This window comes from Triplophysa dalaica, chromosome 15 (assembly GCF_015846415.1).
Source record: "Triplophysa dalaica isolate WHDGS20190420 chromosome 15, ASM1584641v1, whole genome shotgun sequence".
NCBI classification, from domain to species: domain Eukaryota; kingdom Metazoa; phylum Chordata; class Actinopteri; order Cypriniformes; family Nemacheilidae; genus Triplophysa; species Triplophysa dalaica.
The window spans coordinates 22,097,294-22,167,276 of record NC_079556.1 but is presented as its reverse complement, the minus strand read 5'-3'; the positions used below and the strand labels follow the sequence as shown (position 1 = coordinate 22,167,276).

Genomic DNA, 69,983 nt, shown 5'->3' with positions numbered 1-69,983 from the left:
TAACATTATCCATCATCATCATCGTCCTCATCATCAGGGTTTGAATAAGATGAACATGTTTTTGATGTTCACAACCTGCGGTCAGAAGGAAATATTGATTATTTGTAAACATTTGTAGTTAACATGAACAAACAATAAACAATACTAATACATAATTTAAATGAGATTTATGTGTAAATGAAGTTTTGTTAACAAACATTTAAAGCACAGATTAAAAAATGCTGTAAATATAGATTTCTCACTGTTAATTCATTGAAGAGTTCTCTGTTCCCCAAAACGTTCTTTTTGCTGAGGACGGTTTTACGGTCTAAGTTAAGAAAGAAATGATTCTTTTCAGAACTTTCCACTGAAATGATGTTTGTGGAATCTTTACTATGGCTGTGAAGAAGTCTGTCCTGCATGTCGTCTGTGTCTCTCACCTTCAGGAGATCTTCAGTAAATTACAGACTCAAGAAGATGTGCTAGACATGACATCAGATCCACAAACAGTCATCTAGTGTCTGATATCTCACCCACTCATCTGACAATGACCTGAACAACCCTCCCTTGCCAACATTAACTATCATTTATCTATAGGAATAAAATACATGGTAACCACAAATGAGCCATGCTTTAATACAGCAACCTTAGTCTAACCATTATATTGGTAGTAAAACTGTGGTTATGCAAATCCACCTAAAACATGACAGAGCCCAACATGAGGTTCTGGAAAGAAAAAATATATATTCAGATATAGAGCCATGAAGAAGAGAACTAAATGTCACATCATTCAAAGTAAAAAACAAAACATTTTATCTTAAAAACATTGATTTGACCAAAACAAATGATGGATAAAGCAAACTATGTGTTTATCATCTGAAAGCATGTAAAGTACACTGTAAAACTTTGCTCTAGTTTTGCAGCACACTAAAATAAGGTGTTTCATCGGACGCGCGCGCGACAGACCCCCAACTTCCGGTTTGTATTCGTTTCTAATAATATAACGATTAATGTTTAATTTATTTTTTTTAATATTAATTTGTGTTATTATATTACTGCATAAAAAGTGTATTAATTTAAAACAAAATTTAGTCGTATGTTCATTTTATTAAATAAACATTTTGTTAAATGTGTCCTGTAGTTCGGTCGCATTTAAAGAAAGCGTACTGTACACTGACATCTAGCGGTTGAGCTTGGTATCATAGTCTAAATTGAAAATATTAAAGAGACAAGTTTAGCAAAGTAACGCTTCTTGTCGGTTTCTTTTGATTGTTATCAGAAATAATCTGCCGGCGCTCTGTTGTTTTGTTCAGTTGGGGTCTCAAAAGTGCGCATGCGCAGTAACGTTTGTTTATGTTGTTAAGATGAAACCGTCTTTATAGCACTAAAAGTAATTCTAGTAATCATTGGGGAACCACTTTTAGTGCTATATAGAACCAGATATTGGTGCTTCAGCGGTTCCTTGGGATGATTTAAGGGCTAGGCATAGTCTAGACGAATTGTGCTTTCGTTCTACATTTTGGGGTGAAACGAAGCTCGAAAACGGTAAAGTGTTTTCCTACAATCCAACACCCCTATGTTTCTGGAGGCGGGGTTAACATGACGTATGCAAATAGCCTCTGCACATGTTGCGACAGTGATCATAGAGGTGTGTGGGTACATCTGTACCATCTCTGCATTCATGCTGCTCAAATGTTATCTTTTTTTTAATGAAGACATATCTGACCTCACCAAAATAAAATGACGCGTTATTTTCCACAGACCGTGTGGCGCTACATAACACATCCACATTACGTATGATCATGGACCGATGGTGGCTCGATGGGTGTTTACCGGCCAACACAAACTTTCCCAGAGAGTTCTGTTTAGTTTGCTGCGGCAAACTAGTGAAACAAACTGTTGATTGGACCAGATTTTGTTCGAAATCAGGTCACAGATGGTCGTTTTTTATTTCGAATGTAGTTTTCTGAGCCCTTTAGGTTCTCTATAGAACGGCTGAAGAATACAGGGCCTTAATGGGTTCTTTATATAGAAGTGGTTCTATATAGCACCTCAGACATCTCAAAGAATGTATTGTTAAAATCTCCTGTTTTAAAAGAAAAGGGAAGTCATAAAATAAACGTTCAGTGTCCTGACACGACATTTTCCATTTCTTTTCTCCAAAGATCCTTCACCTCCGCACTTCTCTCCAAACCACAGCGCCCATCACTCGCAGCAAACGTCCAGTCTAACTCATACAGTAAACAATTATTACTATCCGTATCAAAGAGCCGGAGGTTAATGAGTCAGAACAGCTTTCATGTGGGCCTGACACACGGACTGCGTTCACTGCATCACAGATGCATTACACACATTCCGTTCTAATTCTACTCTTGTTGTCTTGAAAGGACACGAGCTGTAGTGTAGATTGCTGGAATCTGGGATACAACAATAAGCCGCACATCCGTCCTGCCCAAAGCCGCAGGCTATTTAAACACACAGTAGGCTGTAGTTTTTCTGCCACTAAATGAAGCAGCCACCCTTCCGCCCAGCTATTGAAAACAGATGCTGTCGCTCGTGACGCTCGCCTCATCTCTGGACATTCTAGTGGTCAGCGAGCGAGATGACGTGAACAACACAACACACATGTCAAGATTCAAGGTCTTATTTGTCACGTATAGGTCTGGGTTATGGCTGGCGAAGAGTGAAGTGAGTGATTTGTGATGGAAGGGTCTCTGCAAAAGTGAGAGTGTATTTGTCTGTGGTGAGACTTGTTGTATGCTTTAGAGACAGCGGCTTTAACAAAAAGACACGAGGCAGGGCTGGAGGAGGCAGAGTTGAAGATGCTGCGATTTTCTTTGGGAGTGTCGAGGATTGAGACGGATGATCCGCTGTGGCGACCCATAATGGGAGCAACCGAAAGGAAAATAAGAAGGCACTGATGACACAGCGCTTTGGAATGGTTTGAAGGAGCACAGCGCAAACCGTGTGGGTCTCGTGGCATTTTTTGATAACAGAAATTGCCATTTGCCAACTTGCTATTGTTAATAAAAGAACAGGGCACTTGTCCCGCCTTCGGGGTCTTCTGATTGGTCCACTACTGTGGATCTGACAATGATGAGCTGAGCAACCTGACACAGTGTCTTAAAACCACAGCGCTTATGTGAGACACGCTACAGACGGCTCGAGAGTTACAGTTAAAGTCCCAGTGAAATTCAAATCGACAATTCTTATTTTTTCATGAAATATTGCAGCATTTATAGGACATAGCTTATCAATGTGGGTCATTCCTTTTTAAAATTCACGTACTCTCATAATCTTCAGTTAAAATCTGAAAACACACTTCCACCCTGAAATGACTATACATCTTAAATGATGTAAATTAGACAGTTGTCAGTGCTGTTTCATTTCAAAATCAATGCAACAGCTGTTTTTACACATCCAATCAATTCACGGTGAAAACACAAGACACGCCCACTAATGTTATACTTTGAAATATCTTTACAGCGATGAGCCACAAATTAATCAACGGTTTAATGCTTTAAGGAAATGACTTTTGAATACAATTTGGAAAGTATAAATAGCTTTGTTTGTGATGTTAACAACAAATCTGCTTTATTTTAAATGTTTTGCCAGCCTGATCCCACAGGAATTGGAAAGTATTTAAGAGGTGGTTTGTTCATCGGAATTTATACGATACAAGACGAAAAGAAAAGAGTGATTAATCGAAAATAGCAACAATGAAGCACCGCACCTAAACCAACTCATGCTGAAACATGTGAGATCATAGTAATTTCTTGGAAATATTCGGTTTTAATAGCAACAACTGTGATAAATATACTAAAAGGAACCTACAACTGATCTTAAGTCAGTCCGTCCATCACTCTTGGACAAAATGTGAAGTGAATTTCTCTTTGATTGAAGAGGACAGACGGAGATCAGTGATGTGTTTGATGTGTTCAGCTGCTACTGTTTAACATGGACTTTAACGTGTAATTATTCCATCTGTTCTCTGTTTAAAGACCTCCAGCTCAATGTTTTGACAACTTTATGAGCACACTTAACTGTTAGTGAAAGATCTGAAACTTTAACAAGCCGTCACTGCACATTTAAAAGTGTCAAACACATCATTTCACTGCGGAGAGAGACTAAAGGAACCCTTCATCGCTGGACTAATATTACATCATGTGTTCATCAACTTCAAATAAAACTGTGTCTCAAGCTTGGAATAATAATGATTTATAAGTTAAACTGTCGGGTGGGTCAATTGTTTTAAAGTGACCTGCAGGTTCATGATTTCAACACAGATGATGATGCTGGAGAGACAGAAATAATCCTGATAGAATTTTGCCTCTATCATGTTCTGCAGGACTTCCTATAACTTTTCAAGTATTATTATACATGTATTTTTATGCAGGATGAGGAAACTTTGGTCTGAGATCTAAAATATGAATTTCTTTAATCATAATGTTGTAATAATGTGTAACTTTCCAACCATATCAAACTGACATTTCATATCAAATCATATTTAACAGCGCAATGTATAAACCATTTGTATAACCTCACAGTTTTTTAACACTAATGTTTTATGTAACCTGTAAAAAAACTGTACTTTTACAGAATTTTCTGTTATTCTTTTTTACATGTTTTCCATGGTTTTTATGTGTTTCTTAAAAATACGTTTTAAAAAAAAAAAATTAATGATTTTCCACATAAAATGCCAAAAACGTTTGAATGTGTTCTTTAAATACGGGGAAAACTTTATTTAACAGTTTATGTTTTTTTTACAGATTTTCCATAGTTATGTGTTTCTTGTAATACAGGGAAAAACTTTCTTTTACAGTTTATTTAACGTTATTATGTTACTTTAAGTGTTCTTTTACAGAATAAAATATTATTTTCGCACATTTTAAACATTTTTTTAACAAGACTTCTTTCTTTTCTGTTTATATTTGAAATACGGTCAAAAACTATAAAATTTCAGTATAGGACAACACATATACAAGAAAATTGGGAAAACTATTTGACATATATCCTTTTACCCTAATTTTACAGGGAATATTTTTTTCCAGTTTACATAAAAGTATTTTTTTTTACAGTGTACTTGGTAACAGATTTGAGATCTAAAAACTTTCAGTCAGTTCTCTCAGACGTTTGGACTGTATGACGGTCAGATTATGAAGTTTAGGCTATGAACTGACCCAGGTCACGTCTGATTGAATAATATGTAAAGTTCAGTCAACAGAGTCACAAGACAACGGTCGTCCTTCTGCAGGAGTCTGAGTGTGAATGAAAGGATTTAATCATCAGCGTGATGAGGATTTACAGAGCAACGTGTGGGGACAAGCGTTTGTTATCACACACAATCTCATGAAAGACGCACATCGGACTGCCAGTCACCAGCTCTGAGAATGACCCTACACAAAAACACAACTTTCCATTGTGTCCAAAGCCGCAGTTTGGGACACGCAATGTGGACCGGGCTTGTAAACATCTCTGATGAAAACATTATTCAAATAACAGAGGGAAAGTACAGCTTCTCAATGGATCTCAAACATGCAGAAGCTTGATTCACACATCATCGGCACCACCGCACACAGAGAGAGAGAGAGAGAGAGAGAGAGAAAGAGAGAGAGAGAGAGAGAGAGAGAGAGAGAGAAAGGTCCCATGAGTGTGATGTACGGCAGACAGGTGTCTGTGGCCGCGGGCTCAGGACGGGTGCCAGGTGATTCTGTTTGGAAAGACAATAGGACCCGTGAGGCTTCAGGTTTCCAGCCGTGCAAACAAAGACGTTTCTGGAGTCTTTATGCCAGAGGTTTGGATTTGAGCCCATTCTATCCATAAAGAAGAACTGTTAGTCAAACAATACTGTTCTTATAAAGAATGGGTCTTCCTACTGTGCTCGGTCACAGGTGGTTTGGAGCAGGAAGATTTTCAAATGATGAGGATGATACTTCAAGATGCTTGTGTCCCTCATCCTCCTCATCCTGTCTGAGTTACAGTAAGAGGCTGTCATCACATCGCTTTAGAAACATTATATATATATATATATATACCAGGGCTGTCAAACCATTAATCACATCCAGAATAAAAGTTTGTGTTTGTATGTCTGTGTACTGAGCATATTCATTTTGTATTTAGAAACACATACACATACACGATTACACACACATATATATATATATATAGGAAATATTTAGATGTATTTATTTATATTTAACAATAATTGAAAATATATAAAAACGTTTATTAATTTTTATATTTATCTTAAATATATGCATGTGTGTGTATGTGTTCATAAATACAAAATTGATACGCAAAGTACACAGACACATATTATCTAAACACAAACTTTTAATTTGGATGAAAAACACAAAATAAAACAAAAATGTTGTGGTTGTACAACTGCTTGTGTACAGACTCTTAGCTGACTTCATGGAAATAATTTGTCATAAATAACTGCTTGTAAGAACTACTGTGTCTTAACTACTAAAATTAAACAGATAATTAAAAACATTACAAATGAAGACTATCAGGAAATCGTTATTTTGATAATGTGAATTAATTTACTGTGCAGAAACAAAACACAACCTCATTCAATATTCAAAAAGTTTCAGAAATGTAGTGTATTTGAAAATGTGAATGTTGTGCATGCTTTGTATATAGAAAGTTTTTAAATGAAGTGTGATATGATGAACAGAGAGACATGAAACACTGCTGCCATCTACAGACGACTGAACAACACTCAACACCTCTTAAAGGGACAGTTCACACAGAAATGACAATTCTGGCATCATTTACTCCTGGTTCTGCTGAACACAAAGGAAGATAATTGGGAGAATCTATGTAACCAAACAGATCTCATCCCCTATTGACTATTGGAATAAATACTATGGGAGTCAATGGTGGATGAGATTTGTTTGATTACTGACATTCTTCCAAATATCTTCCTTTGTGTTCAGCAGAACAAAGAAATGAGGGTGAGAACGCAACCTGAGGGGTTGTAAATGATGACAGAATTTTCATTATTGCATGAACTGTCCCTTTAATCAGAGCAGAGTATATAAATCAATGTGAACCGAAAACAATATTTAAAGAACAAACATAAGATGCATTCTGTGTGTGTGTGAGTGAAAAGTCTTGTTTATACAATTTAATATAATCTAGTGTATATAAAATCAGGTCAAATGTTTGATAGATTTAGAGAATGTTTTGTTTCCCAAACAATTTCCAAAGAGATGCAAAACCAGCAACAGATCAGCCTATGTACACAACACCTTTAATCCTGAAAACTCCTTTTTTTTTTTTTTTTTTTGAGCCGTATGATTTCAGAACCTATAGAATCTACAGAAGTCTTGTTGTTGTTGTAGAAAAAGGTTCTATGAAAAGTTAAAATAGAAACGATTCTTTAAAAGTTGCTTGTTTAAAAAGTTTGTTAAACCCAAAAGATTGTTGTATGGCTGTGAAAGAAATTCATTGAAATGTTACTCCAAAGAAAAATTCAATTGTAAAAGCACAGACTGTAAATGTTCTTTAGGTGTGAGAGGTGGGACTGTTGAATGTTATCAGATCGACTGTCAGTTAGAAATGCAGGAGGAGGCAGTGAAGGCCTCTGTGGTGCCGGCCGGACCGGATTCATCATAGATTCAGTGCAGAAGAGTAGAGGTGGTATCAGTTGTAGGTTGGTATCTTCTGGGTAGGTTTCCTCCTACTCAAACCCTGCATTCGTCACATCATCCACTACAGAACACCACAGAGAGAGAGAGAGAGAGAGAGAGAGAGAGAGAGAGAGAGAAGATCTGACCTTCATACAAACCATCAGAACTTCAGCTCTACATCTGCCTGTGAGTGCTCTTTATAAATACTTCTAAAATATATATAATATTTTATTGCGGTAAATGCAACAGTCTCGCGAGAATTTGTGACATTGTCATGAACTGTAATGTATTCATTTGTGTGCGTGACACGAATTTCACCCTATTTGCGTGTCATCCAGCACGACTTTCAGTCGAAAATGTTTTAATACGCAGTATCTCTCAAATGTACACATATATATCAACGAAATCTGGTAGGAATTCATACCTATTTACAAGGTGGCTCATTCGTGTGAATTCCTATTTTAGATGACTGAATACATTATGACATCACTGTAAGGATATGTCTTAAAGAAGTGCTTCAGTATTTACGGATTCATATGTGAAATCATGTGTTTTGATGAACAGGTGAATAATGTCAGTGATGATGATGTCACAGTGTTTTCTGATGTTTCTCTGGAGTTTCTGTGGTACAGCATCATCAGATCTAACATCATCCAACATCAGTGACACGAACACAACAACAGCACCCTGTCTCGTTTACATCGGAGATGTGCCATTCACTACATGTGATATGAAAACACACTTTTATACTTCAGTTTGTTCTAGTCTATTCTGCTCTCTTTAATACTTCGACTCTTTAGTCTCTCTATTTAATATTAATATAATGTTTATAGACGGTTTCATCTAAACAACATATGAAAATATTACTTTTGTGACCCCAAATGAACTTCCGGTACGCATTCACAAACAATAGAGCGCCTGTAGATTATTTCCGATGACAAGCAAAAGAAACCCAGAAGAAGCGTTACTTGTGTCTTTAATATTTAGAGTTTAGACTGCGATACCAACCTCAACCACTAGAGGTCAGTGTGCGATACGGTTTCTTAAATGCAACCGAACTACGACCCATCCACCAAATTGTTTATTTAATAAAATGAACATGGAACAAAATTCAACAAAGCGTTTATTCAATACCATTATCGTACAGTAAAATAATAATAATACGAATTAATATTAACATAAATGAAATAAAACAGAAAAAGTTTGAATTGCTAGACGCTTTAGCCAAACACAAACCGGAAGTTGAGTGGGGGTCAGGCGCGCCGCGAGCATGTTTCCGATGAAACCATCTATAAAAAGTATGTCATATTTTCATGAGCCAAAGTTCATTAATCTTTGTAGAAATGTACTGTAAACGGCTGCTGCTCATTGTCTTTATAAAACTCTGTCATAACCTTGAAAACATGAATCCTGAAGAAGAAAATGACTTGCGTTTCTGTATCCAGGTGAAGATGTCTATGACTCCACCACAGAACACAACACCATCATCCCCTGGACAACAAACACATTTAACGTGTCCACCACAGAGAGCTCAACAACATCAGCATTCGTCAAACCATCGTCATCTGCCGTCTCAACAAACACACCAGCACCCGTTACATGATGCTCATCTCCTCCGACAGAATCCACATCACACACGGAAACAACAGCATCCATCAACTGTACCTTTCACCCCTGTGCTGACCTCCAGGTGACCTGCAGGTGTTCACATGTGACATCATCAGACGCTCTTGAGAGCCCTCTGTTGGTGGCCGTTCGAGCTTTAACTCCCAACGTGGCACAAGTTCAGTGGTGTGCTCACTGTTCACCTGCGCTGGAGTACGAGGTTGTTTTCAGCCGTGGAGGTTCAACACAGCAGAAGCTGAGATTGAGTTCTGCAGCCCGTCAGGTGTTTGTGTCCGAACTGACGGCTGAACACATGTATCATGTCTGTGTGCGTGCGCTTCAAGGAAGAAAGGCATCAGCACCCAAATGCACTTCTGTTGTGATGGACACGGACACAGAGCTGCACGTGTACGTTCTTATAGTGATGTGTGTCATCGTCACTCTGACTGTAATTACACAAACCTTCTGTCTCATCAAGCTGTGCCGAAAACAACCGGCGGAGAACCCACATCTAACCAGACACATCTCCATTCCTAATCCTGCATTTTACAACCCATAGGAGCTTGAACACATATGTACGCACGTGAGAAACACAGGACTGAGCCAGAAACTGTACAAAGCTATCAGAAATATAATCTTTAATCAGATATAGAGCCAATATATCAACCAGACATACGGCCTTACATTTCAAAGTCATATAAGGCCAATTATTTTTAAGTATGTCGTATTTTACACATATATATATATGAAGAGTTTGGTTCCCAAATGAGATCTTTTTATTATGTAATCATGTTTTTATTGTGTTAGTTAGCTGTGTTTTTTTAGTTATTATAGCTTAAATAAAAAATAAAAAACTGCAGTTTGATTGATATTAATTGGAATGTACAATTAAAAAACATGATTTTTAAAACATTTTAAAATTGCAGTCATCTCATTTTGCAACCAAAGTCTTCATATAAACACACACACACATACATATCAAATATACAAGTCATGGCCAACAGTATTGGCAGTGACAGACATTTTGTGTTTTGCAAAGTTAGCTGCTTCTGTATTTGTAGGTTATTTTCCCTCATTTCTACTGGATATCTTAAATAAGAATATCTTAAGTTTTAAAGGTGTTTATTGGCAAAAACATATCAAGAGTCAATATTTACATCCATGCTTTTCATAAAAAAAACTTCTGGCATGCTGGAAATTAGCTTCTGGACCAAATCTTGACATACTAGTGCTCTGAGATGATCACAATTTTCTTCCTTTGACGATTGACCACAGGTCCTCTATATGGGGTTGACATCTCTAGAGTTGCATTTTTCAATCATTTAAAGAGTCCATAACATGAGATCATGAACAGTTCATGCAGTGTGTAATTTTGGCGTGTTTGAAAGTAAGCAGTCTGCCAAGTTGTAAATCCGAAGGTGAATGAATAATAAGTTATTGGCTTGGAAAAAAGGAGTCGACTCTGAATCACAGAATCACCGAAATCTGTTCCTAGTCCACCGCGGATTTACGTCACTATATAGTCCCCGCCTACGTCCTGCTAGAACTGACCGACAAAACTTCACTCTTCTTCCCCAAACACAGTAGCTCGTGAGGCTCATTCACGGTAGACCAATCACAGCGGACTAGACCATCTGACCAATCAGATCAGACTAGGCAAGAGGAAAGGAGGAAATTAGACGAACGAATCACAGAACGAATCATTTGGGAGTCAGTCAAGAAGTAAGGTAAGAAAAACTGCCTATTATTAAAAATAATAGTGTTTTTACGCCTTCTACGTACACAAACGTGTTGTTGGACACTCCAGAAACCAGAGTAGGACCTTCAAAATCTCTAGATATGTACTCTTTAAAATGCATCGGATCACTTGGCTTAGTAATCATTAAACTATGTGAATGAACTCCACAACAGCTACAGCAGAAACTTTGCACAACACAACATTTCTGTCACTGCAAATACTTTTGGCCAAGACCGTTCAAGATATATAACAGAAGGAAGATGCTATAATAGTTATAAGACCATTTGAAACAGAAAATAGAAATAAGGTTCAGTTTCCACCCTCGAGAGTCCTTTCATCTAAACCAAAAAATAAACGTTACTGCGCATGCGCACTTCTGTGACCCCCAGCTGAACTTCCTGTATACGTTCACAAACAACAGAGCGACTGTAGATTATTTCTGATAACAATCAAAAGAAACTGAGAAGAAGCGTTACTTTGCTAAACTTGTCTCTCCAATATTTTGAATTTAGACTATGATACCAAGCTCAACCGCTAGATGTCAGTGTACAGTACGCTTTCTTTAAATGCTACAGGAGTACAGGACACATTCAACAAATCGTTAATTTAATTAAATGAACATACAACAATATTCAACAAAGCATGATTTAATACAGTTATTATACAATAAATTGATATGAACATAAGTTCAATAAAATATATGTCAAACACAAAGCGTAAGTTAACTGGGGGTCAGGCGCGCGTGCGTCCGATGAAATGTTCAATGTATATTAGGCTCTATATTAAATGAATGTCTTTGCGCATGAATAGAAGTCAATGGATCAGAAAGTGTAGTGTGATGACTTGAGTTTCTACAGTCAACCTTCTAACTTGAAACATGTACCTGTACAAACATTAAACATTGTATTTGATCTTGATCTTTATTCTGAAAATTGGCTCAGACTTGATTAAAAGTGATTTAAAAAAACACTTCTTGTGAAGCCCAAAGGCATATACTGATGACAAGTGACAATCAGATGATTTAAATACAGTCATGAAAATAATTTGTTTTTATACAGATTATACAGATGTTGGCTACACAACGCTGAGAGGGATTCTCCAGATGATCAGTTGATTTATTTGGTGTTGTTCAGCACCTCAACAGTCTTTTTACCGTAATGAAAGTAGCTGTATCCAGACGCTGTGGTGGTCAGTGCGGTGATGTACCTGTGAACAAGCGTAAGACACACGTGTTTGATTGTGTTGACATTAGTGTCGATCAGTGCTGAAGAGAGACTCTTACCACAGCGACTGCAGTAAAACACTGTCAGTGAAGTGAAACACAGGAGCCGACAGAGACGCCGCTACCAGAAATAACTGAACCGCAGTGTTGATCTGAAATAATACACAAGACACGTGAATATAAACACACAAACAACTCAAAATAATCCATTCATCATTAGAAATAAACAAAAAGCCAGTTATTATAGTTTTGATTTAGTTTTATAATATTTTAAACTAGCTTTAATTGGCAATTTTGGTATTTGCTTTTGTCTTTTTATAATTTTTGCAATGCTATATAATATTAATTAAGTTCTATTTTAGTTTTTGTTTATTATTATAATTTTAGTGCTTTCAATTTATTTTTGAGGCAACATTTCAATTTTTCCTTTAGTTAGGTTTTTACCATCATTTTAAGATCAATATTTGATTTGATTGAATTGAACAGCGACATTTTCATAGGTTTAATATTAGTAAACTAAAATAACCTTGCAAGCCACCTTCACTTTATATTTATATGACAACAGTTCAGTTTAACTCTTTCCCCGCCAGCCATAAAATAAAAGTTTCCAGCCTAGGCCAGCGTTTCTTAACATTTTAACCAAACTTTAATGGCTCACAGTACATTTTATGTAAAGAATATATGGACAAACAATTTGTCCAATGTAAGAACAGAGTCTCTGCTTTTAAAAAAAGAAACCGTATTCTTCAATCTCGATTTGTTCATTTAAATCACTCCTTAGATGTGGGTAGGTTTCTTCAAACATGCATCACTTTTATTAAAAGATCATTTTGAGATAATTAACGTTTTTTGTCCAAGATTCCACCCAGATTACACTCAGAACAATCATTAAAAACAGATAAGAAATATATGTTCTAGGTTCTGGGATTCTGTACTTTTCCAAAGGTGTGTAACAGCGCCACCTGCTGTACAACAGTATAAACACTGATTGCCGTAATAACGTCTTTGGCGGGGAACCTTTTTTTTTAAATGACGAGATAAATGTCGGTGAAAGATTTAATGAAAAAGAGCAAGTAACAGTTGAAAATATTAAAAAAATAAAGGAAAGATATAAGACTCCTATCACTTAACTTCCCTCTCTTAGAATCATTTTCCTCTCATGTAATAACTAATAGTGTTATAATAATCAAAACAGGCTTGACTCCTAAGCTCGATCAAAACTTTATACTTTGCAAAACAAATAATAACATAACTGTAATTATATGATCATTGTTATATTATCATTACTATTATTGCATTCTCTCATAAAAAGATTACTGCTAAGTTAGTTAGTTAGCTGTAAATGGAGAACAGTCACCTCTCTCCTGCTCATTCTCTGGGATGTTCTCTGCGTGCATTGCACACAACCGCATTTTTGGTTTTCAATTTGGTAAAGTTTTCTCACACTTAACTTGTTCGCATTCGTTTGTACTCCGACATAATTCTCGCTGCGTGTCCTTCTACTGCGATAGCTTTCAGGAAGGCTGCATTACTCTCTAGCGCTACAGGGCCGTAGCAGTGAACTTGTGATATTGCTGGCCCTTAAATTAAGTCCCGTAATAAAACGACAACTCGACAACAAGAATATTTGTAGACAATTTTTTATTGTCAACGTTGTCGGCAATGTCAACTAATCGTTTCAGCCCTATATTGCAATGTCTTAATGTGCATGCGTCAAAACCCTCGCATAGGAGTCAAAAGCAGTATACTTTGCAAGGCTTTGCGTTCGGATGTGCGCGTGCGCTCGCATTCATGAAACAAACTAAGTAATGCCACAGAATTTATTCATCAGCTGGTGTGGTGTAGAGTATTTTGAAGCTGTGATGAAACAGAAATTTGGACTAAAACAACAGCCATTTCATAGAGAAGAACCCTGGAAAGCTTTCCTCAAAAGCCTCACTTTGCTTTTCTCACAGAAGAAATAAACACAAGCACACAATGAAATGCATTATGAAAACAACGGTATGAGATGCGCGTGAGTGAATTATCATGACATTTTAATTTTAAAGTGAACTACTCTTAGTTTAGTTTTGATCTCTAAGGGTCCCAGTAGGCTATGTTTCCAAGTTTTAAAATTCAGATAAAACACAGATTCATCATGACGTGACCCGTGCACAAATATGGATTACGACAGAGTTTCTGAGGTGAGGTCAAAGATAAACGTCTGACCTTGCTGATGAGTGTTGGTCTTAAGCGAGCTGTCCTGTAGCAGGGATTGAAGAATTTACTGAGTGTGACCTGGACACACAAGACAAGAAAACATGATTCTTTCACAAAGACAGACCACTGATAACTCATGACACAAATCACAGATAACACACTTACTGGTGCAGGAACAGTTTTGTATCTGACATAGAAAACAGCAGCGATCAGCGCCACATCTCGACATATCACCAGTGCTGTCAGAGGAACTGTAAAAGAGACAAGACCAGACATTTAGAGACAGAAAACATCTGAAGAGCTCAGTGATGATAATAATGTATCGGCTGAAACAATCTTAAATACACGCAGTATCACAAACATCAGGACACAATATAAGATTGTTCTTGATTAAAGTTAAAGGAAGTTCGTAAGAATGCTCGTAAGTGCGATACTCAAACATTCTCAAATATTTTCTTAAAGGGATAGTTCAACCAAAAATGAAAATTCTGACATCATCAGCCCACCTTCATGTAATTTCATACCTGTATGAATTACTTTCTTCCGATGAACTCAAAGAAAGATATTTGGAAGAATGTTAGTCATTTTAAGTTTAGTGACATCATTGAGTACAATGGTAGTCAAATGTGCCCGAGAACTCTTTGTTTTCCTAAATTCTTCAAAATATCTCATAATGTGTTCAACAGAACAAAAAAGATACAATATTTGTTTCCTACTATGGTAGTGGATGATTTTGCCCCCAATTTAAGGAACGATACACTAGTAGTCAAAAGTGTCTCAGAACTGTTTGCTGTCCTACATTCTTCAAAATATCTTCTTTTGTGTTCAACAGAACCAAACAATGATAAAATAATGGGAGTCAAAGGGGGCAAAATCTGTGTGGTTATACACATTCCTTCAAATATCTTTCTCTGTGTGCATCTGAACCAAGACATTTATACACATTTGGAACAACTGGAAGGCGAGTAAATGATGACAGAATTGTCATTTTTGGGTGAAATGTCACTTTAAGGAGAATTTTCTTCTCAAGAATGTTTTGTGAATCCGGCTGCGGGTAAGATTGAAATTGAGAGATTTTATAACGTCTGGCAAGAAGTGTTTCACCTGGTATGAGATGTGCATATGTCAGACTAACATACAGCACACTGATGAGAATCTTATCAGCCAATGGATCCAAAGCACTGCCGAGAGCTGATTTCTGATTGGGCCAGTTACGTGCGATGTAACCGTCCATCTGAAATGAAAAACACAGACACTATGAAGACAACAATTATTTTTATCAACGGGCATAAGTCAAGTAAACCTTTTTTTAGTCACAGATCAATATCAGGTTTTTTGTGTCTCACCAAGTCCGTTGCTCCAGCCAGAACAAACAGTCCCAGAGACACGTGGAAATACTGCTCCACGATTAAATATCCCAGAACCGGAGACAACAGAATCCGAGCTACACACAGATAGTTAGGGATCGTCCACGGATTCTCATACTGTCAATAAATGACACAAATATATCAGCATATTTCATTCAATTCAAACTTATTTTCACAATTTAGAATCGTTACATTGCAGCTTGTATGTACTGTAAACTCTATGCATATATGTAAACAAAATGCACTGATGCAATAATACAAAACAACAGTTGTTTTGAAAAGCAAAAGCAAAGCATTTGACTTTGTAAACGTTTTCAAATACAGGGAATAAAATAAAAAGCTAAGAATGAACAGAACAGAGACCGAGGCTGTGTCCTCATTCCCATATTTGCGGTCTTGGCTGCTTGAGAGCGTTTGCATGTCTATTTATTCTACATTATTATTTATAATATTTATAATTATTTATGCTAAAATGTGTTTTTCTTTTGTTTTTGCTTTTTTGGGTTACAGATGCTTTGATACAATACAAATAAATCACTACAAAAATGATTCTGACTTGACTATATAAATAGATATTTCATATAATTTCTTAGTAGAACATAATGTTGCACATTTTCTGGGTGAAATCTCCAGTTTTGTGTTTTTGTAAAACATAATTCGAAACACAACATTCATTGACGTCATATGTTTGCACTTGACAAGTGTCCCATCGGGGTAGAAATACTAACTTTACACGCCCACTAGAACACAGGAAATACGTCATGAAAGTGGTCAAGTGCAATGACCGCAAGTGGGCCAGATTTGGGTGGGGTTTTTATTCTCTCTCTTGTTTATAGTCTCATGTTAAAAGTCCATTTCTTTATAGTTATTTTATCCTTTATTTTATGATATTTCTTGTTTAATGTCTGATGCAAGACAATCACGCCAATAAATCAGGAAGAGTCAGATATGAGCACGTATACTTTAACCTGAATGAATGTCTCACCAGCTCTTTAAACTGGAAATGTCGCTCATTATTTGGAGGTGAAGATGGCGAAACTCTTTCATCTTCATCCGTTTCCCTTCGATCATGTTGTGAAGCTTCTTTTCTCGACGCTTTCGTACAAAATCCATTTGAAGCTCGTGCACCGAAGCCTGACGTCAGTCCTCGAGAGATGAGCTGCACGTGAAGACTGTAGTGATTATTATTTAGTTTTGATCGACATGTAACAGATGTCAGAAGTTCAGAGCTGTGATTTCGTCCTCTGTGAAGGTCTGATGATGAAGTGACTCCAGCGGGTGTGCAGGTGTAAGTGATCCCGGTCTTCAGACATCTGCTGTTTTCCAGCTTTATGTTTGGAGATATTTTAGTGAAGCGACACCTGACAGCGGGGTTGACACTCAATCTGTGTAACGTGACGTGCCCTTTAGCACAAGCCAGCAAACTGTTATTACAAACTGCCCGAAACATGTCAGCTGTTTATACTCAATGAAATCTAACGCAGATATTTGATCTCTTCAACTCGACTGAACGTGTCGATCCGTGCATGTTATCCGCCAATAACTTCATGTTCTCCATATTTCACAGAAACACAAACGACACGCATGTTTCTTGTCCTGCCCTATTTTTGTCTTCTTTTCGAGATTATGGCGGATAGCATCAACGTGAAGGCGCATTATCGCCACCTACTGTGTTGGAGTGTGAAGCAGAGTTTGCACTTAAAAAAATATTTTAAACATTTTCATATAAATAATTTAAATCTTCTTAATTATCTGTGTTGGAGTGTGAATCTGAGTTAGCCTTTAATTTTTTTTAAACATTTTTTATATGAATGATTTAAATCTAATAAATGATCTGTGTTGGAGTGTGAATCTGAGTTTCCTATTATTTATTTTAAACTTTGATTATATAAATAATTTAAATCTTCTTAATTATCTGTGTTGGAGTGTGAATCTGAGTTTGCCTTTATTTTATTTTTTTAAACATTTTCATATAAATAATATTTAAATCCTATAAATTATCTGTGTTGGAGTGTGATCCAGAGTTTGCCCTTAAAAAAAATATTTTAAAACATTGTCATATTCATAATATTTTAATCTTATTAAATGTTAATTAATTATTATAATTTATTTATTTAATTATATCTTTATTTATTTTTGTAGTGATTCTATTATTGCTACTATAATTGTTGTTATAAATATTGCAATTAAGTTAATATTTGAAATAAATTCATTAAAAATGTATAACAATTGAAGCATTCAGTTTTATTATTAAGACAGTCACTGTTCAGTTTTATACATTTTATCCACTGCAACTGTGAGATTTGTCTATATTTATGTACATAAAATTGTACGGCTTAAAACTACAATATTGAAACATTTATGTTAACATTAACACATACATATATTTTTTCTATATTTAAAACATAACACACAACAGTGAACTCGGCTTGACACTATAAACATCACACAGTCTGAAGCTGATAGGTCCTGTGAGCTTTCTTCAGAAGGTATCCCTGTTCATTGAGAGCACTGATGAAACCCTCAAAATCCACAACCTGAGTAAAACCAACGAAACCAACGTGTGAATATTACACCTGTGAGTGTGTTCAGCTGTATTTATAGAGTGACAGAATGTCTTCACCTGTATTTGTAGATCTTTGGCGAGTTGTCGTAACTCCTGGATCTCAAACATGGTTTTTTGTTGGCGCTCAGCAAGCTTGTTTAACGCTGTGATAAATTTCTTTGCTTTGGAGCGGTTACTCATTCCAGAGCCGAGCTGAGAACGGTTGAAATCCAGACGGCCAAATTCATCTGAATACGTGTCGATCAAGCTGAGCGCAGAGGAAAGAGGTTCAGCATTCAAAAACTTAAGGTCAAGCAAAACATTTGAACTAAACATGTGAAGATCAAGTGCAGGTTTTAGGAGACACCTGTGTTTCATGATCTCCACCACATCTTCTGCATCACTTTGTGTTGCTTTCTCTCTCAGCTCAACACGAGCTCTTGCCTGCAGACAGATTTATACAAAGACATTAAGTTCTGAAAGAAAACTGAATGAATGAAACACGCGGGGCGTCAGACCTCTGTCAGACGGATGAGAGACTCCAGCTGACGGGTGGTGATGGGCGTGCTGTCCGCTGTCTGGTTCTGTTTGCGCAGCTCCAGATAAAAGTCCTGCAGAACTCGCGCGGCCTCAGCGGAGAGCTTGGGGTGAACGTAATGTCGGGCGTAACCCACATACTTCCGCAGAAGCTGGTGCGGTATGAGATCAAGATTCTCGCCAGGAAGCAACTGAGAATAAAAACAGTGCTTTGAAATTCAGTACCTCGCTGAACCTTTCATTTTGAATTAAACCTTGAATCACACATATGTGTTACTTTGAGTCTGTCAGCGAGGGGTTTCTCCGTCGAGACCTCCAGAATGGAGATGTTGGACTCCTGCGTGCCGCAGCGTGTGACCGCAGCGCTGCTAATCGCTCCCGTCTTTCCTGCACGCATGGCCATCACGTGTTCAGACAGCAGGTGATCGTGGTCTTCGTTTGGAGTGTCCAACAAGATAAAGACCAGATCAAACCTGGACAGCAGTGCACTGCCCATTCTACAGCCGTACAGAGAGAAAATGTTTCTAGATGATCACACCACAATGTTGCATCTTCAGTCATAATCAGCCCACAGATAATATAACAAAGAACTGTTTTATTTAGTGTATGAACTGTGCTTTTAACTGACATTATTTTTGGTGACACACATCTATAAAAAAATGTTGTGATTTGTATTTCTAGTGTGACTTATTGTAGACATTAACTCACTTGAGGTTCTCTGAGACAGTCTTGCCTTTATTATAATGTCCTCCCGCAGGATTGGCTGCTGCGATGATGGAAGTTCGAGCTGGAAGTGTGCAGACGATCCCGGCTTTAGCCAAACTGATGCTCTGTTGCTCCATGGCCTCCAGCAGCGCCTGATGCTGACTGCCCATCTTATCAAACTCATCGATACAACACATTCCTGCCACAAATACATCAACAGTAGCTTCAGAACCTTTTGCTGCTTTCTTTGGCCAAGGGCCGGTCGTATGACTGACAGGTAAAGCAACCAATCATGTTTCATTTTTAAAAAACTAAAGAGTTTCTTTAGCAGCAGAGAAAATGTAGGACACATGAAAAGTGAGAAGAAATGTGTATTAATGCATGACAATTTCCATATTACGTTAAAGGTTTATCAGATTTTTTATTAATTGTTTTTTGTGTTCAACTTTAGTTTTTCTTGGTTTTAGTTTTCTTTTACAGCTGCTTTGATGACACAACACATTAGATGTTTCTGACCGGTCCTATTAGAGACACGCTAACATCTCCGAAACAGCGCAGAAATGCCATAGTGCCAGAAATATAAGAAATCAAATACATTAACATATTTATAGAGACGCAGCAACGCAGAAGAGATGATTTGTTTCGATCACAAACAATTACAGCAGTTACAGAAACTTATTGTGTCACTGTGCATTTTCTATTGAATACGTTGACATTAATAGCATGGGAATATATTTATATATAGTGTGAGTCTGGTAAAACAGAAAATATGATGTGCAATTTCAAACTAACGACCCTATACTTAAAAGCGCTCTTTTTTCCTTCTTGCCCAACCAACCAATCGCAGTCTTTAAAAGAATGTGTCCTACATAGCAACGGGCTCAGCCCCACCTCCTCACTAAAATACACATTTTTGTCTTTTCCTTCCTCAAAGATGGTCTCAGATTGATCCTGACTCGCTTTTAAGCAAAGACTCCGACATAGAAGTTTTAAAACTAAATTAAGTGCTTTCTTAGAGGATTAAGGCCCAGAGCCGGTCCGTGGGCGTGACATCTGAGACTATCTCAGAGATGATGATGATGTGTAGTTGAAATACCTTGATCTCCCAACACCAGAGCTCCGGCCTCAAGGGCGTAATCTCCAGATCCGCTGTCCCGGGACAGAGACACAGTGAGTCCTGAGGTGGTGGTTGTGTTACCGCAAACATAAACGCCCCGCGGAGCCACGTTACACACGGCCTGAACCCACAAATACACACACAGCACACTTTAATGTCATCTGCAAACATCCGAGCGGTAGATTTTAGAGATGAATACACTCGTTCACCTGTAACATCTGACTTTTACCCAGTCCAGGGTCACCGACAATAAGCATATGAGGGTCTCCTCGTATAGGGATCCGATTCTTATCGTCAACATACTTCTGACATCCGCCAAACAGAGCAAGAGCTAATCCTGCTTTAACAAGCTGACACACAGACACAGATGTAAAACATGAAGACATGTCAAAATATTGTGACTGAGGTAAAAAAAAATAAAAAAATACATGGACACTCACCACGTGGCCGTAAATAGCAGGACAAAGTGAGCTGTAATTGATATGAGAGAGTGTTACACACGCACAGTATTGTCACGTGACATGATGAAGCACAAACAAGCGTTCCTCACTTCACTATGAGTTTGAAGAGGTCGTCCTGAGCTTGAATCTCCTGGATGGCGTAGAGATCTTTAATGGAAAACTCCACAGACGGTCCCTGTCCTTCCGTCTCAGAGGACGCTTTGCTCTTTTGTCCCTTTGAGTTACTCACTGAATTTGCCTGAATGTACAGCAGGAACATGCACTTGTCCTTCTTGTGTCGCCCACTTCCTGAAAAAAACACACGACAATCACTTTTCTTACTTCAGACTCTCACAAGAACGTCTTCACTTCAAAACGAGCTGAGAGGTGCTCAAGAGAAAGTTCTCTGTCATAAATATTGTACATCACATCAGTTTCTTTATTTTATCCTGCGTAAATGACCTCGTACCGTCATCGCTGGACACTTTAATAACACCCGTGATGGTCACCATGTCTCCGGGCACACAGCTGTCCACCAGGTCCTGTGTGAGTTCACATTCAACGGTGCGAGGGATCCGACCGGATTCACGCTGGTCGTCTGAGATCAGCTCCTGAACTCTGAGCACAAATCAGCAGGACACACAGAGGAGATGTTGGCAGACTTATAGACCACTTCACCAGATAAACACCGCTCCAGAGGCACTTCTGATTTTTATGTTTTTATTTGACTTTTAAATCGTACGTATATGATTAAATCTTAAGATATATCGTTACAAATTTTGATTCAGTTATAAATGATCTGTTGGTTGTATTTTGTTTAAACATTTGTGTAGGTGACCAGACAGATTTTTCCCTCACTGACCCCCATAGGAGAAAAAAAATGTTAGTCAAACCTGCCCCAGAACTGTTTGCTGTCCTACATTCTTCAAAATATCTTTTTTTTATTCAACAGAACCAAAAATACGATAAAGTAATGGGAGTCAACGGAGAGCAAAATCTGTCTGCTTATACGCATTCTTCCAAATATCTTTCTCTGTGTTCAATCAGAACAAAGATGTTTAAACAGATTTCGAACACCTCGAAGACAAGTACATGATGACAGAATTGTCAGTTTTGGGTGAAGTGTCACTTTAAAGAACTGAAACAATTCCAGCGTTGCTTACATTTTTCAAAGAGGTCTATAACATGTCATGTACGGTGTGAAAGAAAACTATGCTCATGAAAGCACAGAATCACATGTTAAGGCACAAAAATGTGACTCAGTTCTACACTTCATACTTGATTGTTTGCCAGTCGACAGTGAGGGTCAAGGGTGAACTTCTGTTTGGTGTAAACAACCGTCCGAGACATTCTACCTGTAAACACTGCAACAGCAAGAAAACATATGTCAGATTTCAATAGATACGGTAAACACCTCTTATTCTTATATCAATTCATTTTTTAATGAACACAGACTTTATTTATTCTGTAATTTGCATACTTGCACATGGCTGGAATTTTTGCAACAAAACTAAAGTCAACAAACACTGAGTATCAGACGAGTAATGTTCGTGGAGTGTACTTTTGTGGGTGTGGAGTATTTTCCGTCCGGCAGCGTCACACTCTGTGTGTCTCCACAGGAGTTACAGGTGAAGGCCAACTTACTGCACAGAGGCTTGATGTTACTCACTCGTACCACAGTACCTCTGACCGCAACGAACTTGCCGTATAAATTTGCTCTCAGACTTTTTAAAGGAGTCAGAGGCTCAAAGTTATAAAGCCTAAAAGAAAGAGAACACACAAGGATTTTTAAGACACACGTGTACGTAACACTGCTGGAGTAAAGATTGATGAGCGCTCTGACCTGGCGCTGATATGAGGAGTGTTGATTATGGGTCTCAGACCGACGGGCATCTCCTCCTGTCCCTGGAGTTCAGCCGCGTGTCTCTCAAGATCAACAGTCAACACCTGCAGACAAAAGAGATTCCTTATTCTGATCTACAGCTGAAAGCAATCCGCGGAGTTAGAACTGAATGTATTTCATTTTAAATACACACGCAGACCTGATGAATCGCTAAACCCAAGCAGTCCAGGATCTTCTCTGGCATTTCTTTCAGCTCTTTGGCGAGGTCGGGTAAAGTCTGTGATATCTGCTTGTTTGAGAGAAGGTCTTTATAATCCACCAGAATGCTTCCTTTCCTTTCAATTTCATCCTGATAGAATGGCAGAACAGTGATTACAATCGGCTGCGGCGTGCAGAACATTTCACCGCGAAAGGCCAGAACTGACCAGAATCAATAACATATCAATTCATTGATTATTTAGGCATATTTAAAATCAAGCAAAAAATGTATTCATCATCATTTCCTTCACCTTATCATAAAGATCAATTTGTGACGTGAAGTACTGCTCAAATGCCTTGATCTTCTCGACATACGGTGAACTCTCAACAAAACCTGCGCGAGAAATAAAATCAATATCATGTAACGCTCTAATACAGTGAGTGTGGACGGAATGTCCACAAGTGAAACAAGAACACACAAACCTTCAGAGAAATAAAGTCTCCAGCCTTTATATGGACACGTGATATCAAGAGTTGACTGGATGATGCGTGCTTGACCTACTGCTGGAGTTATTCCTGACCCTACACAAACACACAAAAGTCAATCAACAATCACAACAACAACAACTGCTCATACTGTACATCTAACAGAACTCACTGTATTGTTTGTTGTAATAGTTTCCTCCTCTGTTCCACGGCCGACCTCTCCCACCTCTGTACTGACCAGCATTATATCCTCCTCCTCTTCCTCTCCACCCTCCATCTCCTCCTCCTCTAGCACCTGACCCGTCTCCTCCTCTTCCTCTCCACCCTCCTCCTCTTGCCCCCGAGCCGTCTCGTCCTCTCCATCCTCCAGTAGGACCTGAGCCACCTCCTCCTCCTCTCCACCCTCTTCCTGCACCCGAGCCGTCTCCTTCTCGTCCTCTCCACCCTCCTGTAGCACCTGAGCCGTCTCCTCCTCCCCTCCACGACCCTCCAGCAGAGGCCGTGCTGCTCATCCTGATTGATCTATAATGACTCTTGTAGTAATCTCTGTCTTCATTAAATCAAATATAATCAACCTCCTCATATAGATCAAGATGAACAAAATACTGAATAAAAACAATACAGAAGTTTTTCATCATAGATGGCTTATTATTGGTTTTAATAGAAAAATACAAAGACGTCCATGGGTCTGTTGAGTACAGAGTATTGGTGTGATGTTATCTGACAGACGGGAACCATCAGAACAACGGCATTATTAAATAAGACTCAAAAGACACTACACAAAGGAATTGTGTACTGGTTTTAATGATAAATTGATCACAATGCTATTTGTAGTGGAAACCATAGCTTGATTTTTCCCGGCAGGAGTCTATACAGCTAAAATGAACTTTGTATCTTGTAATATATAAAGTGTATTTATATTATCTTTGTCATTTTAACGTGCAGATACCGCAATTAACATCTGTGCTGAAAATAATGACGTAAATGTGAATAATCTCCTCAGTGTTGTGCTGAATAAATGCTGTTTATATGCGTCACTTACTACACAACAACTTAACTAAACTTCGTAATCATCAACATGACACTATAAACACAAACTGGTGCCTATTTATGTTATTACATAAAGATGATTTAATAAATTTGTTTGACGTACTTACAGTTTACAGTCACTGTTTACTTCCTCAGTCTGTGACGTCAGCACGCCATTCAAGTTTGGCGCTAAAATGACACAACTTCCGGGCACGTTCTAGGCCATGAACGACGTAAACTTTTACTTGCGAAATTGTATTATTACTTCTTTGTAGAAGTATGATGGAAAAATGTCTTAGTAAATGAAAATCAAAGCAGACATAATTATTTACATAACACGTTGATTTCGAAGTGTGAAGCTGAACACATAATATCCAAACGTGAGCGTCGAATCTGCAGAAATAAATGGATTAAATAATTCACAATTGTATTTATATTCTTTTATTTATATTTATCCTACATTTACTGAACAATTTCGTATGCCTTTTTTCTATGTCCTCAATTCATGATAAAGAGTGCGCCGCAGTTCATCATCTAACCAGGGGGTGTCGTCGTTTCCCCATCGACTTACGTCAGCATCATCAGCATCACCCGACCGGAGGAGGAGAGCATCCTTAATGATCCTGCGCCAGCGAGCGGCTCTATATCAACAAACCCCGGGCCTTCGCCGATCTAACAGCACATCCACACCTTACATATCATACATCGCATCATGGATAACTCCGGCAAAGAGAAGGAGGCAATGCAGCTGATCGCAGAGGCGGACAAAAAAGTCAAATCGTCGGGTTCTTTCCTGGGAGGGATGTTCGGGTGAGACATCGATGCTGGTCACTATCTGACATTCAAAGACATCCAATGCCCCAGAGAATTGCGTTGTCATTTTTGTTTTCCTGTAATCTAAATGCTTTTGTACGTGTGTGTGCACATTTTAAATGGATCCATAAGATGTGTTGTGGACCCGTGTCGATGTTTCTTAGCATAGCTGTTCAATGTCAAATATTTATATTGCGACATCCGGTTAAATGAATCGGCATTGCGCCGTCACGTGATCGTTCGAATGTTCATCACATTAAAACTGACGTGAAAATCTGTCATGAAGAAATATGAACGTGTTTTCCAGGGGTAACCATAAAGTAGAAGACGCGTGTGAAATGTATGCAAGAGCCGCCAACATGTTCAAGATGGCCAAAAACTGGAGTGGTATGAATCTACACCACATTTACAACTGTATTGTGTCTTATTTATATTATGACATGTTTGTTATTAACGTTAATCTGATTTTCTGTCGTTTACATTTATCAATATTGCATCTTTAACACACGGACATGACATTTTTGTCTGTTTATAGTTTGTTAAATTACTCATTCCAGAGTTATTTTAACTGTAGTGTTACTGTAGAAACTGTTAGTGTGTTTTGTCTGTTTTGATCAGTGTTGGGTAAGTTACTCTGAAAAAGTAATGAATTACTAGTTACTAATTACATATTCAACTGTGTCATTAGATTACTGTACAAATGACTCTCACCAAAAAGTATTTAATTACTTATAACTAATGACTTTCTTTATCCTACATCAGCCTTGATAAATGAAGTGATTGAAGGATAGACATGAAACGACTCAATATATATATTTATTCAATATAAGTTATTTTAAAATATATAAAGTACTCTTATTAACCAAGTATACAAATGTGAGAATTGTAGATTAAAGCTCGGATTTTAAAGTTAGACTTTGTATTTTGATGTCAATTCCACTATTGCACACACATAAATTTCACAAAGTATTTAGTTCACTGACATCAGAAGTAACTGTTATTAAATTACTGAGAAAATAACAGTAATCCCTTACTTAACATTTTCAAGGGGAAACGTAATTAAATTACAGTAACTTCTCACTTAGTAACACCCAACACTGGTTTTAACATACGTGTACTGTACGTGATGATGGTGTGTGCGATGTTCTCGCTGTCGTAGCTGCAGGGAATGCGTTCTGTCAGGCCGCAAGACTTCACATGCAGATGCAAAACAAGCTGGACTCTGCCACCAGTTTCGTCGACGCCGGGAACGCGTACAAGAAAGCTGATCCTCATGGTGAGAGAGACACGTCTGCAATAACTCTGAAATGTCCCATTTCATTGATTAGTCAAAAGAATGAGCAGAAATTAAACGATGAGTGTTATATATTTTTATCACGCAGAGGCTATCAACTGTTTAAACGCGGCCATCGATATTTACACAGACATGGTAAGATCCTTGTTCTCGTGTTGTTATGTATGTTTTACACAAAGTCGATTATGTTTGTCATTACATGAAATCTGTGGTTTGTGTGTTCAATTGACAGGGAAGGTTCACCATTGCTGCCAAGCATCACATGACCATTGCAGAGATCTATGAATCTGAGCTGGTGGATATTGAAAAGGTGGCGTTTGCTGTTGAATGTCTGTGTGTTAGATGTTTCACACGCTGCGCATCAGTCGAGCTGACGTGATCTTTGTGTTGTTGTTTCAGGCCATCGCGCATTATGAGCAGGCGGCGGATTATTACAAAGGCGAAGAGTCGAACAGGTTTGCGTTTCTCTCTCGGTTTTCTCCTTGTGTTCTTTTGTGATTGTCAGTGCTGGTGTAACTAGTTACTAAGTAATTAGTTACTGTAATTGAATTACCTTTCCCTGGAAAAAGTAAAGTTACTTCTGATGTAATTTAACTAAATATTCTGTAAAGTGTGCAATAGTGGAATTGACATTAAAATTCAAAGTCTAACTTTAAAATGTACTGTATGTTACTTTCTCACATTTATAAAACTTCAGTTAATAAGATTAGTTTATGTAGTTTTATATTATTTATTTGAATGAATTAAGTGTCGTTTCATGTATATCCTTGAATCACTGAACTAATCAAGGTCGATATAGAATATAGAAAGTAAATAGTAATAAGTCATTAAATACTTTTTGGAGAGAGTCATTTATGCTGTAATCTAATGACTCGTACTAATGACGTCTAACTAGTAATAAATAACTTTTTTTGAGTAATTTGCCCAACACTGGTAATGATGCATTGACAGCGAGTGTTGTTCGTGTTTAGCTCGGCTAATAAATGTCTGCTGAAGGTGGGCTCATACAGCGCTCAGCTGGAGCAATATCCCAAAGCTGTGGAGATCTTCGAGCAGGTATTTATCTCACAGACGAATCACTGGTGCAGTCCATGTGTACGACACACGTCCGATCTCTCTTTCTCTCTTGACTCAGGTAGCGGGCAGCACGATGGACAATCCTCTGCTGAAATACAACGCTAAAGAGTATTTCTGGAAGGCAGCTCTGTGTCACTTCATCGTGGATGAATTAAATGCTAAGGTGAGCAGGTCGTGTTAAATGTAACCGAAGGAAACTGAACCTGCGGACCACTGATGTTTGTTGTCTTTCAGCTTGCCGTTGAGAAGTACGAAGGCATGTTTCCTGCGTTCTCTGATTCCAGAGAATGTAAGCTGTTGAAGGTAAACGCTTCACAGGATGCCGTCTGGTCGCTTGGCTCGCGTCGTTGAGCTCTGATGGGTTTTTCTCTCTTTACAGAAATTGCTGGAGGCGCACGAGGAACAGAACAGCGAAGCGTTTACCGAGGCTGTGAGTTTCCACATCTTCATCCAACACTCATGATGCGCTTTTCAAAATATTTCAACACTTACAGTAAACATTCAGTAATGAAACGCTGCTTAAGTTGTTTTAAGCTATGAAATGATGAACACAAAACACACATCTGGGGTTCTCACGGGTCATGGAATTTCTGGAATATCATGGAGTTTTAAAAGGTTTTTTTAGTTAAAGTCATAGAATATCAGGGATCTTTGTTTGCCACTTTGAATTGTAGTTGTAATTTTTCTATACTGTATTTTTTATTGTGTTTTGTTTTACACTTTTTTGCATATTGTTATGGTTATCTTCAGTGCCATTTTATTCCCTTCCCTCTTGTCACCTGTCAACCACTTAAGTCACATGTAGTCACCTGTAGTTTTTAACTGGCACAATGACATGAAAATGTACATTTCAAGAGCTTTGGCTAAAAAACGACCACTTCATTCATTATAGGTCATGGAAATTCAGCTTGTGAGTCAATGAAAAGTCAGTGAATTTAACATTTGGCTTGAGCGGGAACCCTGCAAATCACCAAGCTTTGTTGTTCTTTGGTTCATGTGAAGAAGTGCACCTGTACTTACTTACGCTTATGTTCAAACATGTTTTTATTGAATGCGTTTGATGATGTTTAATTCTCCTCCAGGTGAAGGAGTTTGATTCCATCTCTCGTCTGGACCAATGGCAGACCACCATGCTGCTGCGTATAAAGAAGACCATCCAGGGTGACAGTGGAGACCTGAAGTAATCCGTCTCAGAGAAACCTGTGGTGTTGACATTCATTTCTTACCGTACTGTATGTGTGTATGTGTGTGTGTGTGTGTGACAATCTGCTATGGTGACAAGATAACAGTAAGCAGCATTCACGAGTGATTTACATTGCGAGTGAATGGCGATCAAGAGATCTGAAGTGAATATTGTTAACTCACTCCTGGAAGCTGTCCCTTTACTTCAGCGTAAGGAAATCTTTACCGTACCCATGTGTGGCATGAATCTTTCTATCGTTCACTGTAATGTTCTCACCGATGTTGTCGTGCATGATAAATGTTGTGTGTTCGTGTGGTGTTAAATATCATAATATTGTGCGTGCACTTTACTTCAGAACTTATTAAATGTCTGTTTAGATGGAAAAGATGATGCCTTTGACTAGTCTTTGAACATTTTTGTGCCATTGGTTTCAAAAGTGAAGCTTCACGTTGTATTGTTATCACACGCGTGTCACTCGAGTCTGAACGTTTGCTTTCCTCGTTAAACTAAACGTACAATAAAAGTAGAATCGTGTGAAATCACAGAAAGCTTTGATTCTCTAATGTTGTGAAATATGTACATTTGTGTTTTTTGTTCATATTTTTGAGCTTTCATGGTTATTCAGGTTGTTTGACACATGGGTATTTTTTTAATTGTAAGATTTGTTTAAGAGTTTATTGTTCGAGTCATCTTGTGTTTTGAAGTTCTGTACTGTGTTCTGCTTATTTTAATGAAGAATACTTTGAATTAATAAGTGAACTGATCTACAGTATCAGACATTTAATAGAAGGAAAAACTGTCAGAGAATCAAAAATGGAAAAGAGACGGCAGACATTTCAATAAATGTTCTATTTAATTCAATGAGAAATGAATAAATGATCATTGACATCATGTCTGATCTCGTTTATTTTCATGTTTACCACAAACATATACGCTGAATGCTTGATTAAATATTATTTGTAGGGTCAAAAAGGAATGAGCCCATGTGTTAAATCATGTCAGGAAATGGTTTATATTTGACCCTACGAAGCACTTCTGTTCATTTATATCCCAACGGCTGGGTTCATCCCTTTTTGACCCAACGCTGGAGTTTAAGCACGTACCCAAAAAAGCTTGTTAGACTTCAATCATTAAAATTCAACAGCACGGAAATAAGATCATGTCAAAAATACAGTTTCAATGATTACTCCTCACACTTAACTCATCATCTTATTCATGAAACATAATATATAGCTTCACACACATAATAAAACATGACGTGCTGAGAGAATGCACACGGTCATAAAACTGAACAACCAAAACACACTCATCAAGAAATATCTTAAAGATGAACGTTTACTCTGTAAACATTATCATGATGCATTGCTTTGGCTCGGTTTCAATTCAAGATTATTTATATAGCGGTATTCACAATGAGCATTGTTCCAAAGCAGGTTTATAGGAGCAAATAAGAAAATCACAGAAAGGTGAAACACAGCAAGTGCATTGTTTCTAGCACCATTTGAAATGTTATACAGAAAAATTTTAAACAGAAGGGTTCGACTCCACAACCACATTCTTTATCCACCACAGCATCCTTACCTGTACATGAAATGTTTAAGCACTGATTTTTTTTTCATGCGTTTATTCACATCCACTCATGCGCTTTTGTTTCTCAGTCCTGATTGGCGGAGTACTTTGCGACTTCAGGAAATCCTGATAATACACAGAGGCTCAGACCACTGCGATGTATGGACATGTCACTCATCTTACTCCTGTGTACACACACAAACACGCACACACACATATTCCTGTTGGTCATATATTCCTGACATGAAAAGTCAATATAAAATCGTTCATATGTACTTTCTTAATACACATTCTTCAACTTGACACTGATAGTGTTTGTGCATGTTACCATAGGCTTGTCTTGTGGTCGTAACACTCCACGTTATTGCAGGTGTTCGATCCATTAAATCCCCCGACAACAAACATGCGATCATCCAGCACCTGGAGATTCAGGCCACAGTTTATACACCAGAACACCTGAGCTCATCGCAGCAGAGATCAAACCAAACCGCTCACCTCGATGCCAGAGTTACTGCGTTGATAGATCATTGGCTCCACGTCGTGCCAGCGGTCGGTTCGAGGGTTATAGGCCTCAACAGACTGCAGACGGTTCTCGCCGTTAAATCCACCAACCTGAAGACATTCATGTTGATTTCTGTGCTTCATAAAGTCTATCAACGGGACTGACATGCGATATCTGCGTGATACTCACAGCATATACTAGATCACCATAAGCAATGACACTGACGCCGCTGCGGGGGTTCATCATGGGCGCGATGACAGTCCATTGGTTCATCTGAGGATCGTAGCTCTCGGCCGTGAAGAGACATTCGTTTCCGGAGAAACCACCACAGATATACACCTTCCACACAAACATAACGATAGTCCAGCATTCCCATCAACAACATGACATACTGGTTATGAACAACAATTCCATTATTCTGTTACATGTCCGTAACCACCCACACCATCTTTACAATGTCATAGGAACCACCCAGAGGTGTTTGACTACCAGATAAATAAAGTCATTGTGAATGTTGTTACCTTGCCGTGCAGTGTGGTGGCGCTAGCGTCACTCCTGAATTGGTTCATGGTGGCTATTCGAGTCCACTTGTTTGTCTGTGGGTCATATCGTTCAGCTGTGTTTAGGCGATTGATTCCATCATGTCCACCAATGGCATAAATCTGTCCGTCCAGAAGAGCAACGCTGACGTAGCATCGTCCTTCATGCATGGGGGCCACCTACAACCAAACACGCTAAGTCTATGTGTGTTGGGTTTTTAATGGTTTTACAAATGCAAGAGTCACGATACTCACCTCATGCCAAGTTTGCGTGATGGGATTGAATTTCCTCACGCTTCGGAAATAATTTAAACTATCAAAGCCACCAATATAATAGACAAAGCCGTCTAGTGCCACTGTGCCGTGATAGGCTCTTGCTTCATCGTCCACCTGAGTCACGTCCACCCAGCGGTGTGCCCTTACATTATATGACTCAATCCTACTGGTAGGACCAGTGTTACTCCACCCTCCGATGGCCAATAAGATGGCAGGGGGGAGACGTGGGCGTGTCAGTTCTTTCATGAGGACTAGGTCGGAGGCTCCAAGAGTCCTGTTGCCAAACAAGACCTTTGCGGCATTGAAAATTACAGATGCGCAGGACTGGTTCTCCATCAGCATCCGGTTGTTCTTGACTTTTTTGGTGAAGTAGTCTAAAGCCATCAAACCCATTCGAACCTGCAGCACAAGAATCGAATGAGTAAAGGACGCTCGTAACCCTGGTAAATGTGTGTAAAGGTCAAAGCCATACCTTCGTCAGAAGTACGGGGGTGTAAGTTTTTCTCTCTTCAGGTGCGCGATCAACCCAGCGGAGGATGGCTTCGAAAACCATCTCCTCCTGTTTGACGTTCAGCTCATCACGCCCGATAAATTCCACGAAATCATCGGCAGAGAGCTCCAGGAACTCTTCGGAGATGCGCAGAACCTCCTCGAAGTGATTCAAGATGAAGAACCTCGCTTTACTGCAGAGCTTTGAGCAGGAGTGGAAACTTTTGACAGACGTGAAGATGCAGATGCAGTTCTCAGGGGATAATTGTGACTCCAGATAGTCACAGCAGGCATCTACTAACTTCAATATCAAAAAACGATCGGCCGCTACCAGAAGCTCCGCCACATTTTCTTGGCAAATGTGAACGGATTCTGTGCAAGCGTACTGAACGATGCAGGACATGATGTGCGGAGAAACATCCGAGACATCATAGAATTCTTCTGCATTGCTGTCCCATCTGCCAGAGAATACGATCCTGTGATGAGAAATTAAACCTTGTTATTGACAAATATCAATGTGATATCTCTAACACACTGATTGACTAAGGGGAAGTTTCCTGGACCAGGACTAAGAGTTTCAACAAACACGACTATCACACACACCAACACACACACACACACACCAACACACACACACACACCAACACATTTTAAGATATGTCAGTGCAAGCTGTTTTCAGTTTAGACAACTAAACATTTATTTTAGTCTCAAGCACACCTAAGTCTTGAATCATACACCATTTTTCATACATTTTCGTCTCGTAAAGAACTTGACAGTTTCGCATCAAACGACATGTTTTATAATGTCTGTTTCTATAATCTCCACGTAAAGTTGCTCTGCGACAATGCAAAACTGTGAGAAGTTAACTTACAGAAATACAAATGAGAGTAACGCGCAGAAGAAATCAACAAACATTGAGCTAAACGTTAATACACAAGTGTCAAGCGCCTGTCTTACCTAAAAAACGGACTGCATGCACACATGATGGTTTTGTGGACTTTAAAGTGGATGTGTTGGACTCTGATGGTGAGATCGGTGTGCTCTCCTTCAAAATGCGCTTTATCAAAGACACAGAAATCAGCCAAACGCATCCGATGATCCATGTTTTTACGCTCTTGAAACTAAACCAGCCGCTTCAAACAAAACTCTCGACACAATAATCTCACACAAGAGAAGATCTTGGTACATGAGTGCCAGTGCGTAGTCTCGCTTTGTGACGTCATTGTCTTTGAAAACATTGTACACTAAAGCACCAATACTCACAAATGACGCCATGCGCGTGTGTGTGTGTTTGTCATATTTAAAGGGTTCAGTGAAAACACTTCGTCGGTGATTTACATTTGCTTACATACCTTAAATATATGGTAGTTTTAACAAGACCTCTCAAGTTCCGCGAGTCATTTTGTTGTTGTTCTTCCTCTCATCGCCATTCTCAGATGTTTTGTTTTTTTTTGACCTGAGGCGACATTTAAAAATGGCGCCAGCGGAAGTGCTTTAAGAAGGGACATGCCCAGTAGCGCGTAATCGTTATGTACTTTCTTGAAATAGTATGTACAAGTGTGATTTAATTTTAACGAATCATATTAAGGCCATCCAACAACTTTTAAATGTTTTTTAAATATAGAGCTGGTCTATTGAAACATTACGTTACCTGACTAAAGGGGGTGTGGCTAGGTGCGCGCTGCTGCGTCAGTGCGGGGGCGCGCTCAGCTGACAGCCGAAAGATTCTCCTCAGACACTATTTTACGTTTTTCAGTGTGGCACCTCTGAGGTAAGATATTCACTGATCAACCTTTAATTTCATATACACTGTCATTTTTAATTTACTGAGAATGTTACATAAAGAAATGTTCCGGTATGTTTGTATAATTATGAGGGAAATTAAAGCAAAGAGGCTGCTTAAACCTAATAAGATAGAAGTCAGTCAGAGTGACAGATGTAAATCTCTATAATGTGACTGTTCACTAATGCTATGGGGGTCCAGAGAGCGTCATGATGAATGTTGAGTGAGTTTTGACTGCTGTCTTTGGCTATAAAGACAAGAAAAAATTACGTTTTTAAGTTGTTTATCTGTTGTACTAATGGCTAAAAATCAGTTGAACCAGTTTATTAAAAGTTCAACTATTTTAGCAGAATCCATTTTGTGAAAGTGAACGAGTGGGGAAAATCTGAACAAACATTAGAATTAAAAGACAAATCCGATGGCATATCTTAATTACCTGCGTGACGTTTATGTGATGTTCATGGTTGATATAATGTGAATGCATTTGAACACATTTTAATCCATTTTTGAACATGTATATAATTATACAGCTTATTTGAACATTAATTCTATGTGTTCGTGGAGTGAGGTTTCAGAAATGAGTCTTCATGAGGAGAGAGAGGAGGGGAATAAAGCATCATCTCCAGAACCCAGCTGTGTGTCTCTGAAGAGCAATGAGTCCATTGGACATCCCCCTAATATCAGCGATGCAGAGTCCATTGGACATCCCCCTAATATCAGGGATGCAGAGTCCATTGGACATCCCCCTAATATCAGGGATGCAGCAGTGACCCCTGACCCTGCGTGAGTATAAACTAACTTTACATGTATTATTCAACATTTTAGAATAATTCATAATAAATCAAATTGAATACTTTCCTGTTTTTAAACTCAAGTGTTTATTTTTGCGTATCCCTTTATTTGAGTCTGGTGATTTTGAGACCTCTGTCCATGTGTTTGTGTATAAACATATCATTGAACTGAAATTCTGTCCAACCATCATGACGTTGAATGTCTGACATATTAAAAGAAACACCAGATTACACATTTTTTTTTTTTTAATTATTATTTAACATTTTGGCAGTAATTATTTTACTATGCGGTTTGGTAACTGTCAACTGCATAACACGTGTCAGTACTATACGATATGTATATGACTCTTGATACTGAACATTATCAGCAACTATGAAGATCAGTCTGTAACCAAAAACATATGCTTTTATCTGGCTTTACATTTCCATCTATGTGTAGCGGCTTTTTAGTCAGAGTTTGGTGTGTTAACATTTAAATTCTTTCTGCAATTGTTTGATCTGATGTCTGTGCTGAACCGAAAGAGATGAGTTTAGACCCGAGAAATGTCATCCAGACCTGCAGACACACACGCTGCTGGAGAAGACTGCATACCTACAAAGAGTCAAAGACAAACACAAAACTAGCATGAAGAACAAATATGAGATTTTTTTTGAAGGACTTAAACGACAAGAGAATCAAACCCTCCTGAAGAGAATTTACACACAGCTGTACATCATAGAGGGAGAGAGTGAAGGAGCGAATGAAGATCATGAGGTTTCATACATGAAGAGAAATCCCAGAAGAACACAAGACTTACAAGACACTCCAATCTACTGCAATGACATCTTTAAACCCTTACCTATCTCTCAAAACCAAGAGAAGATAAAGAGTGTTCTTACTAAAGGCATCGCTGGAATTGGAAAAACAGTCTCTGTGCAGAAGTTCATTCTGGATTGGGCCGAGGGAACAGCCAATCAGGACGTAGATTTCATGTTCGTGCTTCCCTTTCGAGAGCTGAACTTGATTCAAGACGGTCTTCATCAGTACAGTCTTCACAAACTTCTGCTGGACTTTCATCCTGAACTTCAAGATGTAGACTCACAGATTTATGAGGAGTGTAAAGTTGTGTTCATCTTTGATGGTCTTGATGAAAGCAGAATGACACAGATGTTTTCAGACGATAGTGAGAAAGTTTCTAATGTGACTGACGCTTCCACAGTGGCTGAGTTGATGTCAAACCTCATGAAAGGAGATCTGCTTCCCTCTGCTCTCATCTGGATCACCTCCAGACCAGCAGCAGCCAATCAGATCCCCTCCAAATACATCACGCGTGTGACAGAAATCCAGGGATTCAGTGATCCTCAGAAGGAGGAATATTTCAGGAAGAGAATCAGCGACGAGCATCAAGCCAGCAGAATCATTTCCCATATTAGAAGAGCGAGAAGCCTACACATCATGTGTCACATACCAGTCTTCTGTTCGATCTCATCCACTGTGCTTCAGAAGATCCTGACACAAGATCACAGTGAAGAAATCCCCAAAACTCTGAGTGAAATGTACATCCACTTCCTCCTGATTCAGATGAAGATGAAGAATGAGAAGTATGATCCAGAGAGAGATCCAGAGATCAACAGAGAAGTGATTGTGAAACTGGCTGAAGTGGCTTTCAAACAGCTGATGAAGGGCAATGTGATGTTCTATGAGGAGGATCTGAGAGAGTGTGGGATAGACATCACTGACGCCTCGCTGTATTCTGGCATCTGTACTGAGATCTTTAAGAGGAATCTGTCATTCATCAGAGGAAGATCTACAGCTTCATACATCTCAGTCTTCAGGAGTTCCTCGCTGCTTTCTACCTGTTTTACTCGCATGTAGTGAACAATTTTGAAGTGCTCAAGTGTTTTTTGGGTCCTGTAAGATATAAGTGGTACATTGGGGGTAATTCTTCATATGAGATACTACAGTCAGCGGTTAATACATCCTTGCGGAGTAAAAATGGACGTCTGGATCTTTTCCTGCGATTCCTGCTGGGCATCTCACTGGAGTCCAATCAGAGACTACTACAGGATCTACTGACACACACAGAGAACACCTCGGAGAGTGTCAGCAAAGCCATAGAGTTCATTCATGATCGAATAAGAGTTGATAATCTCACAGCTGACAAATGCATCAATCTGTTCCTCTGTCTGATGGAGATGAATGATCAGACTCTGTTCGGAGAGATTCAGGACAAAAACGAACTCACTCCTTCTTATTGTTCAGCAATAGCCTACATGCTTCAGATGACTGAGGACGTGCAGGATGAGTTTGATCTGAGGAAATATCACACAACACAGGAGGGTAGAAGACGACGCATACCAGCTGTCACCAACTGCAGAAAAGCTCTGTGAGTATACATTCAAAGGGATACTTCCCCCAAAAATGAAAGTTCTGTCATGAATTACTCACCCTCTAGTTGTTCCAAACAGGTATAAATGTTGTTTATAGTAGGACAAATGTAAATGGTAGTCAAGAGTGTCCCAGAACTGTTTGTTTCCCTACATTCCTCAAAACATCTTCTTTTGTGTTCAACGGAACCAAAAACTTACAATTTCTTTCCTACTACGGCAGTCAATGGTGCTTCAGAAATAAAGGTTGTTTACATTATTCCAAAATATCTGTCTTTGTGTTCAACCAAACAAACAAATGTATACATGTCAGGAACAACTAGAGAGTGAGTAATTCATGACAGAATTTTCATTATTGGGTGGAGTATGCCTTTAAGTAGGTGTATTTAAAACAGTACAAAAAGGCATCAAGTTAAATCCATCATCCTATTATCATGCCGTTTTTTGTTTTTGTCTGTTATAGACTTGCTGGCTGTAATCTTACAGATCAGTTCTATGAATGTTTGGCCTCAGCGCTTCAATCGTCAAACTCTCTGAGAGAGCTGGACCTGAGTAACAATAATCTGCAGGATTCAGGAGTGAAGCTCCTCTCTGACGGACTGAAGAGTTCACACTGTCAACTGGAGATACTGAGGTTTGTTCATTTCTAGTAAGATGCTCAATGTTATTTTTACCTGTATTGTTTTCTTTTCATTGTTGAAATTCAACAGCGATGAATCGTTCACAACAATGCATGTTGAAATCAAGTCTGTCTGAACTTGATTTGGGAGCTGTTGTTTTATTGTGTTGTGGATATTTTTGTAATTGTTGGTCTGTGTTTTTGTCTGCTGTGTCTTGCTGTTCTCAGAGTCGGATAAACAATGTTTAAAAACCTACTACATCATTGTCTGTACTCTGTATCCCTGTTAGACTGGTTTTCTGCAATCTGCAGGATCTGTGTTGTGAAAGTTTGGTCTCAGTTCTACAGTCCTTAGACTCTCTGAGAGAGCTTGATTTGAGTAACAACGACCTTCAGGATTCAGGAGTGAAGCTGCTCTCTGATGCTCTCAAGAGTCACAGCTGTCAACTACAGATACTGAGGTATTGAAAAACATAAATATTCATTTGATTGTTGGCATATGTTTCTGTTCACGGCCTTTACAGAAATGACCGCTGAAATATCTGTTTTTAGTCTAGAAAAGTCATTTCCTCAAACAACTCTAGTCTTCATACTTGTATCATGTCAATTACTGTCCAGTATCTGTTGAATTTCAAGAGAAACAAACCTCAGGAATGACAAAGTCACCCAACAGCAATGTGAAAGACTTACAAAATGCAAAAACACATACTGTAAAAGTTGTTGGAAAGTCTTATTCCGTCATATATACATTTTTGGACTGATCTTAAATTCAACATTGGTACTGTTTAGTTTAAACATGAATATGAACTTGTTTTCTCTGCACTATTCAAGATATGCAAATATTGCATGTTTTTTATTTTATTTTCACCTGTATGTCCCCTTTCAAGTTTCTGCAAGTAAAAAACTGTATTTTCATATGGAATGTAGATTCGACCTGGTAATTCTACTTCATCATAGTTATAAAAAGTACATTTAGAAAAGATTAAGAATAATGTCTAGTGGCCTTTTCATTGTCTCTGATCTGCCTGCTAGGCTTGTGTTTCTCTGATCTGGTCACATGTCATCTCATGTGTCTGTAGGTTGTCAGGCTGTATGGTGACAGATGAAGGTTGTTATTATCTGGCTTCAGCTCTGAGTTCAACCCGTCACACCTGAGAGAACTGGATCTGAGCTACAATCATCCTGGACCCTCGGGAGTTCAGCTGCTCTCCGATAGACTCAATGATCCAAACTACACACTCAGCAAACTCAGGTATGTCACATATGTTTTAATTATGATGTTGTTCTGTTTTGGTGAGACAAGTGTATAGTGAATCAGTTAAAGATGTCCTGAAGTAAAAATCACATCTTTAACATTCTGTTATGTACATATAATATGTAATGTGACATATGAATCACTGTGACTTTTAATCAACACGACTTTAGGCAATAAAATGCATGATGTGAAGGGTTTTCACTGTTAGAGAGATGAGGTGTATATCTGTGTCTATGGAGGAGATAAGTAATATGTTTAATAATATGAAATTTCCTGCATATTTTTCCTGTAGTGTGGATCATGGGGTTGAGCACATGATTACATCAGATCTACACAAATGTAATCACACACAAGCACACACGCTTGATCACTTTTCTGTGTTTTTAATTTTCTGTCCTGAAATGTCTCTTCTTGTATTCAGACGCCTGTGATCTCACACTGGATCCAAACACAGCAAACAATCGACTCATTCTGTCAGAGAATAACAGAACAGTGACATCCATTAGTCCCCGATCTTGGCGGATGCAGGAATATCCTGATCATCCAGAGAGATTTGATTGGTATCCTCAGGTTCTGTGTAGAGAGAGTCTGACTGGACGCTGTTACTGGGAGGTTAAATTCAGCATGATGGAGGATGTAGCAGTGACATATAAAGGAATCAGCAGGAAAGGATGTGAACGTGAATGTAAATTTGGATGTAATGAAAAGTCCTGGAAACTGAAAATACGGGACTCTGGAATCACTGCTTGTCACAATGATCAGAGTGTTGCTGTACACGCTCCTTCATGGTTCAACACAGTAGCTGTGTTTCTGGACTGATCGGCTGGCAGTCTGTCCTTCTACAGCGTCTCTAAAAAACAGAGACTCACACTCCTACACACATTCAACACAACATTCACTGAACCTCTCTATGCTGGATTTGCAGTACACTGTATCTCTACAGGTGGTCAGTGTGAGATTATATCACCTTCTGCGAGACCAGCTGAGTGATGGAAAAACCTCACCTTTCTTCTTTCACTTCAGCACATGGACATTCGCTGTATTATAATGACCTTTGTCTTGACAACACATGTTCAATGTAATTATGTGTGATGTACACAACTATAAACTGTTTCCCTCTCATTTTTGTTTAGAAGTCTATAGACTTTAGAAATGTATGTGTTTGATTTTGATCTGGTGCTGTTCAGAAAACAATAAATGAAAAGTAACAAAAGGTGTATCGGAAATCATTAATAATATACTGTATATAATCTGTAATTATGTAGCACGTTAATCACACTCTCAATGAAATTTAAGGCTCAATTAATAATAATCGATTCTGGGAGAAATTTAAATGAACAACAAATGTACACAGAAATCTGAAATTTTCACTCTGGGACATGAGGCGAGACAGGGCGGCAGCGTTTTTTAACCCTTAAATCATTTTTACACATTACATTACATCTTAAACAAACGATAATATATTTTTTAGCCGTGTCATATGACCCTTTAAAATAAACATATACCATATGTTAGGGTTGCCCAAAAGTAGGCAGGACATTTATAAAATTGAATGCAAAAATAACCTTAAAAACAACTTTAGGCCCATTAACAAAAATGGCATAAACAGGGCTCAACAGCGCATTGCTCTATGGACTCAGATTCAGGTCACTTTATGTACAGTATAGGTTAACTTAAACATCATCCAAAGGAAACAGCAATCATAGCTCAAATCCAACTCAATATTTTTGCAATATTACAACCCAATATGTTTTTAACACAACAATTCCCTTTTATCCAAAAATAAATCGCACAAAACAAATAAACGAAACATCATAAAAAGATTCTCCTCTTAGGAACATGATGGTCCTGCCCAACTGTCTTGACACAGAGCATAAAAAACAACACCAGTTTCCAACAAAAGTATTGTTTTGTGTAAAAGATGAGCAATCCGTTAACTAACTGAACTCTTTATTTCCAAACACAGTTTACTCAGCAGCACAGGTTCTTCTCTTTTGAGGTGCATTCAAAAATAACAGCCTTACTCGCTGAAGCACCAGGGGCCCGTTTCAATAATGAAGTTCAACCAACACCGAGTTAAAATCTGAACTCTGAGTTGATTTACTCTGAGAATCTCTACTCTGAGTTTTCAGCTTCAGACCAGCTGATTTGAGTTCAATCAACTCTGAGTAAGTTCACTCTACGTTACGCGCGTGCAGCATGGCGATAAAAAGCCATCATCAACTGAGTGAAGATAGCACGATTCACCATGGCAACGGCACGTGACAAGAAGCGCTCTGTTCATTTCTCGCCAATCGAATTGAAAGAACTGTTACAAGTGTACAGTGAATATGACACATATTCATATAAAAGAGCAACACAGCCACACCAGCAAAAGAAAGAGAGCTGGCGTGAGAAAAAAGTGCTTCACGTGTTAATGCCCAACTTTATATGTCAATCACTTTTATATTTATTTTGTTGAAACTGTGAAAATAAGAATTATATTTAACTCTCTCTCGCTCTTATGTAGGTGATATCCTTCTGCAATAAAAAGATCTTGGCCGAAGCTGAATATGAAATTTAAGACGGCGTTTTAATGCCACGTAAAAAAAAAGATTTCGAGAATAAAGTCGAAATGTTACGAGAATAAACTCGTAATATTTTGAGAAAAATAATTTGGTTAAATCCTATTTTAGATTATGATGTCGCAATAAGGAAATTCTTTGTCTTTTGGCGCATCATCACGGAGTTATAATAGTAAAAGGACACTGCAGCGGTTATGAAACTGAATTTATTCAGAAGAAAAAATCTGACGTGAACTAAGAACTAACTCACTGATTCAGATGACGTGCTTAAAACTTAAACTACAACTTTCATGAAAATAAAATACGTATTACGACGAGTTTAATCTCGTAACATTTAGACTTTATTCTCGTAACATTTAGACTTTAATCTCGTAACATTTAGACTTTAATCTCGTAACATTTAGACTTTATTCTCGTAACATTTAGACTTTATTCTCGTAACATTTAGACTTTAATCTCGTAACATTTAGACTTTAATCTCGTAACATTTAGACTTTATTCTCGTAGCATTTAGACTTTAATCTCGTAACATTTAGACTTTAATCTCGTAACATTTAGACTTTATTCTCGTAACATTTCGACTTTAATCTCGTAACATTTAGACTTTAATCTCGTAACATTTAGTGTTATGACTCGACATGGTTAGAACCCAATTGCAGGCAGAGGCAAGACGGATGAAGACTTGACAGGATATATTTATTACAAATAACAAGACACTACAAAACAGGCAAAACAAAACCCACGTGGGGGAAAAACAGGACAGGGATATATATAACTTTATACAACGAACAAGGACACTAACTAACTAAACTGATAAAACAAACACTTGATACAAAACACTAACACTGACTAAACTACACTTACTTTGACACGGAACAGGAACAGGAAACAGGAACAGCATATAGCATACGAAAGACATTCAAACAACGTGAAGTAAAGACAATCACATTCACATTCAATGCACGAGCGACGAGACAAAGAAACAAGAGGGCTCTTTATAGGGGAAGGTAATTAACACTAACTATGAAACAGGAGGGTAGGAAAACGATGACGCGACTCGGGGAGAGTATGGAAGGCCAAGAGTGTCAAAACCATCTCTCCCCACAAGAAACAGAGGATTCTGTATGATTCCACCTCTAAACCAAGAAATACCTGACAAGGAGAGGTGAAACCATGACAGAACCCCCGCCTTAAGGAGCAGCAACCTGATGCTCCTCAAAGGCACGAACAAGACAAGGCAGACTGGGACAAAGACAAGAACCAGACAGACAGGGTCAACATGATAAGGGGGATACAGGACATGACAATGATTGGACTAGGGTGTGACAATAAAAATAGCAGACAAGGGAGGGGGGGTGGGGGCAAACAAGAAGACATGGGAAGTCCAAAAGGGGGAGGGCTGGGTGGGAAAGTTCCAGCCCTTGGGGACGCGCCAGGGCGCGGAGCCCCAGGAGGCTTGACAGGGGTAGTCCTGGGGGGAACCGTCCTAGTCCCCTGCAGGACTGTAGGGCTGGACCACGGCTGGAATGCCGGGCTGGACCAGGGTCTGAAGATCGGCCTGACAGGCTCTGTGACGGCGGCCGGGCAGCGCTCTGTGACGGCGGCCGGGCAGCGCTCTGTGACGGCGGCCGGGCAGCGCTCTGTGACGGCGGCTGGGCAGCGCTCTGTGACGGCGGCCGGGCAGCGCTCTGTGACGGCGGCCGGGCAGCGCTCTGTGACGGCGGCCGGGCAGCGCTCTGTGACGGCGGCCGGGCAGCGCTCTGTGACGGCGGCCGGGCAGCGCTCTGTGACGGCGGCCGGGCAGCGCTCTGTGACGGCGGCCGGGCAGCGCTCTGTGACGGCGGCCGGGCAGCGCTCTGTGACGGCGGCCGGGCAGCGCTCTGTGACGGCGGCCGGGCAGCGCTCTGTGACGGCGGCTGGGCAGCGCTCTGTGACGGCGGCTGGGCAGCGCTCTGTGACGGCGGCTGGGCAGCGCTCTGTGACGGCGGCTGGGCAGCGCTCTGTGACGGCGGCTGGGCAGCGCTCGGTGACGGCGGCTGGGCAGCGCTCTGTGACGGCGGCTGGGCAGCCGGGCTTGGTTCCGGCGGCCGGAACGGGCTTGGTTCCGGCGGCCGGAACGGGCTGGGTTCCGGCTCCTGGAAGGAATCCGCGGCCGGAACGGCCGCTCGGACCTTCACCTTCCCACGGCGCCCCCCCAAAAAATATTTGGGGCTGGATAGCTCAGGAATCGGGACATCTGAGCTGGAAAGCTCCGGCCTCGGGGGCACCGGACTGGGTAGCTCCGGACTGGGTAGCTCCGGACTGGGTAGCTCCGGACTGGGTAGCTCCGGACTGGGTAGCTCCGGACTGGGTAGCTCCGGACTGGGTAGCTCCGGACTGGGTAGCTCCGGACTGGGTAGCTCCGGACTGGGTAGCTCCGGACTGGGTAGCTCCGGACTGGGTAGCTCCGGACTGGGTAGCTCCGGACTGGGTAGCTCCGGACTGGGTAGCTCCGGACTGGGTAGCTCCGGACTGGGTAGCTCCGGACTGGGTAGCTCCGGACTGGGTAGCTCCGGACTGGGTAGCTCCGGACTGGGTAGCTCCGGACTGGGCAGCTCCGGACTGGGCAGCTCCGGACTGGGCAGCTCCGGACTGGGCAGCTCCGGACTGGGCAGCTCCGGACTGGGCAGCTCCGGACTGGGCAGCTCCGGACTGGGCAGCTCCGGACTGGGCAGCTCCGGACTGGGCAGCTCCGGACTGGGCAGCTCCGGACTGGGCAGCTCCGGACTGGGCAGCTCCGGACTGGGCAGCTCCGGACTGGGCAGCTCCGGACTGGGCAGCTCCGGACTGGGTAGCTCCGGACTGGGCAGCTCCGGACTGGGCAGCTCCGGACTGGGCAGCTCCGGACTGGGCAGCTCCGGACTGGGCAGCTCCGGACTGGGCAGCTCCGGACTGGGCAGCTCCGGACTGGGTAGCTCCGGACTGGGCAGCTCCGGACTGGGCAGCTCCGGACTGGGCAGCTCCGGACTGGGCAGCTCCGGACTGGGCAGCTCCGGACTGGGCAGCTCCGGACTGGGTAGCTCCGGACTGGGTAGCACCGGACGTCTCTTCTTTCTCCCCCGCTTGCCAACAGAACTGGTGGGCGGTGGAGTGGCTATAGGAGGCGAGGAGAGACCTGCGAACCCGATCTGCAGGGCACGATCCTCCGGGATGGCGGGCAGCTCCGTGGGAGAACTCACCCTGGACCACTCGCGATCTAACAGGGCCTGGACAGTGTCCGCGAAGCTCTGGGACTTCAGCTGGCGCATCTCAGCGGGTCCTAGGGGCTCATCGAGGCAACTATTAAAAATTGCCTTCAACTCCGCCTCGTTGAACCCCGAGGACCGCGCTGCAGCCAGGAAGTCCAGGGCAAAGTCCGTCGGGAATCTCCCCCGCTGCCTGAGGCCAAACAAGACGTGGGCTTGGTGGCCTCTGGTAGCAGCAACCTCCGCCTCGTCTACTCTACCTGCTGGGTTCCTTCTTGGCTCGTGCATTCTGTTATGACTCGACATGGTTAGAACCCAATTGCAGGCAGAGGCAAGACGGATGAAGACTTGACAGGATATATTTATTACAAATAACAAGACACTACAAAACAGGCAAAACAAAACCCACGTGGGGGAAAAACAGGACAGGGATATATATAACTTTATACAACGAACAAGGACACTAACTAACTAAACTGATAAAACAAACACTTGATACAAAACACTAACACTGACTAAACTACACTTACTTTGACACGGAACAGGAACAGGAACAGGAAACAGGAACAGCATATAGCATACGAAAGACATTCAAACAACGTGAAGTAAAGACAATCACATTCACATTCAATGCACGAGCGACGAGACAAAGAAACAAGAGGGCTCTTTATAGGGGAAGGTAATTAACACTAACTATGAAACAGGAGGGTAGGAAAACGATGACGCGACTCGGGGAGAGTATGGAAGGCCAAGAGTGTCAAAACCATCTCTCCCCACAAGAAACAGAGGATTCTGTATGATTCCACCTCTAAACCAAGAAATACCTGACAAGGAGAGGTGAAACCATGACATTTAGACTTTAATCTCGTAACATTTCGACTTTATTCTCGTAACATTTAGACTTTATTCTCGTAACATTTAGACTTTAATCTCGTAACATTTCGACTTTAATCTCGTAACATTTAGACTTTAATCTCGTAACATTTAGACTTTAATCTCGTAACATTTAGACTTTATTCTCGTAACATTTAGACTTTAATCTCGTAACATTTAGACTTTAATCTCGTAACATTTAGACTTTATTCTCGTAACATTTAGACTTTATTCTCGTAACATTTAGACTTTATTCTCGTAACATTTAGACTTTATTCTCGTAACATTTAGACTTTAATCTCGTAACATTTAGACTTTATTCTCGTAACATTTAGACTTTATTCTCGTAACATTTAGACTTTAATCTCGTAACATTTAGACTTTATTCTCGTAACATTTAGACTTTATTCTCGTAACATTTAGACTTTATTCTCGTAACATTTAGACTTTATTCTCGTAACATTTAGACTTTAATCTCGTAACATTTAGACTTTATTCTCGTAACATTTAGACTTTATTCTCGTAACATTTAGACTTTAATCTCGTAACATTTAGACTTTATTCTCGTAACATTTAGACTTTATTCTCGTAACATTTAGACTTTAATCTCGTAACATTTAGACTTTATTCTCGTAACATTTAGACTTTATTCTCGTAACATTTAGACTTTATTCTCGTAACATTTAGACTTTATTCTCGTAACATTTAGACTTTAATCTCGTAACATTTAGACTTTAATCTCGTAACATTTAGACTTTATTCTCGTAACATTTAGACTTTATTCTCGTAACATTTAGACTTTTTTCTCGTAACATTTAGACTTTATTCTCGTAACATTTAGACTTTATTCTCGTAACATTTAGACTTTAATCTCGTAACATTTAGACTTTAATCTCGTAACATTTAGACTTTAATCTCGTAACATTTAGACTTTATTCTCGTAACATTTAGACTTTATTCTCGTAACATTTAGACTTTATTCTCGTAACATTTAGACTTTAATCTCGTAACATTTAGACTTTATTCTCGTAACATTTAGACTTTATTCTCGTAACATTTAGACTTTAATCTCGTAACATTTAGACTTTAATCTCGTAACATTTAGACTTTAATCTCGTAACATTTAGACTTTATTCTCGTAACATTTAGACTTTATTCTCGTAACATTTAGACTTTATTCTCGTAACATTTAGACTTTATTCTCGTAACATTTAGACTTTAATCTCGTAACATTTAGACTTTAATCTCGTAACATTTAGACTTTATTCTCGTAACATTTAGACTTTATTCTCGTAACATTTAGACTTTTTTCTCGTAACATTTAGACTTTATTCTCGTAACATTTAGACTTTATTCTCGTAACATTTAGACTTTAATCTCGTAACATTTAGACTTTAATCTCGTAACATTTAGACTTTATTCTCGTAACATTTAGACTTTATTCTCGTAACATTTAGACTTTATTCTCGTAACATTTAGACTTTAATCTCGTAACATTTAGACTTTATTCTCGTAACATTTAGACTTTAATCTCGTAACATTTAGACTTTATTCTCGTAACATTTAGACTTTAATCTCGTAACATTTAGACTTTATTCTCGTAACATTTAGACTTTAATCTCGTAACATTTAGACTTTATTCTCCTAACATTTAGACTTTAATCTCGTAACATTTAGACTTTATTCTCGTAACATTTAGACTTTATTCTCGTAACATTTAGACTTTATTCTCGTAACATTTAGACTTTATTCTCGTAACATTTAGACTTTATTCTCGTAACATTTAGACTTTAATCTCGTAACATTTAGACTTTATTCTCGTAACATTTAGACTTTAATCTCGTAACATTTAGACTTTATTCTCGTAACATTTAGACTTTAATCTCGTAACATTTAGACTTTAATCTCGTAACATTTAGACTTTATTCTCGTAACATTTAGACTTTAATCTCGTAACATTTAGACTTTAATCTCGTAACATTTAGACTTTATTCTCGTAACATTTAGACTTTATTCTCGTAACATTTAGACTTTATTCTCGTAACATTTAGACTTTAATCTCGTAACATTTAGACTTTATTCTCGTAACATTTAGACTTTAATCTCGTAACATTTAGACTTTAATCTCGTAACATTTAGACTTTATTCTCGTAACATTTAGACTTTAATCTCGTAACATTTAGACTTTATTCTCGTAACATTTAGACTTTATTCTCGTAACATTTAGACTTTAATCTCGTAACATTTAGACTTTATTCTCGTAACATTTAGACTTTATTCTCGTAACATTTAGACTTTAATCTCGTAACATTTAGACTTTAATCTCATAACATTTAGACTTTATTCTCGTAACATTTAGACTTTAATCTCGTAACATTTAGACTTTATTCTCGTAACATTTAGACTTTAATCTCGTAACATTTAGACTTTATTCTCGTAACAATTAGACTTTATTCTCGTAACATTTAGACTTTATTCTCGTAACATTTAGACTTTAATCTCGTAACATTTAGACTTTATTCTCGTAACATTTAGACTTTAATCTCGTAACATTTAGACTTTATTCTCGTAACATTTAGACTTTATTCTCGTAACATTTAGACTTTATTCTCGTAACATTTAGACTTTATTCTCGTAACATTTAGACTTTAATCTCGTAACATTTAGACTTTATTCTCGTAACATTTAGACTTTATTCTCGTAACATTTAGACTTTATTCTCGTAACATTTAGACTTTATTCTCGTAACATTTAGACTTTAATCTCGTAACATTTAGACTTTATTCTCGTAACATTTAGACTTTATTCTCGTAACATTTAGACTTTATTCTCGTAACATTTAGACTTTATTCTCGTAACATTTAGACTTTAATCTCGTTATCTTGAATTTATTTAAAAAAACGCTGTCGTAGAAATACAATAACATCATTCATTCAGGAAAGTTTAAAGGTATAAAATGCTCTTGCTAGTAGGATGCCTGATTGGGAAATGTTAAATACTTAAACTGGTTTTAAAAGTGAAGATAAAACGTCCAAACGGGGCCTCACAATTCTCTACCGACATAAATATAATTCTCTGGGAATTAATGCAGCTTCCTCATCTCTAGGTTCCTTAATAAACGAACATGACATTTTAAGTTCTGTGTGACTAAATAGAGCGCGATTAGGAACACAAATCAATAAACAAATGACGTATGCAATGTAAACACCACTCGCGCTTCAAAAAGGGGGCGGAGATTGTAACAAACCCTGGGTATAAAACCTGCTCCCGACCTGGTTAGGTTCAGGGAGAATGTTACTCTGGTTACTCACTCGGAGTACAAAATACCTCGATTTCTGCAATGGGCTTGACTTCCTCCGAAACGGGCCCTGCGGTCAGTGTGGTGTTGCCATCTCCGTGATTTTCTCGCGGAATCGGGCGACATTTACACTAATTCCGCACGTGGGTTAAAGATTTGAAATATTCATAAAACGTATTTAAATGCACCTATTGAACTAATTTACTCTACATAATATATATTCTAACAATAATAGAAGGGACACTGATTCTCGTTTTAATGGTTACAAATTTAGAGGTCTCGTCGTGATTCTTCCTAAATAATAATTTAGTTCAACAGCTGCAAATTTCAACATGATTATATTTATGTAAATATATGATGATAATGATAACTACTTTACAATGATTTTCACTGATTGAAGTGTATATCCCGTGTTACTAATTTAGTTATAAATTACTGTAATTTAACTATTTTTCCATTGAAAAAGTAAGGGATTACTTAAATATTTTCTGTACTTTAATTACAGTTAGTTCTGATGTAATTAACTAATTACTTTGTGTAATATATGTGTGTACTATAGTGGAATTTACATAAAAAGTCAAACTCTAACTTTAAAATCCGTGCTTTAATGTATAATTCTCACAATTGTAATACTTTGGTCAGTTGATAATGTTTATGTAGTTTTATATTATTTATTTGAATGCATTTAAAGAGTTGTTTCATGTCTATCCTTGAATCACTGAACTGATCAAGGTCGATGCATGATATAGAAAGTCATTAGTAATAAATAATTAAATACTTTTGGAGAGAGTCATTTGTACATGAATCTACTTACACTATTTGATATATCATTAGTAACTAGTAATTCATTACTTTTTAGAGTAATTTACCCATCACTGATAATCACCATAACAGGGTTAGTTTAAATGTCCATTGTGCGGGTTTTGTTAGTAAAATCTGGCAACCCTGAGTCAGTGGGCGGGTCCCTATTTCTCCGTAGCGACGTCCTTGACGCGGTCGTTTGTGTTTGAGGAAGTGCAAGTGGCGAGGAACCGCACAAGACACACAAGTTAGACTTGATCATTACTTGACATATCAGGCAGAATTTACTATCACTTCATTTATTATACAAATTACATTTATTGTGGAGTTTAATCGGCGTTGCGTTAATGTGATCGTGCCTGAGTGATTGACAGACGTCTTGAAGTGAAACGGTACGGTGATGTTTTTCCTCCTCGTGCTTTCTTTGTGACGTTTGACAAAAACATTGAGGAATTTGCTAATATATTGAAATATTAAATAATAATCAAACAACATTCAGTACTGTGATATATCTGGATTTAGCTCTGGATTGTGAGAGTGTGTATACGATTTATCTTGATGTACAAACACTGTCATTTGTTGTAATAAGTATTAAATCGTTATATATCGTGAGTAATGACATATATGTTAGTAACTTAACGATAGTTCAGTGATTCTGTGTTTGCACCTGTTTAACATTTAGAAACTCAACACTTCCTCTATCATGCCGCATTACGCAAGAGTGATGCTTCATGTTACTCATTCTGTTAAATGGGATTTTTAGGGAGGGTACTGTAATATATACTATTAGCACCATAACATTGTTAACAGATTTATTTCTATACCATTACAATTTTTTAATAACATGTTGTTGTTGAACAAACAACTTGTTATAGATTTAACAACTTAAACAGTATGTAAAATTATACAATTTAATAGGTCTGTAGCTGAAAAAAACTGAATTTTGCATAAAATACATTTACATTTATTTTATTTAATCAGGGATAATGCACATTCATAACATATACAATATGTAAAATGCACCAGATTTATTCATTCAGCAGATGCTTTTTTCCAAAGCGACTTACAGAGAGTTCAAGGAGCTATAAGCGATACCTCATACAGGAGCAATAATACAATAGATGTTAGTTTCTACAAAAGCCACAAATACCTGTTGAGAGAAAAATAAATTAAAATGAATAAGAGAGCTTAACACTAAAAGGGAAACACACGTTTTCTCCTCACGTTTCTCATCACATGAATTGTTGCTTTCTGATGTTCACAGTGAGAGAACAGACCTATGCCACGGGATGCAGACCAGCGGTTTTCTGTGTGTTCTTCTCATCTGGACCGGATTAAGCGCTGCCCTGCCATCTGGAAATGGAACAGAGTCTGGTGGTGATACGACTCCTCTTCTTCTGGTGTCGTTCGATGGCTTTCGAGCCGACTACCTCAAACATTACTCCTTACCTAACCTAGAGAAGTTCTTCTCGTCTGGTTTGCTCGTACATGAACTGACCAACGTTTTCACAACTAAAACCTTTCCCAACCATTACAGTCTGGTCACGGGCCTGTACGCCGAGAGCCACGGCATTCTGGCCAGCATGATGTACGACCCGGCGACGAAGAAGAATTTCTCCGTTCAAAACGACAGCGATCCGTTCTGGTGGAACCGAGCCAAACCCATCTGGGTGTCCGTGGAGGAAGCCGGATACAGAGCAGCGTCGGCCATGTGGCCGGGGTCGGATGTAAATATTCAAAATCACACGTTAGAATACTCGTTCAAGTACGACTCTCGGGTGAGCTTCAGAGAGAGGCTGGGAAACCTGACGCGATGGATGACGGAGAACAGAGCCGTGAAGTTTGCTGCTCTGTACTGGGAGGAGCCGGATCGCAGCGGTCATCTGTACGGGCCGGAGAACACCACAGAGATGAGTCGAGTTCTCAAGGAGGTGGATGATCTGGTGGGTTTATTGATGGAACAGCTCAACACAACTGGATTATGGGGGAAAATAAACGTTATCATCACGAGTGATCATGGTATGACCCAATGTTCTGAAGAGCGTCTTATTGTGCTGGATAAGTGTGTCAGTCCAGACAGTTACAGGCTGGTGGATCTCACTCCTGTGGCCGCCATTATACCACTCACAGGTTTGTCTAATTAATAACACACAGATGAACTTTTGTTTTATTGAAGAAAACTGAGCTGAATGTTTGCTTTATATTATTTAAGAAAAAAATACACATTTCGTTTTTGTATTCTTTATAAATACACACATGAACCATAGAAGCTGGCCTGATGTTTACAAATCAAAGAACGCAAAGTAATGTTAAACAGCACATTTAACAGTGTTAAGAAGTCAGAATGCATGACACAACATTGCACAGCCGCTTTAAGAATGATTCAGGGATTTCCCCAATCAGTGTTGTTTCTTTAGATTGAAGATCACTTAAAATCGAAGAATGGATATTTTTCACCCATTCCTAATATTTAATACTGTTATTGATCATAATTTCTTTGATGTTTAATGATCTTGTCCTGGTCACACTGACTGGTTTTATCGTCTTTATTCTCTTTTCTTTTTGCACAGATAATGTGACGGTCTATAAAAATCTGTCGGGCTGTCACAGTCACATGAAGGTTTATCTGAAGGACGCTCTTCCTGACAGGCTGCACTATAAAAACAACGAAAGGACCCAACCGATCATTCTGGTGGCAGACGAAGGCTGGACGATCGTCAAAGACGGCAGTCTTCCACGCTGTGAGTGTTTCCTCAACAGATTACAAACATCAAACAGATTCCTAGAAACGATGTCATTTGCTTTTGCATCAACACCGTAAGGCCGTGAAGAGCAGTAACTCACATGTGTCCTGTCTTTTACAGTGGGCGATCACGGCTATGACAATACTCTTCCCAGCATGCACCCCTTCCTGGCCGCCCATGGGCCTGCGTTTCGTGCCGGCTACACAATGTTGAGTTTGAACAACGTGGATCTGTATCCTCTCATGTGTCACCTCATTGGCATCCCCCCGATGCCCAACAACGGTAGTTTTGCCCGCGTGCGCTGTGTGTTAGCTCACGAGCAATGTAGCGAGCTGGCGTTAGCGGTGGGCGCTGTCATCGGCGTCTTGATAATCCTCACCACCTTCACCTGTCTCTTCAGACTGATGAAGAACAGAGACGTTTCCTCTGCCCGTCCGTTTGCCCGTCTGGAATTAGATGAAGATGACGATGATGAGCCTTTACTGGAATGATGGACGTCACACGTGTGTGTGTGTTTTTTTGTTTTTACAGATGCAGGTACGGTCAGTTTCACTTCATTCAAGCACAAAGAAAAATCCACAAGGAAATTCAAGTTGTGTCATTTACTCACGAAAGGGTCACAGTGTGTAAATCATGACTGAATATTTCTTTTCAGTGCCACAAATGGTACCATGGTAACGATCACATTAAACGTTTAAGAGAGAATTAACAACGGTTATAGAGACAAAAAATAAGAGCGTGAGAAGGATAAAGGGATTGGTAGAACACAACCACAAAAGTATCTGTTCTCATTTTCACTGCACTCGATAAAACGTCCCCTTTGAACTTTAAAAGCTTTTAGTGCTTCCGTCTTAACTGAGTTGCCACACAAGTTCACTGGATTACAAATTTTCTCTGAAAATATTGTTTAAAATATATTCCTTATGATCCGAGGCGCTTTTTCACAAGCATGAGGCTGTTAACCGAGATTTTATAATATCACTGTGAGTAAAATATCGTTATAAGCATTTGCTTTGCATCTATAACTATGCAGTTGTTTGTTACTGACGCTTTCCCTTCATGCAAATCTGAAAAAGATCATAAGCAATAATGATAAGAAGCTTTACTCCACTGAGAATACTTGAAAATACTGTGTTGACCAGTCGCGACATTGTATCCGTCTTCATTTGAATATTTATTTCTTTGTTAAAGGCACAGATTGTTTTGTTCGGGTTAGAGGGGCATTTGCACGTTTAAATCAAAAGCGAACACAGATTTTATTATTCAATGTAATATATATATTATATTCATCTGACAAATCTCACATTTCTGTAGGATTTAATGTAGTGTACATCACTGTACGTTTGTATTTGTTACAGTGGTTGGAAAATCTGTTTGTTTTGCTTTACAAAGAATATTTATTGAGAATAAATTAAGGGTATTGTATTTTCTATTAAATTAAGGTTAGATGTGCTTTTCTAACTTATTCTGCTGCTTTTATTCGGGACTAAGAAAATGATGTTGCTTCTGAATTTATGCGATATGTTGTTATTTTTTTATAGTTTTATGTAAAAATCAATTTCCTGCGGTTGTATACATTTAGCACTGAAGTTTGGGTTGAGTTTTAGTTACTGATATAAAGTAGATTGTCCTCGTTTGTTCAGTATTGGACATTAAAGATGTTTGTGGTCATGACTCCACAGCTTGCTAGACCTTCATTCGACTATGCTAAGAAAAAAGTCAAATGTTTTTTATTCCCACATTGCCTTCTTGTGTTTGTCAGCTGAAAATGAAATAAAATATCTATTTGAGGTATTTATAAAGAGTCCTTTCTTTTATTTTCTTATAGCGAACAGTTAATGAGTGTCGTCAACTCTGTCTTCTGTTTAGTTTGTGATGTACAGCTCACTTCGCACATTAAACTGCCGTATAAGAGAAAGTATTTGAACACACATCTCATCTTTAATGAAATCACTTATTCAAAAGTGACATTGCTGTCATTCTTTTACCTGTATGATTATTGTAGATGATGATGTGAGAGATGTGGAGTCATCTTAAGGTTTCTGTTGAAGATCTGCCATCATTCACTTCACTGCAGGATTACAGAAAACGTTTGTGATTTATGTGATTTTATTTTAAAACGGTTTCATCTTAACTACATAAACGAGCGTTACTGTTACTTTTATGACCACAACTGAACCTCCTGTACACATTCACAAACATAGAGCACCTGTAGATTAACTCTGAAAACAATTAAACCCAGAAGCGTTACTTGGCAAAATTTGTCTCTAGAATGTTATGAATTTAGACTGTGATACCGCGCTCAACCGCTAGATGTCAGTGTATCGCAAGCTTTCTTTAAATGCGACCGAACCGCAGGACATATTCAACAAATGAAAATACAACAAAATTCAACAGATCGTTTATTTAATACAATTATTGCACCATAAAAAATATATATTTTAATTTGAACATAAATCAAATATAAATCGTTATATTATAAGACACTGGCCAAACACAAACCGGAAGTTAACTGGGGGTCAGGAGCGTCTGATGAAACTCTATAAAAAAGTCTGTTTATATCCACTGAAGTAACACTAGACGTCACTCACACTTCATTAGTGTCACAGCTTCACATCTGAGAATGTACATTATATTTAGTTTATCATTCCTGTAAAGTGTTGTGCAAATAAATTTTCACTGCCTTCACCTCATAATGTATAAAAATATGTGACTCTTGACTGTTCTGAGGTCAGTAGTCACGTGTAAATGAGTGATTCAGCTCTTATATTTAGACTGAACTCACTGGAATGTTTTACCCATCAACCCCCAGCCAATCCTCATGTCACACGTTCAGAAATAAAGCTGATATGATAAATGTTGCCAGTAAGTGACGTTCAGATAAGATGATCTGTTACAGAAAACAGAAAATAAGATTGTAACAGAGACAGGGGTGCCACAATGAGGCCACAACAGTAGCAGCACCACTGCTCTGAATGTACCGGCAGATGGAGGCGAAAAAAAATGAAGTGACGTGCTGATGAGGTCAAAAGTTCAGTCTTTAATCTAATACCTGCAACTGGTATTTACAATGAAGATCCAAAAAAGAAAGTAAAAATTAAACAAACAAATAACATAAACTGTTCACGGTTATCTGCTAACATCATTTAGCTATACCAAAAAATTGGCCCAAAATCAGAGCAATAACCTCCAACCACTCACTCTAAGAGCCTATCCCCCCTTTACCACACTTAGGCGCCTTCTTAAAAAGGCTAAACCCCTCCTACTTGGATTAATCCATTTGTTAATTAAAGATAATAAAGAAATCTAAAGACAAAATCAAAATATATTTAACAGTAACAAAGAGATACACAATTAGAATAATATAAAAATTGACAACAAAACAACTATTAATTATTAATGTCGAACAAAATTTAACAAAGAATCACACAGAAGTCCAATCTCCCCCTCACACATGACAACAATTAACTGTGCCTACTGTCGGCGGGAAAAAGGCATTCAAAATGGTGGCAATTACGGTGACCGGGTTTTGTCCGTTTGGTGAGGTAAAATGTTCCTGTACGTAAGTATGACAATTTTATTATTATGTAAGTGGTTAATTGAAATCAATAAACATATAACATGGTTACCGGTCTTGTCTGAGTTCTTAACAAAACATAAATCAACAAAGAGAAATTAATAACTAAGTAAATGCAAAAAGGGCATGGTGAAGACAAGTACACTGTGAAACAATGCACAATCAGTGACATAATAAGAGTCTACTCCTAAATAAGAGAGTCTAGTCACAGATCTTCACTGTGACAAAGATCTTATGCATTTCTATGAAAATCTAGTGTTCTCTAAATTAAACGCGTTTTCTAATGCAAATCAATAGCTTTCAGATGAAATGTCTTGATATGTGTTTAGAGATGTTAGAGAGTTTTGAGCGTGGATTTTAATGACACGTGTCAGGTTGACATACAGAACACATACAGGCCTGTCTGAAACCAACTATAGAACGAAAACAGTCACAGCTGATATATCTCATCAAAGAGTTTATAACTTTGGATGTGAGCGTTCTCTGATCCGCATGACACAGAGATTTGACTCGAAGGGTTGAGATGTGATTCGTCATCGTATTTCTGAAAGCGAGCGGGCGAGTGAGAGTGAGAGAGTAAGTGATACTAGCAGCGGTGTACTGTAGGTGACATTCAACTCCTCCCTAAAGCTCCGTGTGGAGGATATTTTTGGGCCGTGTGTGACAGTGGAAGTGTCCCTCTGACAGCTGACCGCAGGGCCAAATCAAAACAAGCATCAGACAAACAACACAACGATTATCTGCGTGTCTGCCGGACCGATATGACCTCAAATGAAGAGGATAAAGATCCTGACATTGAACTCTTTGTGAAGGTGAGAAAGATGAAAACAAGTGACTGCGTGTTCTTTACATCAGAACGATACTCAAGTGTGTCAGGATTGTTTTTGAAGCGTTCTGTCGGCCGGTGCACAGTGGGATTGATGGCGAGTGTGTCAGGAAGGTTAGTTGGCGGAGCTCGAGGGCGTTCTGCCCGCCACAGGGTTGTTAAAGCCTTGAAAGTTACAGTTGAATGAGTTCTTTCTCCTGAATACTGTAACTCTGCTGTGTCTGGAGAGAAGTTCTGCTCTTGTCTGATGTTCGTTTGACAGATTTGGAAAGTGATAACAGTTACATCAGCAGCTTTAGAAATGAATTTCAATCATGTGGCGTCTTATGAAAAATCTTGTATAGTGACACAAAATGCAGAGGAGACACTCTTAAAGGGACAGGGCACCCGAAAATGAATTCTGACATCATTTACTCACCCTCGGGTTGTTTCAAACGTGTAAAAATGTCTTTGTTTGGAAAGCCACATAGGAAGATATTTGTAAGAATGTCGTAACCAAACAGATCTCATCCCCCATTGACTCCCATAGTATTTATTTGATCTACTGTTGCAGTAAATGGGGGATGAGATCTGACACTCTTCCAAATATCTTTCTGTGTTTTTCCAAACAGAGACATTTATACAGGTTTGAAACAACCTGAGGGTGAGTAAATGATGAGCGAATTAAAAAATTCATGGTGAACTGTCCCTTTAAAAATGTGAAGATAATGTGATGTTCAGTGTTTTAATGTGTCTGTCTGTGGTGTGTTTGATAGGTTGTGAAGTGATAAGTCCAGGTGTGTGAATGACGGCTAACTCAGGTTTGACCCGGAGTCTGTTTGCTGAGGTCTAATAGGGCAGGTAATGGAATTTCCATCAATAATTCAGCTGGGGTACAGATCTGATGTCCAGCTCCGGTGACCGGCCCTCTGGAAAGCTCCAGATCCCAATATGAGATCGGGACATTTGGCACTGATTCATGCGCGCTCTTTTGTATTGAGTCGTATTGTCTCGTGTACGTGTGACTTCATCCATAACATCTGATATAGACATCACAGATATATCTCTATGTGATCAGGACACAATCGCTGCCACATCGTTTTTTGGGTGAGCTGCCCCTTTAAACTTTATTGGCCGATATTGAATTAATTTAACGCCATCGGCAAACCGGTAAATAGCATGACAAAGGTTAATTAGTGTCTGATTTCCGTGATGCGGAAAACACAGATGTAAAGTTGCAAACACGCCAGAAAGTAGAATTATAAAATTCCAATTGTGCTGTGAATATCTAATAATGATTTAGCTCTTGTTAAAATCTGCTTGTTCTGTGTGTGAATGTGTGTTGTGTTTTGTGTAACTTACTGTAGTGGACTTTTAGCATCTGTTGGACGCGAACACATAAAGCGTCAAGCCATCAAAATTAAAGTCCGTCGTCAAAATAAAAGTCCAGTTAACCGCATGACAAAACTGCTTCAAACAAGTAACAAACCTAGTAATTAAATGTAAGTAGACTTAAGACAGCAAAAGAAAAAACATAAGATATAAGACACTGGTTCATATTAATATAGTTGTACACCACAAAAAAAGAAAACACAGAATCCAGAAAAATAAAAATGGAATTTGGGAAAAAATAAAACGGATTTCATAGTTCTCTAGTTTATGCAGTTAGATGTCTGAAATAATTATTGTAAATAGCAACGGCAAACGACTTTATTTAAATTTATTAAAAAAATGTTCAATTTTATAATTATAATTATCTGTATTACAGGACCCTCCAAAAATGTATTTGTTTTATTGTAAATCAGGGTATTATCATCATGATCATGTTTAAAACTAACGTCACAGGAATGTTCTGTGTTTGTTGGGTGAGCATTGTTGTGTAATGTTCTTGACTCTTGTGCTGTTGTGAATGTTTGTGTTGATGTTCTTCAGGCAGGTTGTGATGGCGAGAGCATTGGAAACTGTCCGTTCTCTCAAAGACTCTTTATGATTCTGTGGCTGAAGGGTGTTGTGTTCAACGTCACCACCGTCGACCTGAAGAGGTGACCATCACACATCTGCCATCACAACATATCACTTCTGCCATCACATAACGCTTTTAGGATTTATTCATGCAGAAATTATATCTTTGATTTGAAAAAGGAAACCAGCAGATCTTCATAATCTGGCCCCGGGAACCCCTCCTCCATTCCTCACGTTCAACGGAGAGGTACGGACAGATGTCAACAAAATCGAAGAATTCTTAGAAGAGATGCTAGCGCCTCCAAAGTAGGTTGACAAGATTGATCGGTTATGAAACTGATAAATTGAAATGATCGTGATTTTACTGCGTTCACCGTGGTGAAGTTTTATTCGTTTCACCTCTCAAGGTATCCAAAGCTGGCTGCAAAGAACAAGGAGTCAAATGCAGCAGGAAATGACATCTTCGCAAAGTTCTCGGCCTACATCAAGAATACCAAGCCAGAAGCCAACACAAGTGAGTTCGACGTAATGAGATTCATGAGACAGGTTCATGAAGTTCAAAACGTTCATGTGTTCATGTGTAAGGTCTGGAGAACGGGCTTCTGAAAACTCTGAAGAAACTGGACGACTTTCTGAACTCTGCTCTACCGGATGAGATGGATTCTGATGACGCAGGAGAAGAGACGCACTCCAGACGCAAGTACCTGGACGGCAACGAACTGACCCTCGCCGACTGCAACCTTCTCCCCAAACTACACATAGTCAAGGTGACGACATCTGATGACACTGAAAATACTGCCGGGGCTAGTTGTCACATGTCTTACTGCTGTCTAGTTTTTCTAAGAAAAGGATGTTTTTTATTATCTTGTTTTTTATATTTCTGTTAAGACATTGTTGGATGCTGTAAATTTAGGTTAATCTACACATATCTGGATTTAGTCCACACCAGCGCTCTTAAAGGAGCAGTTCGCCTTAAAAATGGAAATAATATCATCATATACACGCCCACTTGTCATTTCAAACCTGTATGACTTTCTTTTGCTGAACACAAAATATTTTATCAAGAAATTAAGAATGTTGTTTACAGCAGAAGTGAATGGGGGGCCGTGCTGTTCTGTTACACACATTTTTCAAAATATCTTCTTTTGTGTTCTGCAGAAGAAAGTCATACAGGTTTGAAATGACGAGTGTGCGTATAAATGATGACATCACTTTTGAAGGTGCATATTACTTTAAGGGTTCAGGTCAAAGAAAATGTCAAAGACACATTTATGGCAAAATATTGGACAGCTTTAAAATAATCAATATAAATAAAATAAAAAAGTCTGCTTGGCTTTGGGCTGAATCTTAGACTGAGAATCACGCCTCATCGTTCTCAAAAGCTGTTGTTTTCACAGTCCGGACTACTATCAGAAAACGGTTTCATAAATGAATCAGCTTTAAGAGCGATTTCAAAAAGCTTCATATTCATTCACAAAAGCCAACACCTCTTAGAATGGTCCTGTTTGGAGACCAGAACATTTTCACGCGATTCAATGTTTTTCTTGTGTCCTTCAGGTGGTTTCGAAGAAGTATCGCAACTTTGAGATCTCAGCAGACTTCAGTGGAGTTTGGAGATATCTTCAGAACGCTTACGCTCGAGATGAGTTCACTAACACATGTCCGGCGGATCCAGAGGTTGAACTGGCCTATCAGGACGTAGCCAAGAGACTCGGCAAGTGAACACAACACTCGTGAATAATCTCTTACTGAAAGATGTCCCACCGTGTCTTCAGGTAGATTTTCAAAGTCCCTTAAGGGACGCCATAATGACTCAGTCCTGTGACGCTCTCCTTCACTTCTCTAATGCTTTTGTGTTGTTTTGAAGAAACCTTGTGCCACTCGTTCTTTACAGATTTTCAGGATCTCTGAACTCTATAATCTTCTAATATTGTCAATCGGTTGGATGTAGCTGAGCTGTTTCTCTATTCAGTTGTTTTGTGTACAAAACATTCATTTGTGCTTTAATCCCTGTATTTAATTTTTCTTATAAAAGTCAAGTTACAAGTTCACCTTACAGTACTTGTCTCCAAAGGAGAATTCTGTCATCGTTTATTCATCCTCGTGTCATGTTAAACCTGTATAAGTTTCTTTCTTCTGCGGAATACAAAAGAAGATATTTTGAAGAACGTTAATAATCAAACAACACTGAACCCCATTGACTTACATTGTATAAACAGAAAACCACTGAGAACTTTCTCAAAATACCTTCTTTTTTGTTCCACTGAAGAAAGACAGATACAAAACCACATGATGACGGAATCAGTTTCTTTTAGGTGAACTGTCCCTTTAAATGGTGTTGAACCCTCACAGACTGTGCATAAATCTTCTCGTGACTGTTTATCGAAACTAAACAACATAAAGGCCTGTTGTAATACTGAATAAAATATATTTTTTCACGAAGCTTGTCATTTGATGTTATTTACACACAGTGTGTCATAAAAACAACAACCGTCCATTATAAGATGAAATGAGAAATAAAAATCTTCAAGTGGTCTGCTGGTTTTTGCTTTATTTGGACTGGTGTAGTTTGATGGGCTGTTAGAGACTAATGAACTAAACCAGATCTACCAACAAAACCAGCTAATGGTTTACAGCAGATCAGTATTTCAATCTGTGTGTTTAGCTTTAGTTTTCATGAGAAACCCTCATGTAGGTGTGACTTGTGTCTGTCAGATTGAGTGAAACAATATTTCTTCAGGATCACAGGAGCACACAGAGATCATATTGGAGAAACAGGAGAGGTTTTTCCGGCTCAGTCTCGGGGGTTTTCACTGCTAGACTTCCTGTGAAGAAAACTCTTTCACCTCCAACTCAAACATCTGCATTCACGTCTGCAGGCTTCATTTCACTCCAACATCTCTCAGTGCTTCAGTGAGTTTTACTCAGTAACGTGTGAAATGTTCAGAACGGTCCGCTCGTTTCTCTTTTTTTGGTTATAGACGGTTTCATCTTAACATAAGCAAATGTTAATGCGTATGCACACTTTTGTGACACACATTCACAAACAATAAAGCGCCTGTAGATTATTTATGATAACAATCAATAGAAACCGAGAAGAAGCGTTACTTGGCTAAACTTTTCTACCAGTTGAAAAACCCAGTTTATGCTTTTTGACCAGCTTAATCCAGCACAAACCAGCATCAAAACATACCAAACCAGAATATACTCTTTTTTTCAACAGGTCTTTCCAATATTTTGAATTTAGACTGCAATACCAAGCTCAACCGCTAGGTCAGTGTTCTTTAAATGCGACCGAACTACAAGACCCATTTAACAAATTGTTTATTCAATAAAATGAACATACGTCACAATTCAACACATTGTTTATTTAAAATAGTAATTAAACAATAAAATCATTATATAAATTAATATCAACATAAATGAAGTAAAATATAAAAAGTTATTTTAGCCAAACACAAACCGGAAGTTACCTGGGGGTCGAGCTCGCGCGTCTGATGAGACGTCGTATTGTTACATTTGTTGGTTTGTTTTTCGATTCCTTTCAAGAACACAGTAGAACACGTAAGTAAAAAATAACATTTATGTATATTTATATATTTCTTATTGTTTTAAGTTCACTTGTAATGGGGTTGCAGTAAAAACGAAGAACCTTGTTTTGAGTGAATTAGTGTATGTAAAGTTTTCTGGTGTCTTGGGATTTTGGTTTTCATTTGTGGCGTCTGTGGTTTTTAGAGCCGCTCCAGAACTGTTGGATTTATGTTCAGGTTACGAGCAGATCCTCCCTCACATTAAACTGATGATGTCCATCTGTCTCGTATCATTGCATTAAGATGAAACTAGATTTATACTTTTACTGAGGCAAACCGTGATGCTGTGAGTGGTTGCTATGTGGTTGCTAAGGTGTTTTGAGTGGGTTTACTCTGTCAGCTTCAGTGATGTGGTTGTTGTCTGGATGAAGTTCAAACAGCGTGAATAACTTTCATGTAAACAGTTCAGAACGAGATGTGATGATGGTTTATCTCACAGGGTCACACCGCGAGTGTCCAGCAGATGGCGCACTCGTACTAAACACTACTTTTCACTTTGTTGATAAAAATTATGTTTTTATCAGTGTGTAGAAAATACAAGAAAGGATTATACAGTGATAGTGATGCTTTAAGATAAAAAAAAACAGATCAAATGTTCAGGGAGTTCTGAATAAAAAGCTTTCTGGACTGTAAAACGTTTTGCAGCAGGTTGGAAGTAACTTACTGTAGATTCACCTTCGAAAATAACTTTCTGTCATCATTTCCTCACCCTCTTGTCATCTCAAACCTGTAGGAGTTTCTTCCACACAACACAAAAGAAGATATTTTGAAAAAGGTTGGTAACAGAACATCACAAGGCCCCCATTCACTTCTATTGTAACCAACGCAAGTGAGCTGCACGCAAAAAATGACATTTTTACGAAGTGTTTTGTAGTACAAATTTCTAAACATTCTTAAAACAAGATGCACTTTCTTGACAACAAAGGTGACCTAAGATGTTAAGTCTCTTTTTAAGGAGAAATATATGAGAATTAAGTGAGTTTATGTTCAAATTAAGCAACAAAAATCAGTTTTTTTTTGTAAAAATATAAATCAATATCCAATTATTTGAAAGAAAGACATTTAATCTTGTTTTTTGACAAAAAATATAAGAATTAAGTACTTTTTGGTCAAATTAAACAACAAAAATCTGCCAATGGTGTTAGAAAAATAAACTTGAATTAGGTACTTGAGGAAAAGGTCAAACTAAAAAAGTTCTTTTCTCTCACCCCATTGGCAGAACCTACTTAATTCTTATATTATTTGTCATAAAACAAGATTAAGTGTTTTTCTTTTCAAATAATTGAATACTGATTTAGTTATTTTTACTAAAACAAGACAAAAATGTTTATTTTTGTGCAATTATTTTTGCAGTGTGTTAACAACATTCTTCAAAAATATCTTCTTTTGTGTTCCGCGGAAGAAAATCATAGAGGTTTGAAATGACAAGAGGGTGAGTAACTGATTTTCATTTTGAAAGTGAACTACTCCTTTAATTTACAATTTTGACTTCAACATAAACTTACCTAGTTCTTACATTTTCTTTCACAAAACAATATATATTGTAGGTCACTTTTCTCGTTATGTAAATGTATCGCAATTTAACAAGTTTTTAATATTTTTGCAAGAAAACAAAACAAAAATGCTAACGAAGAATATTATTTTTTGAAGTGTTGCTGTAATCTCTTCTTGCTCATTTTAAATCTCAAAAGTCAAAATGTAAAGTTGAACTGGTATTGAAAACATTACGAAAAGGAAAGTAGTATTATTAAGTATTAGTTGCTTGTACAGACTTGATTTAAATGCTCCAGTACAACTATATACATTTCATTTTGTTACGTGACAATTCTTTGAACACCATTTAATGTTTTAGTATGTGGTTTCCTGGACCAGGATTATTTTAAACCAGGACTAGACCTTAGTTTCATTATGAAATGTAAGTGTCATACTAAAAAACATTACTTGAGTGCATTTTGAAACAATACATTTTTAAGAAATAGCTATAGGACTAAAGTTACAGCTAATTAAAAGTACTTTATTGATGGAGATGAGATTATTTTAGAAAGATCTGACCAATGCTTCATAAAGCACACATCAGTAAAGAATTAAATGACACTTGAATGAACGGATCCTTGAAATAATTCACCCTAAAAAAATCACAATTTCTTGTGGACTCGACCTCATGTTGTAAACCTTGTCTAGTTGAACACAAAGAGATTTTTCGAGTCGTGCAGCTCTGAGAGATACGAGAAGAGTTTTCAGTCACCACAGCTGTTAAACAAATAAAAAACTATCAGTTGTTGGGTGAAACATTTCCCTAATTGTTAAAGACCATTTTTCCCATATTGTGACCTTTAAGTTAATAAACAAAACCAAAGCAAACTGTGAATCATCGAGGATAACCTGAACATGATGAGACTTAAGAACGGCTATCCACAGAAACATATAAACAACCGATAATCGACATTCTGATAGAACCCACAAACCCTCGACGCAGCTGTCAAATAGACTTTACTGAAGTGTTTGACAATAACACACATGATGTGGTGCACAGAACAGACACACTATAACTACAGTACGCATTGACTATAGTAAACGTGGTTTTTATTTGCAGTAATTCTCAAAAGACTGACAGACAAAGAGACAGACACAGAGTCTGTGTTTTCATAAGCGGAAGAGATTTGGGCCTGTGCACGGCTCCGGGCGTCCTCCTCTGTCAGTGCTGGCAGATTTAACACGTTTAATCATGTAAATCACACTGATTTAAATATCTGAAAATGAAGGCTGCGTTGTAATGGATCTTCAATGTGTTCACACTGTTTTATGGCAGGATTCGGACACGATGTGCATTTCTTTCGGAGACGTGTCTTGATGTATCGCTTAGAAATGAAATGCGAACAAATCCTTCACGGGACATGTACACCGCTGGATGTATAAAACACACGACGCTTGAACGTAAACACGTGAAAACATATATTTGTTCTGATGTGAAATATGTATTTTGAACTCTGGTTGTGGCTATTTAAGAAAACAGCGTCTTAAAATACAACCTCTGCGTTTCTGCTGAAGTCATCACAGCTAGTTTTCCTCGTCATTCATCATTTCCAACACGGACGTGTAATAGAGTTTATCTGTAAGAATAATAACGGTATTAAATAGCTAAACGTCTGAAGAACAAGCAGCCTTTGTGTCCAGAAAGAAGAAATCTAACCACCTCAAATTTTTCTTTCTAGAAAATATTTATTTTTGGTCAAACATCAATGTAGACAAATATGCATTAAGATTCCAAGAAATTTTGATTCAATTGATAATTTTAAGACTATAGAATTAAAAACAAATTTCTTCAAGTGGTGCTTCACTGTAAAAAATGACACAGATATTTACTTTATATAAAAAAAATGGTTACAATATTGCACAAAATATTTTAAATTACTTTACGCAATATTCTATGAATAAATCAAGTTTAATTACCTTAATTATTCAAGCACACGTCACATGATAAACAAAACAAAAAGAAGAAGAAATACTAATTTTAGCATTGGCGTTAACTTCATGATCCTTTTTTTTACTTAAGTTTAACATTTATTGACATTGACAACATATATGATGTGAAAGTAATAGTTGTTTCAGCATCGTAATCAGCAGCATTACTGTTCACTGAGTGAAAGAACACACATCATGAGCTCTCTCATCACCTTAGCACAAGCACCGCTCTTCTGAACGATGCTAACCAACAAACTCAAAAATACAAACAGAATCTCTTTCAAGACTTTCATTTTATTGCAAAGCACATAAAATATCACTTTTTCACAAAACTGATTCTCCCAATGCTGTCGCATGCAAAGCAATTCACTGCTCAGTTAGTGAAATTAACTCAAATAATGACTGTAGTCCCACCACAAAATAATTATGTTAAGATCCTTTATACAAGCTTAAGTTGATTGAACATGATCAAATTAAGTTGAATTCACTCAATTATTTGTGCATTTAGAATTCCAAGATTTTTCCTATAATTTTATACTATCGGTTAGAAAATCACAAGAACGCAATTGTTTTAAGTAAAGTTCACGCAATTGATTTCATGACACCTACTTCTACACAGAATCATTTTCTACAGTGAATTCAGAGGAGAATGATCCGCATCATTTGATTCATCACTTCTGATTCATCACTTCTGATTCACCTACAGTTTGTTCATATTCATTTTCAACAGCTGTTGATTCACTTCCTTTTCGTACGGAAACATGTCTTACTGTATAATTCAGCTGGTGTTGTTGTGATCTGCTTTCATGTGAGGAGAGAGAAATCATCACAATCTGTTTTTTCTTGGTTATTTAATTTAATCATTGGCAGGTTTCAGATTTTTGTTGAAAATGTTAAAAATGTTCTCCTGAAATGGCCTCAGGACCACCTGTTAAAGAAACAGTTTTGATTTTTTGCACGTGCGTTCGTTCTGTTTCTTGTCAAGTATGGAGACACCCAGGTGCTCTTTAGTTTTATTTGTGCCGTGAGGGCTGTTGGACGCCGCTGCCGGAGTTCAGTTTGGCTAACTCAAACTCGACTGAAGTGTCAAATATCGAGAAGGCGCTTCAAATGCCAAACTAAGCAGAAATCCTCCTCGTCTCTGCAGAAAAGATTTGCTGTTTCATTCCCTCTGTTATTTTCATATCATTACTCAGAATGCTTTGATAGTACAGAGTCAGACCACCTCAGTTCATTAGTGTGAAAATACCGCCGTATCACTGTGTGTTTTTACTCATTGTTCGTTTTACAATTAGCCGTGTCCACATGTTTGAATATTTGCAGATCAGTATCAGAATTTCAGTTAAACGCTGGGATACGATTTCTGTGCTGAAAGATGGATAAATGTCTGTGTTTTCATGCTGATGATAATAAACACTTTTCACGATGTTAGCTACTTCATGTTTCATTACTGTAGTCACGCAACGCTTCCGTATTAAAGGAGTAGTTCCCTTTCAAAATAAATGTTCATGAAAATTTACTCACACCCATGTCATCCAATATGTTTATGTTCTTTTTTCTTTAGTGGAAAAGAAATAAAGGTTTTTGATGAAACATATTAGGATTTTTCTCCATATAGTGACTTCAATGGACTCCAAACGCTTGAAGGTCAAATTGACAGTTTCAGTGCAGCTTCAAAAGACTTTAAACCATACCAGACCATGAATAAAGGTCTTATCTAGTGAAACCTGGTTTTCATCAAAAACCTTCATTTCTTTTACAATAAAGAAACAAAAACATAAACATCTCTGATGACTACAGGTGTGAGTAAATTATCATGAACATTTATTTTGAAAGTTAACTACTCCTGTAAAGAACAGATCCTGTTCTCTGATGATCGACAGTCTTTATATAATAATTGACAAATCTAAGATTTTATGAAGGATTCTTTATTGATTTCAGAGAAACTTCCAGGTCAAAGACATGTGAAAGAATCATTTCTTTCTTTGAAGACGTCCAAGGAACTTTCCCAAAGACAAATACTGCTAACGTGCATCTTTTAGATTTACAACAATAACTTCAATATTTGGTATTCAACATTAAATCTGAATTCAAAACAGTTGGGTTTTCATGATATATATTTCCTTAAAAGCTCTTCACTCATTCAGGAGAAATATGATCAGTATTTGGCAAACATCTCACATACTTATGACCCCTCTCTGAATTCAATAACGTGACAATCGCATATTAGATCAAACCATGAGATTTTATATGTATGTGGACTCTGATTACAATCCAAATATTAAACTTGAAGTATTCCTCTGACGGATCATGAAAACAAGAAACATTTCCATTATATCGTTCTTCTTGAACATATAAATGAGTCCATTTCATATTTTGTCAACGATTCAATCAGCTACACTGAAGATGCCCGTGCACACGTATCCCAGCATGCACCGGCGTTTATGTCCCCAATGTCTGTTCTCCTCTGAGATTCTTATCAATCAGAGCTCTGTGAAAGACGGCTTTATTCATAAACTTCACTTCACTGCAAAAATATTTTAAAAGCCTATTCTCATGTGTGAGCCGATGAAGGAGCCGGTCGGTTTATCACGTGACTGCCGGCCGCCCCGCTGCGTTTTCTTAAACGCATGAAGAATACAACAGAAGAAGAATGAGAAGAGAAATATCTGAGACACAGATGAGAGCAAACGTTTCCAAACTTGGGGTCTCATTTATAAAATGTTACTAGAAACCACCCTAAATGTGATTTTACGATCATTTCTCAAAGTGCGTATGTGTGATTCATAGAAGGAATGAACGTATGCAAAGAACGCTTGTACGCCTCTCTATCAGATGGGAAATCTATACATCGCAAATGACCGTGAATTTGCAGGCAGCTGAATAGTTTCAGATCTCTCCTTTTAATTATGATGATTAATTTCATTTATATGTGAAAGGCAAGAATCACTTAGGCCATGTTCACACTTGACTTCTTCTTTAAAGCTGCTAGCGTATGTTTTACATTTTAATTCTATGGAGTTAACCCGTTTTCACACTTAACTTATTTTTTGAGAAGAAAAAGTCGACCAAGGCGTAGAAAAGTTGAACTTTTTTTAACCTCAGAAGACGCTCTGAGCTGCAGAAAAAGACACACGAGCTGAGCTCAGGATGTTTTTAAAAACGGTTTACTCCATAGGATTATAATGTAAAACAGACGCTAGCAGCTTCGAAAAAGAAGTCAAGTGTGAAGACCGGAAGTGTTTTTTTAAGCGCTAGCGTCTTTTTCTGGAGCTTCTTGAGGTTTCTTGAAGTTGAAGTTCAACTTTTTTGAAAAAAAGCCCTGCGTCAAGCACCTTTTTCACAGCTAACCAATGACAGAGACCTGTCGTTTTCACAACAACATTTGAGGAACATGATTAGTCGAGAAGGCTCAAGCTTGGAAAAATGAAATGCCGGCCGAAACGCCCGTTGGATCATAGTTTTGTATAAATGTAAGTTTAATTTTCACTTTCAATAACTTCTGATTGCATCTAGAGAGGAATAAGTATATTTGCTGTTAAAAATGTGATTTGTTATAGCAAAGACGCTCTCTGTTTATAATATGAATAGACTTCCGTTACGCTGCTTATGAAGCCTGTCTCTCTAATCTGCCTTTGAGCACAAATGCTATCTTTGAACATTGCCGGCTGCTATTTGTAACCACAAAGCGCCATTGTCAACTTCTTCTTGTCAAAAACAGTCAAGTGTGAACACAGCCTTATATATCCAAAAACCTGCAGCACTCAAACAAGCAAAAGTGTGATTTATTTTATAAATATGAACGTTGCCGTGGATTTTTGCGTATGAGTTAGGCCACGTTTTATAAATGAGGCCCTTGATGTTGAGATTCAGCGGCG

General features: G+C 38.4%; 8 protein-coding genes and 1 long non-coding RNA gene across 19 annotated transcripts in view; 4 read left to right on the top strand and 5 right to left on the bottom strand.

Annotated features, from left to right (window-relative positions):
• Positions 1-1,225, bottom strand: part of gdf3 (growth differentiation factor 3) — a 4,984-nt gene extending 3,759 nt beyond the window's left edge. The window contains exons 1-3 of the mRNA XM_056768196.1: positions 420-1,225; positions 243-307; positions 1-75 (exon numbers count right to left, since the gene is read on the bottom strand). The exon at positions 1-75 is cut by the window's left edge and continues 76 nt beyond it. The gene's annotated coding sequence lies outside the window, so the exon portion shown is untranslated. The remainder of the gene's footprint in view (positions 76-242; positions 308-419) is intronic.
• Positions 1,226-11,590: 10,365 nt separating this feature from the next.
• On the bottom strand, positions 11,591-17,410 carry crls1 (cardiolipin synthase 1). Its single transcript, XM_056768492.1, has 7 exons — positions 16,733-17,410; positions 15,727-15,864; positions 15,485-15,614; positions 14,546-14,631; positions 14,390-14,458; positions 12,242-12,333; positions 11,591-12,165 (listed from the first exon to the last, which is right to left on the bottom strand). The coding sequence occupies exons 1-7, from the start codon at positions 17,195-17,197 to the stop codon at positions 12,075-12,077; spliced, it is 1,071 nt and encodes a 356-aa protein (XP_056624470.1). The 5' UTR covers positions 17,198-17,410; the 3' UTR covers positions 11,591-12,074.
• A 560-nt stretch (positions 17,411-17,970) lies between these two features.
• Positions 17,971-24,813, bottom strand: mcm8 (minichromosome maintenance 8 homologous recombination repair factor). Of its 4 annotated transcripts, none has more exons than XM_056768285.1 (19): positions 24,776-24,813; positions 23,791-24,164; positions 23,616-23,714; positions 23,444-23,526; positions 23,128-23,283; positions 22,935-23,038; positions 22,653-22,851; positions 22,370-22,455; positions 21,561-21,709; positions 21,202-21,400; positions 21,092-21,122; positions 20,861-21,001; positions 20,631-20,772; positions 19,538-19,733; positions 19,107-19,326; positions 18,811-19,020; positions 18,660-18,736; positions 18,371-18,560; positions 17,971-18,284 (listed from the first exon to the last, which is right to left on the bottom strand). In XM_056768285.1, exons 2-19 carry the CDS (start codon positions 24,128-24,130, stop codon positions 18,192-18,194), a joined length of 2,715 nt encoding a protein of 904 aa, XP_056624263.1. In that variant the 5' UTR covers positions 24,131-24,164; positions 24,776-24,813; the 3' UTR covers positions 17,971-18,191. The 4 variants fall into 4 exon arrangements, with proteins under 4 accessions (XP_056624263.1, XP_056624264.1, XP_056624262.1 ...); XM_056768286.1 differs by having other exon boundaries at positions 23,791-24,140; positions 24,776-24,800; XM_056768284.1 differs by lacking the exon at positions 24,776-24,813 and having other exon boundaries at positions 23,791-24,736.
• Positions 24,814-25,213: 400 nt separating this feature from the next.
• napba (N-ethylmaleimide-sensitive factor attachment protein, beta a) lies at positions 25,214-29,905 on the top strand. Its single transcript, XM_056768293.1, has 11 exons — positions 25,214-25,457; positions 25,768-25,847; positions 26,620-26,736; positions 26,843-26,889; positions 26,987-27,064; positions 27,154-27,209; positions 27,726-27,810; positions 27,890-27,994; positions 28,066-28,134; positions 28,211-28,261; positions 28,914-29,905. Exons 1-11 carry the CDS (start codon positions 25,360-25,362, stop codon positions 29,013-29,015), a joined length of 888 nt encoding a protein of 295 aa, XP_056624271.1. The 5' UTR covers positions 25,214-25,359; the 3' UTR covers positions 29,016-29,905.
• An 81-nt stretch (positions 29,906-29,986) lies between these two features.
• On the bottom strand, positions 29,987-34,137 carry klhl10a (kelch-like family member 10a). 3 transcript variants are annotated; one of them, XM_056768290.1, is made up of 9 exons: positions 33,743-34,137; positions 33,348-33,447; positions 32,373-32,865; positions 31,880-32,299; positions 31,607-31,804; positions 31,275-31,424; positions 31,079-31,195; positions 30,912-31,003; positions 29,987-30,768 (listed from the first exon to the last, which is right to left on the bottom strand). In XM_056768290.1, exons 2-9 carry the CDS (start codon positions 33,371-33,373, stop codon positions 30,669-30,671), a joined length of 1,596 nt encoding a protein of 531 aa, XP_056624268.1. In that variant the 5' UTR covers positions 33,374-33,447; positions 33,743-34,137; the 3' UTR covers positions 29,987-30,668. The 3 variants fall into 3 exon arrangements, with proteins under 3 accessions (XP_056624268.1, XP_056624269.1, XP_056624267.1); XM_056768291.1 differs by lacking the exon at positions 33,348-33,447; XM_056768289.1 differs by lacking the exon at positions 33,743-34,137 and having other exon boundaries at positions 33,348-33,689.
• Positions 34,138-34,175: 38 nt separating this feature from the next.
• On the top strand, positions 34,176-40,426 carry si:zfos-364h11.1 (NACHT, LRR and PYD domains-containing protein 3). The gene is given in 9 exon segments (XM_056768283.1): positions 34,176-34,956; positions 35,487-36,718; positions 36,721-37,330; positions 37,795-37,965; positions 38,241-38,411; positions 39,030-39,082; positions 39,085-39,202; positions 39,498-39,544; positions 39,627-40,426. Coding segments are annotated over 9 exon segments (3,204 nt in total). The 5' UTR covers positions 34,176-34,723; the 3' UTR covers positions 40,196-40,426.
• A 9,727-nt stretch (positions 40,427-50,153) lies between these two features.
• Positions 50,154-54,503, top strand: enpp4 (ectonucleotide pyrophosphatase/phosphodiesterase 4). The gene is made up of 4 exons (XM_056768292.1): positions 50,154-50,357; positions 51,230-52,095; positions 52,536-52,706; positions 52,830-54,503. Exons 2-4 carry the CDS (start codon positions 51,255-51,257, stop codon positions 53,198-53,200), a joined length of 1,383 nt encoding a protein of 460 aa, XP_056624270.1. The 5' UTR covers positions 50,154-50,357; positions 51,230-51,254; the 3' UTR covers positions 53,201-54,503.
• LOC130437127 (uncharacterized) lies at positions 53,019-59,016 on the bottom strand. Its single transcript, XR_008909139.1, has 3 exons — positions 58,454-59,016; positions 54,698-54,780; positions 53,019-53,155 (listed from the first exon to the last, which is right to left on the bottom strand). It is a non-coding gene; the product is annotated as an uncharacterized LOC130437127 (long non-coding RNA).
• clic5a (chloride intracellular channel 5a) lies at positions 55,690-61,495 on the top strand. Of its 6 annotated transcripts, XM_056768295.1 has the most exons (7): positions 56,961-57,098; positions 57,868-57,952; positions 59,024-59,133; positions 59,234-59,359; positions 59,461-59,567; positions 59,639-59,820; positions 60,611-61,495. In XM_056768295.1, the coding sequence occupies exons 3-7, from the start codon at positions 59,078-59,080 to the stop codon at positions 60,773-60,775; spliced, it is 636 nt and encodes a 211-aa protein (XP_056624273.1). In that variant the 5' UTR covers positions 56,961-57,098; positions 57,868-57,952; positions 59,024-59,077; the 3' UTR covers positions 60,776-61,495. The 6 variants fall into 6 exon arrangements, with proteins under 6 accessions (XP_056624272.1, XP_056624277.1, XP_056624273.1 ...); XM_056768294.1 differs by lacking the exons at positions 56,961-57,098; positions 57,868-57,952 and adding an exon at positions 55,690-56,271; XM_056768299.1 differs by lacking the exon at positions 57,868-57,952 and having other exon boundaries at positions 56,883-57,098.
• Positions 61,496-69,983: the final 8,488 nt, after the last annotated feature.

Coding starts and splice junctions, on each gene's coding strand:
- clic5a (XM_056768299.1), top strand. CDS start 57,048: ATGACCTCAAATGAAGAGGATAAAGATCCTGACATTGAACTCTTTGTG. Junction 57,099..59,023: donor ACATTGAACTCTTTGTGAAG/GTGAGAAAGATG, acceptor GATGTTCTTCAG/GCAGGTTGTGATGGCGAGAG. Junction 59,134..59,233: donor ACCACCGTCGACCTGAAGAG/GTGACCATCACA, acceptor GATTTGAAAAAG/GAAACCAGCAGATCTTCATA.
- mcm8 (XM_056768285.1), bottom strand. CDS start 24,130: ATGAGCAGCACGGCCTCTGCTGGAGGGTCGTGGAGGGGAGGAGGAGAC. Junction 23,039..23,127: donor TAGCGATTCATCAGGTCTGC/GTGTGTATTTAA, acceptor TTTTGTCTGCAG/GTGTTGACTGTTGATCTTGA. Junction 21,002..21,091: donor CTGCTATTTACGGCCACGTG/GTGAGTGTCCAT, acceptor TCTGTGTGTCAG/CTTGTTAAAGCAGGATTAGC.
- crls1 (XM_056768492.1), bottom strand. CDS start 17,197: ATGTTTCGGGCAGTTTGTAATAACAGTTTGCTGGCTTGTGCTAAAGGG. Junction 14,632..15,484: donor ATATGCACATCTCATACCAG/GTGAAACACTTC, acceptor TCTCTTTTACAG/TTCCTCTGACAGCACTGGTG. Junction 12,166..12,241: donor GTTTTACTGCAGTCGCTGTG/GTAAGAGTCTCT, acceptor GCTTGTTCACAG/GTACATCACCGCACTGACCA.
- napba (XM_056768293.1), top strand. CDS start 25,360: ATGGATAACTCCGGCAAAGAGAAGGAGGCAATGCAGCTGATCGCAGAG. Junction 25,458..25,767: donor TTCCTGGGAGGGATGTTCGG/GTGAGACATCGA, acceptor CGTGTTTTCCAG/GGGTAACCATAAAGTAGAAG. Junction 27,811..27,889: donor CTGTGGAGATCTTCGAGCAG/GTATTTATCTCA, acceptor CTCTTGACTCAG/GTAGCGGGCAGCACGATGGA.
- enpp4 (XM_056768292.1), top strand. CDS start 51,255: ATGCAGACCAGCGGTTTTCTGTGTGTTCTTCTCATCTGGACCGGATTA. Junction 52,096..52,535: donor CGCCATTATACCACTCACAG/GTTTGTCTAATT, acceptor CTTTTTGCACAG/ATAATGTGACGGTCTATAAA. Junction 52,707..52,829: donor AGACGGCAGTCTTCCACGCT/GTGAGTGTTTCC, acceptor TGTCTTTTACAG/TGGGCGATCACGGCTATGAC.
- klhl10a (XM_056768289.1), bottom strand. CDS start 33,493: ATGGATCATCGGATGCGTTTGGCTGATTTCTGTGTCTTTGATAAAGCG. Junction 32,866..33,347: donor GCATGCAGTCCGTTTTTTAG/GTAAGACAGGCG, acceptor TTCTCATCACAG/GATCGTATTCTCTGGCAGAT. Junction 31,004..31,078: donor GCAGTAACTCTGGCATCGAG/GTGAGCGGTTTG, acceptor CTGAATCTCCAG/GTGCTGGATGATCGCATGTT.